This window comes from Chenopodium quinoa, unplaced genomic scaffold, assembly GCF_001683475.1.
Source record: "Chenopodium quinoa cultivar QQ74 unplaced genomic scaffold, ASM168347v1, whole genome shotgun sequence".
Taxonomy (NCBI): domain Eukaryota; kingdom Viridiplantae; phylum Streptophyta; class Magnoliopsida; order Caryophyllales; family Amaranthaceae; genus Chenopodium; species Chenopodium quinoa.
The window spans coordinates 2,300,547-2,372,635 of NW_018742381.1; the positions used below are offsets into that span (position 1 = coordinate 2,300,547).

Here is a 72,089-nt window from a genome sequence, read left to right on the forward strand (position 1 = left end):
TAATAATTAATAATTAATAATTAATAATTAATAATTAATAATTAATAATTAATAGTTAACAAATAATAATTAATAACTAATAGTTAATAATTAATAGTTAACAAATAATATTTATTATTTAATATTTAATAGTTAATAATTAATAATTAATCCTTAACATTAAATTTTTAATATTAAAATTTAATAATTAATAGTTAATGATTAATGATAAATAATTAATAGTTAATGATTAATAATTAATAATTGCAAATTAATGATTAATATTATTAGTAATTAGTGATTATAACTTAATAATAATTTGTTAGTACTTAATAATTAGTAGTTATTAATTAACAATTAGTAATTAGTAATATATAATTAATAATCAGTAATTAATAATTAGTAATTAGTACTTAATAACTAGTAGTTAGTAATTAATAGTTAGTAATTAATAACGAAAACCCAAATATTGAAGGGAGAATAAAGGGTATGGTTGACCTTAAAGAGTACTAACTTTAGTTCCTCCGTTGATTTCGTCTAGCTCAATGTTGTAGTAAATTGCACACATTTTCTGCCATTAAAATGGAAGGTTGAAGGAGGAGAGAGAAAATCAAGGGAAAGGGGGTAAGCAACTAACATCAATTAACACTAATTAGTTGTCAAGTACATATATACCCCTTGATAAACATGAATTGTTTATCAAGGTTATAAACATGTATTTTCTCAATTAATAATACTGATAATAAATGAATAAGAACTCATAATAATGTTTTTTAAGGTCATTTTGCATAGTTACAGCCAACAGCTGACAACTGATTTTACCAAACATATTTACATACAACAAAAGGTCAAACAACCAATACTAACAACCAATCAAACAAGTTAAGTTAAACAGCCAGCAGCCAAAAGCGAACAACCAACAACCAATTGCCAAACAAGGCCTTAATAATCAATAATTACAACCTGATAATTAATACATAAAATTAATAATGAATAATTAATACAATAATAATGGAGTATTATTTATTACATTAATATGATTATTAAAACTTTATAATTACAACTGAATAATTAATATTACTTACTCCCTCCGTATTTTATTACTTACTCAACTTTCCTTTAATTTTGCGGCCGAATTTTACTACTTGCTCCATTTGGAAACTTTTAACAATACTTTACCATTTTCCTCCCCATTGATGGTCCCTTCATATCATCTTTTAAAAACTTTCATATTCTCTTTTCTCTCCACTTAAACTCACTTTTTCTTATTCAGATTTTTTTATTCTTCAACCAACCCTAGTTCAATCATAGAATAATGCTTTCTACTATTCCTTCTAAAACTCCGTGTCCGGATAAATGGAGCAAGTAATAAAATACGGTGGGAATAATAATTACAACAAGGAGTCAAAATATATAAAATGTCTTGGCTTGTTCATTTGATATTACCTATGTTTCATATTGGTGATCTTGTTTACGTAAATCGATGTGAATCTTTATAATCGATGTGAATCTTTATAATCGTTGATCATAAATATCTTTAATCTCACACTAACAAAAATTATAAAAGTAAGATTAATAATGTACTCTCCAACACGAATATTACTAGACCCCATATGATTATGTTTGTTCTTATAGATTGAGAGAAATTTAGAAGATTCTCTCTCAGTTTTTATAATCAAAAGATTCAAAATAAAAACATCATTGTGAAACGGAAGGAGTAGAAATTACTCATTTATTAAAGTCATGTTGGAAGAAAGTGCTCATGATATCACAGTGTGAAAAGACAGTTTGACCAATTCAAAATCTAATTTTCCCTATCCACCTTCTGGTACACTATAATTCTTATATTACGTATTAGGTAAATAAGTTGATTTTTAGCGATCCTAATTTTAATATTGTTACCTTTATTAAAACTTGTATCACTTTTAATATTATTGTGAACTTAAGATACGCGTGTGTTAAGCGACTTTATATCGAACATAATGACCCTAATTTGAATATAATGACAGGTCTTATTACATTTATATTAATGTGTATTTTTAAAGTATATACTACATATTATTTCATAGTTTTTTTCAATGTAGAATTTCATATATTGTGTAACACCTCAATAATTCTCCTTTTTTCAAACTAAACATTTTAAATAAATATAGTAGAATTACTGACGTGTCACTTTCATGTGATAAAACTTTACAGCTTTAAAAAATTAGCAACAGATATAATAGTCTACAAAATAAATGATTCAAGCCAAAATAAAAATTCAAAAGTTAACTCATACAAATTGGAACCATTCAAAAAATAAGCAATCGAAAACAAGTTGAATAAATTCAAAAGCAGTAAACAATAAAATCCAAATACTAAAAGAAACTATCAAATCTTAACAACCAAATCATTGCATATTCCTGATACCATTGATGCATTGTCACACACTGCAATTCAGTCAGAAACCTGTGAGAAAATTGCTCCCTAACCATACAAATATTATACTCCGTAGTTGGATCATCACAGGCCATTTGAAGACAAAAGCCATGACCAAAGAAACACAAGCACACACACACACAAAAGCACTTAATCAGGAACGTCGAGTCTACCAAAATACAAATATGCAAATAATCCTAACACACTGCCAACATACTTTATTATAACATCATTGATAAATAACCTTCGACTCATACATGATTCTTTTCCTTTTACCTTTTCTCACAAGTTTATACAATTTTAATGCATAAATTTGCCCATTTATTGGATTAGTGTGAAAGGATTATACTTACCAGAACTCGAATTCCTACAAGTGAAATTCCATCATTATTTAGGGGCAAATAATTGTCCACAATGCAATTCAGCCATAAGATTTACACCTACCTTTTATCAGATGGAGGACAAGAAAGATGAGTATTATGGACATTAGAGAATTGAAAACTCGTCTAGAGAGAAAGAGGGTACAAAAGGAGCTATCAATGACCTTCACTTCTAGACTCGTCTAAAACAATATGATGGGAAGTTTATTCTACATCGGTCTTCCACCAAATGATGTTATACTCACCTAAATTTCCTTTTCAATCTTTGAAAAGTCGGCCTAATCAGGTTGCTGGGGGCAGTTAAACCTTGATCTGTAGCGTCAATGTCTATTATAGAATGATGGTGTTCTGTTGTTCCATTTCCATTCGCAGCCAAGCCACTCAGTATCTTATGGGTATTAGCCTTAGTGTTGATCTGTCTAGGGTTGCCCAGTCTTTCTAGTATGATTGAAGTTCTTGTGTCCAGTGGTTTATGAATTGCTGGTGCAGAGGTTCTTGCCTTTTCTAAATTGGGTTCTGAAAGCTCTGAGTCCATTCTCGGAATACCACCAACAATTAGCTGCTCCCATTCTTGTGTAAGACGTGAGATACCCTTGTCATCTTCAATACCCTGATCAGAAGTGCGAGTTTGCACTGCTAAAACTGCGATGTCCTTCCCTGACGACACTACAACCTCTACCCCTGGCGGAGCTGCAACATTTCTCGCTACACTAGGTTGCAATGAGACTGCTACATCATCACTGCAGGTAGGAATTAAGGGTGCTGTTGAAATTTCTGGGGCTACCAGCCTGCAAAAAGGAAAAAGATAAGGCCACAGCTAAGTTCCAAAATTGGAACAAAGATCGGACAATTTTGAAAATACAGTGTGTTACAAAACGAACCACTAATTAAAACATAAGAAAATGAAAGGAGCACAAATGTGTGAAATTCATGCTAAGGAAGTTAGGCATCCAAAGGCACTGCAAAGCTTCTCTCTAGCAAACAAAACAGTACAAGAGTAGGTTGCTATAGCAGTATAGCATATAACAAGAGCTTTAATTTGACAGCAACATTAAAGCAGAATGCAAATGCATAATATGAAGACACTGGCTGGATACACACTTCTGCATGTGAAGAGTTCCAAATTCAGCAATGACATTGATATTTGAGCCTTATCCTTTGGAAGTGGTTGTTAAAAACAACCCAACCTTCTAGGAATTTCTCATATGATAGGATAAATTTAGAGCTAGTCTAAACATAGAATTTTTCTCCCGAATCAACTATATCCATGGAATTTCTTGATTCAGGAGAGAAATCCTATGTTTATGGAGTAAATGAATTTCACTTTCAGCTAGAATCATCCCTCTGTCCTGAATCAAGAAAATTTATGCACTCCACCTGATAGGTTCTATTATCTGATAGGGATGATGCTAGCCAAAATCTGTGAAACACAAATTACCTCATAATAGATTAACGAAGTAAGACAAAATAGATAGAAGGTTCCATATAAGAAAATTGAAGCCCAATGAGAGGCTAACATATTTTATAAAAACAGCCCCTGCATGCATCCCGAAAGTTTAAACAGATAAAAAGCATATAAATCTACAACTAAACTGCTTTCCCATCCGAGGCTTAAGCATAAAAAATGAATATCCGTAGAAAGTCTATTCAAGCAAGATCAGGTGAGGGTAACATATAGTTAAAAAAAAAAAAAAAAAAAGTACATAATAACAGGCATCAGCAGCAACAGCCAATGTGGACGCCGCTGCTGGAGGGATTCTGTGAGGAATCTGAGGATAAGATGTATGTGAGACAATGAGTATCAAGGTAAACTGAGGGGTCTGTGCTTAAAGATATATTTACCACCTACTGTGACAATATCATGGATGCTGCATGCTTATATCGCATAAAGACAACCAAACAAGCTGCTAGATAGAACATGAAGGTTAATTTAAGAAGTAAAATTTACCCAAGCCGTAAATTCTCTTCAACAAGTTGGTTGAGTTTTTTATGAAAACCCCCACAATGCTGCACTGGATTGTAGTCTTTAAGTTCCACCTGGAAGTAGGGACGGATCCAAAAAAGTTAAAAAATTAGTGGCGATCAAGGGGAAAAACAAATAATGTAAATTTTCTCTAGTTAATATTGTACACAACCAACCACAACATTGAGTATACTGTTCAAACATGGGGAGATAGGTAAAGTAAAGAATAAAAGTATTCTCTCCTACCTTAAACTTTTGCTCTTTGGTGGAGAAGAAGATAGATAGTATTCTCATCTAAGTGATCTAACAGTGCTTTTCTTTACCCCTTTTGTTTTTTTTTTGTTTTTTTAAATGAAATGGGCTAGTAATCCTTGCATGAATTTTATCTTATCCTTTTGACATGTTAGTCCAAAGACAAGTGTAAATCTTCTCATGCCTAAAAGAATGGTGGAATACAGAACACGAACACAAATTGTTATGATGCTCGAGACAAATCTATTGCCAACAGAATCCCAGCCAGTTGCCAGTTAAACAAGATTTCAGCAGTAAAATTGAGTCTTAGTTCAATGTAATTATTGCAGGGTAAATCACTAATGAATGATTGCTTTTCCAAGCTGTTACATATTATACTCACAATTTCACACATTTATTTTCATGTTTAGATAAAGATATAGTAAAAAAACAAAGATCTTGGAAGTGTCATATGAATAATAAATAGAGTCCATACAAAGGATTTGGGAATGGCACTTGAGCTGTAATGTGGGTTTAGGGGTCTAGCATGACCATACAATCCAGTCAGCAAGCAAATAACATAACTAAAGTAATCACAGGACTTGCATGTCTGTACAATTACAGCATTTTCACATCCATGCTCATTCTGCAGTCTGCACAACCATGTAAGCGCACAAACTGACGTGGAACTCCGTGGAATGGTGTGATGAAACTTCATGAATTTCTGTACTTTGTTCCAAAAATTGTCCTAATATTTACAATCCGTGGTAATTTGGACATATCTTATTCATTATCCTCCATGTGTGAGATTTGAAAAAAAAAAAAAAAATCTGACATAAATTTGTGTATCTTGAGTTTGTGAAAATTAAATAAACAAACTTCTAGTTGATTAATTTAGATTAGCAACTTCTTTTTTTATAACCTAAAATTAATATTTCATATCAGATACTCTGTTGCTTTCTAAAGGGTTAATCATATACATTTAGGAAAATGTTTTTCATGTACAACAATGCATTAAAGAGCCCAAGGTGTACTAAGGAGAAGAGGGTCCTGCTGCACCTAGGCATGCCTCACTTCAATGACTGCCTCACTGAAGAGAGGCACACAATATATATCAGATAATTTAGCCATTTAGGAGTAAAATTAAAGATGTGCAACTCACACCCCTCAGGTGCACCTGTTTGGATGTGCTTTGCCTAGCTAAGAAAAAATGCAGTACCTAATTTGCCTAGCGCCTCAGACCTTAGGCACACTTTTTTAAAACACTGCCAAAGAAAATACCTGGTCACTATGTTTTTCTCAAAATTATTCATAGACCTATTCTATATTTTGCAAAATCACATTTTCATTTCATTTCCACACATTATCAATTGCATTGCATAACTAAACATTGCATGCTTTGCTTAAAGACTAAACAGACCAGAAAACTCTCTACTAAGCAACTGCTAAGCTTCTTTTATTTATTTATTTATTTATTTTTTTTATTTTTTTTAAATAACTGTTAAAGCTTATGTTGCAAGTAAATAAGGAATGACACGAACGAAGAGTTTAGAGAAAGGGGAAATTCGAATATGAACCAGAAAAGTGAAAGATGGTGATTAGCCTGTTGAGGTGGATCTATGGGGATGCTCCATTTGGCTTATACCTTTATATCTCCTTTCGACGGAATGGATGTTATGGAACCATGTAGCTAATCTCCAAATTTTATTACATGATGAAGGTTAATTTATATTGAGAGTTGCAAATATGGTTAGACAGGAATGAAACCTTAATGTGGTTGAATCAAGAATTCGTGCCGATATCAGGACTAAAACAAAATATATGGTCTTAGATTGACATCTCTAGAGGTGCTAACTGTTTCCCAATTCACAATTTGGTTGAAGGAGCTTAGTCTTGTTATACTTCATTAAGGGTCTGATAACCAAAGACCAATTAAGTACAGTACATCACAACCTGACTAGTTTCCTTGCTAGTAAAACCTTTGACAAGCTTTCTATTGTTGACATTAAAATAGAAGAGAAGCTATGAGTTAAAATATACGAAGTAGCAAATTTTATACATTATTTTAATTCAGATTCACTCTAGATTAGAAATACCTTGTATTAATTTTATAAAGGCTATAATTAGCCACTTTATTACAGCTAACATAATTTGAGAGAAATAAATAACATATCAGAGATCTAATATAGATTTTACTTTCCAAAAGCTGTCTTTCTTCTTTATTGTTAAGTTTAGGAAGCTTGGTGTGGCTAGTATCTGTACGGGAGGAAGAGTCAAAGATTCAAAGAGATGATATATGTGGCAAGTGAATACTTAATTCTCGGTGTTGCTAATACCAGTATGAGACATAAAAGATTCAAACATAGTGTATCAAATTTCATATGGCATGATTTTCCTTTATTCTTGCATGCTCAAGTAGTCCTAGTGTTGATTGTTGACTATTAAGTGATTCCTCTACGGACTCTACACGACTTACTTCTGGGTTCAGCCATTCAGCTAGGGTTAAAAGTTCCTTTATCATTGGTAAAAAGCTCATATCTGATGATCTTAGTGCTTCAAAATTACAAGTGTAGACCAAACTTACCTCCATTAGACACTGTTGAATGCAACGATCAATCTCCTCAGTAATTGAAGAGTCATCTATATTTGCATCAGGAAAGGGCAAGATTTCCTCAGCTCCTGCAAGCCTCTGCTATAGTGAAAATTTAGGCTGATATGCAGAAGAACAAAAATTCGAAGCCAATGATATTGGAATTTAAGAAACAGATCTTTACCCTGAGCAGCATCGGTCCACTTTCAGATGGTTGAAGAATGTAATAGTACATACATGCAGTTTCTCTCATTTTCTCTAAATTGCAGACTGACCAGCATATTAGACCCTGATCCATTGAGTGAAGTGCATGACACAGGCCCTGGAAAACTACCAATCACAATCCCATTTAGGGGAAGAAGGCACCTTTGATTATCTCCAATAAGATACTGAATAGGTATTAACACTAAAATGTAATATGGAGAACTTCAAGACGCATTTTGACAATGGAAGTAATTTGCAAAAGATGAAGTGAGACTGTTGCTAGCATACGCACGCCTACTATTCAACTGGCACAAATTGCTATCTTCGGGAGCAGTATCTGTTTCCTGAGCAACCGATGGGAAGACAAAGTAAGGTCTTCCAACTACCACACCTGTCAAGTTATGTATACCATCAATAAAGAAAGGTACCTCAACTGCAAAATCAAAGATAGAAGAAGGCATTGCAGCATGATTCCTGAATCTCAATATGTATATTGCAACTCTGATAGCCAAACTAAAGAAAGCTGCTCGTCACAATAATTAATAACACCACTAAATTTAAAACTTTACAAGTCTCTCTGAGTCCCTGGACACATCACAATGTGCAATGATAATAACAGGCGACCTCAACAATATACAGACCAAAACTCTATTAACTATGAGAGGCATTCCAACGTACAAGTAAGTCGGAATAGATAAGTTCAGCAGATTTTTTTTTTTTTTTTTTTTTTTTTTTTTTTACAGGTTACTACTTTCTGCCAATTAATGTCAAAGCATTTCTGCTGGCAGTTTGAAGCACCACATTTCTTCCTTCCATATATCTGATGTCAACAAACCAAACATGATTACTACAGCAAGCAGATACTTCACATATTTCATGGTTAGTCTTTTAATTATGAAACTGTCAATATTCGAACTGAAAAATGAAATTAAAGTTTATAAAATCAGAAGCAACATGGCATTTCTATTGCACAATGATGTTAAAAATGCTTAATTTCTCAAAAACCAAATACTTTGTATACAACATAAAATTCAAATGCCATCTGAGCAAGCATCAGACATGAGATATTATCCATTGATAAGTTTGTTCACTAGTTTCATCAGTCTTAGGCTTTAACAGGTCGCTTATAAGTTGCAAGCAATTGGCAAAAATGTTAAGGTCACTTGCTTTTCAAGTTGGAAGCGTATTTTATTGCTAGAGAGATATTTTCACACAGCTTCTCTACTTATATACCTGAAGAAGGGACAGCAATTTGATTATGAACAAATGGCCAAAAACGGAAAAGATATGGAAGCATACCACAAAAAAAAAGGTTTACATATGCCTGGAGGATGGGTTAATAAAAAGATGAAAGTCAGAAATACCATACTCCAAGGCTCCAAGCAGGAAGCTTGGCCAGAACAGATACATTATCCCAAAAGTTGAATTCTTCGACTTATAGTCTAGTAATTTCAACCTGCTACCTTTTCTATACCAAAGATGGACTGAAAAAAGAGTGCATATTGTGTCAAGAACTGGTCTCTAATTCTTATTTTCTCTCTTACAGAAGATATTTCTCAGTCTAGCTCAGTAAAACAGTTACTATCAATCAAACAAGATCTGATATTGAAACGACTAGGATGAATCAGAGTTCTAATAACATAATTAACCAGGCGCCACACTTACCTTCATTCAGGGAAGCCAAACTAGTCCTCTCAATAACATTTAAATTAACAACAGAGGGAACTTGACGGAGATTCTTCCAGCACCGCCACGACACTTCAGCCAGTAAGCCATTATCACCAACAGTCATAGAGCTATTATCAGCATCATCTGGTTCCACATCATGATTTTTGACATGGTACAAAGGACATTCCTTGAACACGAAACTATTTTTATCGTCCCTTTGGATATCATGACACCTATGTGTCTACAAATTGTAAGAAATTAATATAATTACCATCACAAGTACAATGGACAAGTTCATTGTAGTGGCAGAAAAACTTTATATCAGCTATTGTGTAACTGTATTGAGAAAACACATACAACAACAACAACAACAACAACAACAACAACAACAACAACAACAACAACAAAGCCTTAGTCCCAAAATGATTTGGGGTTGGCTTACATGAATCATCACAAGGAACCGCATGATATAAAAAGGGATAAAACAAGATAATCAGTTGAATGAGTTTAAAAAAAGGTAAGTAATGTGATAAAAAGAAAGAGCATCCAAGAAAAATATAGAGAGTTTTAAAAGTGAACAAAAAAGAAAAATCAAGAAAGTTTAAAAGAGGTGGTTAAAACATTCAGAATAAAAAACACAAAGGTTTGAGAAAACTTTAGTAAAGCAAATCAATACAGTTCATAAAACACTAATGAGATAAAATAATAAAAGTAAATACTAAGATAAATTTTTAAAAGTATATATATAATCATGACACATCGTTGACATGCTCTATCTGACACCATATCTTCCTCAATTCCCAAAGCACTCATGTCACTCTCAATTACCCTTTTTCAAGTTTTCTTAGGTCTTCCCATACCTCTCGCGATCAAACATTTTGCAATTCTTCAAGCCTCCTTACCGGAGCGTCACTTGGTCTCCTTCTTACATGATCAAACCATCTTAAGTGATTCTCCCTCATCTTGTATACAATCAATGTAACTCTAAGGTTATATTTTAAGCGTCTCTTTTTTACTACACTAAAAAATAACGCCCTCTCAATATTTTAACCGTCATCCCAAACCATAAACTAAGGGCTCGTTTGGCATTGCTGTGGTTTTCTGTTTTTTGGTTTTTTTGTTTTTCAAAATCATATGATATATGTCATATAATGAATCAAAAATTAGTCAAACTTATTAAAATCATGATAATTTTTAAAACTAACAAAAGAAAAGTGGAAACACCTTTTTCTTGTTTCTTGTTTTTGGTTTTTTGTTTTCAAAAAAACAGAAAGCTGAAAACCAAAAACGATGCCAAATAAGCCCTAAGGTTATAGATTTCCACCTAAAATGGCATAAGGAGCCCCTCAATACGATATATACAAACTTTTCTTCCAACTTTAACCATGGTAGACATGTTATGTTGAGAATGAAGTAAGTTGTGCAATCCTAATAATGCGCAAAGCTATAGAAACAAATTAATATAGCAAAGAGAAACTTGGCCCCATAAAATGATTCAAAATTCCTTCCTTTTCCTCTTACCCTTTCTACCAAATGGAAGCAAATGAGGTAAGATGCAAGGTATACTGCTAAGCAGCTTAACAAAAGACGATATGAATACAAGAATCAGTATATTGCACAAAGAAAAATTATATCTTAAAAAATGAGTTCTGGGCATAACTGCATAAATTAATGCCACAAACGACCATTGTCTAAATATCTTCCTCGGATAAGAAAAAGTGTAAATGTAAAAAAATAAAAAAAAAACCACAAATATTATTCCAATACACATAATATCTTCGTATCATCATGATTAGCTCTTACTCCTACTCATTTGCCTTGAGCCCCTGAAATCTAGCACATATATAATTTTTGAATAATACAGCTCCATATTGGATTTTTCATACAAGATCATACAGGTTTTAGGAGTGGCCTAGCTTCATTTATAGTACCTTTGTTGAATGAGGTTGACTAAGGCATGGAATGTGAGAGTAATATGATTCCGTATCTGTTGGATGTCTCCAACATTATATACTCCTCTTTTTTTTTTTTTTTTTTTTTTTTTTGGGGGGGGGGGGGGGGGAGATTCTACTATATTCTTTCTACGATGTTTTGCTTAAATGTTGTAACCAGGACTACTCGGAGTCTTTACTTTATTATAGTCTCTCTCCTGCGCCTTGACTACTCACATGGGTGGACTTATTATTCATTTAAAAATTAAGCTATTGTCTCTCTTCTACTTTTCGTTACTGACATTGGTTAGTTAGACATTTCATTGATATCCTTAACAAAGTAGCCCCAAGAGAAATGGTATACCAAAAAATTGGAAGGAGTAGAAGTTTAGGTAATATACCCACAAGCAAAATGGGAGTCCAAACTCTATACATGTGCACATTTTGAACTTTCATCATGGATTCTATATTTTGATGTTTTGTCACTAAAGTTTAATATGTACCTCACAAAGATTGAACCCATCCATTATCTGGTTTATGGAACCACACAATCTGCAACATATTCGGTTAACAGAACCAGCAATGCTCTTCTCGAAAAGAAAATTAGCCTCCAACAATTCTTCTGTGCTCTCTGTCAACTCTCTAAGCCATCTTTTTGCCAGGCCGTTAAATACCTGTCCATCTGAAGTTCTCCACTTGATAAGGTAGAGTATAACAAACTACATGCATGAAAGATCATAGATGCTTTTCAACACTGCAAAATCATGCAGTAACGTATTCTCAAGATAAGATTGCCAGATACATAAGTCAGGTCACTGACATCACTGCCAGAACTAGTACTAAGAAGATATTTCTAATGAATCTGGCAAAATGCAATATTTTTGATCGAAAATCCACCTTTGAAGGGAAGTGGATAATAGATAGAGATTTTTTATTATTTGTTTCTTTTATGCTTCGGAGTTGAGGGTATTAGCAAGACCATAAACTCTCTAAATCCTGGGTTGACCCAGCCTAAGAACACCACGCTACATCATTCAACTAGAGAATTCATTTATTAGTTCACCACAACGTCGAGGGATTTAAGCTTGAAATGTAGGTAACTAGGTGCACAGAGATATATAAGTGGTGAAAAACTGTCCAAAAAAGCATGAAGCTGCTTTGGAAATAAAGATAAAAAGTTGAAAATGTATAATAGAGAGCACCAATGGGGTGAAATTTACTGATAAACTAAAACATCAAATCACCATCTCAAAGACTAAAGTGCAATAGCTCACCTGGAAGATATGCATTAAACGAGCAGTTTTCAAGATCGCATATTTGTTCTTTAAATTTGTTTATATTTTCTGAGATGTCACTGAGTTGGCTTGACTTTTGCTCAAGGAACAAAAATTCCACAGATATGCATCTGTCGGCAGCATCCTGTCAAGAGTATACAACAATGATTTTCAAATGGAAAGGATTGACTATCTGCGAGAGAAATTGAATCTTTCTAGGGAACCAATCACATTTTACCATGAGAGTCTTTTTAGCATTATAGTCCAGATTTCCTAGTAAACATGAGCTGATAAGAATTAATTTCTTCTCTGAATCTTTGCCACCAGCAGAGTTCAACACTTCATCACTGACGATATGGTCTGCATATTTCACCAAATCAGCAATAGACAAATATATAAGATGAAATTGAGTACAATTGAGGGAATATGACTGATGTAGGTAGAGAGAGAGAGAGAGAGAGAGAGAGAGAGAGAGAGAGAGAGAGAGAGAGAGGGGGGGGGGGGCTTACTTAAAACGTTTGATCCAGAATCTTCAAATAAGGGAGGTGAATAGGAATAAGAGGGCAAGTGGTTGACAGCATAATGAAAATCACACAGACTGAAGCTACTTCCCCGGGGAGAGTACACAACTTTAAGCTGCTCAAGCAAACAGAAACATACTCATTTCAGACACATGTTCACACATCTGGGACTATATTATTAAGCGTAGGTAATTAAGGTACAGTAACAACTTTAAATGAGACACATTCAAGATAATTATTCTGTGTGATACTCATGTGTTAGACACTGTTCATAATTCTTAATTCAACCATTTAATGGATTGTCAGATGGCAAACAACCTACATAAATCCCAACTAACAATACAAAGTGGTCGAATTATATAAAAAATCTGAAGCTTCTCACAATGATGCAAAAGTAGTCATTTCAATTATGTTACTAAGATGTAGCACTATGTTGAAGCTAACATCACACTTTGTATTAGCAAACTACAATATCTTAGAGAATAAAAGGCACAAGTTTGAAGACATTTGATCATATGCTAACTACTATAGCACTTTGAATCAAACAAAAATAAGTATTAACTTAATGATAGACAAATGCCAATTGCGACTATGCTATGTGGAAATCTCAAACACATTGCTTTAAAATCATTTCTAATTGTAAATTCGCTTTCATATAAAGCAAAAAAAGACAGTAATAATTAAAAAGCATCAAATAATCACAACAATATTGCAAAACAAAATTATTTAACATAATGTTTACTGAAATTCATCCTGAAACAAAATACACTACACAATCATAAATGAGACATGAACCAAGCCAAACACCGATAGCACATAAATTAATCCTGAAAGAAAATACACTACACAATCTTATATGAGACGTTAATCAGGCCAAACAATGATAGCAGTCCAATGCTAATTGCTACTCAATGTAATGTGAAATCCTCTTTTATTGAACTTGATTAATGAATAATTCATTAGTTTTGAAACAGACATACATTGATCAAAACCTATCAAAAATTAGAAAGGAAAACCCTAACATCCGGAAAAAATAAAACTCAAGCATCATAATGTACCTCATCAGAGGACGAAGCAGCAGAATGTTGCAAGTAACACAAGCCAATGCGATCTTCAAGCGAGGAATCAAATTTACGACGCTTCAATTTTGACGTCGAAGCAGAAAAGGCATACAAATTCGCCAGCTCTAACAAGCACTGATTCACAAACACATCAAAATTTCAACATCAGCAAAATTTGTTAAAAAAATGAATCGCAAAATCTTCGAAATTATTAAACATAAACGAAATTTACAGGAAATGAAGTAAATTAACGACCACTGATTCACGAACACATCAAACATTGAACATCAGCAAAAATTAAATTGAATTAAATCACCAAATTATTGAAATCAAACCTAATCAAAATTCAAACAAACGAAGCAAAGTAACAATGCAAATAAATTGAAGAGAGAGAAAATAATTCGAATTGGAAAATAATGAATCAAGGCGTAATGAAGAGGAGAGAGAAAGCTTAACCTGCTTCAGTTGTGATAGAAATGGAGGAGAGAGAGTACGTAAATCGAGAGCGAAAAGTAACAGCGCCATTTTTAGGATGAAGTGAGTTCTCTGAATTTTGTTGTAACTTGTAAGAAATGATGAATTTCGTAGTCTAGGGTTTAAATAGCACAAGGAGTCAAGGATGCACAATCATGTATAAAGCGCGCCAATGGAAATTAATGTGGTGGTGGCAACGGCATACAAAATTTCCCATGTCTTAAAGTCTTGAGCCTTTTTAAAGGTGGTTTCCGTTAGAGGTGACCATAGGACGGCCGAGACAGGCGAAAGCAAGATAAATCAGCTTAATCAACCTGTTTGGTTGGGTTGAGCTAGGTTCGGACTGAAAAATGCTTGACCAAACCCGTAAAATAAGACTGAGTCTCATAGGCCATTTAAATTAACTAAAATCTTAAAAATGCATGTCCAAAGCCCGTGACAAAAAAAAAAAAAAAAAAAAAAAAATGGATGGCCAAACCCGACTTCAAACCAAAAAATTTTACTCAAAACCCGCCCAAATTTAGGCCAGCATGTTGGGCCGACTATGATCAATACTAGATTCCGTTCATCTGATTCTAATTTGAAATTTATATTGTATTTATATTTTGGTCTAATTTGATTTTTTTTTTTTTGCTAAAATTTTACATTATTTGTACAATAATTATTAGACTTATGAAATATTCATAATTTTTAAATTAAATATAGATACTTAGTGATTAAGTGTAATCTAATCATTTCTAAATATGCACATGTTTATATATATATATATATATATATATATAAAGTGAATGATATATACATACACTAAGGGGCCGTTTGGTTCATAAAAGGGAAAGGGAATGACTAAAACAAAGGGAAAGGAGAAGAATAGAATGCAACTCCCTTTAATTTGCTATGTTGTTTGTTTTAAATAACAAAGGGAATGAGAGCCACCACACATACAACCACGAACCACCTACCTCTTTGGTTCTGTTTCTCTTTTTTTTCGAACACTTTGAAGATCCTTCACCACCCACCTTGGCCACCTACCCCACCGCCTCCCCACGCCGCCCCTTCCCCACCCCAGGCCCAAGCTAGACGCGCCTCCTTGTCGCTGCAAACCACCAGAAAAGATCTCCTCTCCCCCATTAAACTTCCCCCAGCCCCGAAAAACCCTAAAAACCCCCTCTCCAACCGTTGGGTGGTGTTTTCGTGGTGGATTGAGCGTATTGAAGGTGGTGAGATTGAAGGGCTGACGACCGAGAAGAAGGATCCGTGTCGGGGGAGGGGCGACGATCCTCCGGCAATGGTTGAGGGAAGGATGTCGCGCGTGAGTCTCGTGACATGGATCCTCCGGCAATGGTCGAGGGAAGGATATTCGGGTGAGAGGAGGGGTGACGAGGGTCGAGGGAGGCCGGCGAGGGTCCGGTGAGGGCGACGAGTTCCGGTGAAAAGTGGGTGAGGTCCGGTGAGGTTGGTTGGGCAGTGGTGTCGGTGGGCAGTTGGTGTTTCAAGGGTGGTCAAGGTAGTTAAAAGATTGGTCAAGGTAGTTGGGTGAAGAGGAGTTTGGGGGTTAGGGTGATTCCCTTGGGGGGGGGGAATGAAAATAGAGGGAAATGTAGTAATGGGAGGGGTAAAGGGAATGATTGAATTTGCCAATCAAACATCAACAAAGGGAATCATGACAGTTGATTCTCTTTCCCTTTGTTGAATACTCCCAACCAAGCGGCCCCTAAGTCTTAACTAATAAAAACCAAGGTGATCATGATCAACTAAGGTTGGCTTGTTTTATGCTACACAATCTTCTTTTTAGTTTATTTAACCAATTGCTTATATCATGAATGTTTAGATTCGATCCAAATTTTTTTATTTTCCTTTACTTACCGCCCATATATCTTTGATTTGTAAGTAAAGAATTATGTAAATTTTCATGATTCAAAAGTACAAACTAATGCAAATCTAACGACACCTTAGTTAGTAATAAACTTTTATCTTAAGGATTAGTATACAAATAAGGTTAGAGTTTAGATGAATTTATATTACATAATCATATAGTGCATGGTTGGAAATTTAGGCTAAACTTCTTTGTCCCTCTAAACTCTTCAAAATTAATTTAAGCTAGCCTCTGGCCAAATTTATCCTAAAAATGAGTCTAGTAATTAAAAAGTTTGGGTGATTCCTGGCCTAATTGGCTAAGGCCCTGTTCTTTGAGCTTTTGGGTCTGCAGAGCAGATTTCAGCAAAGCAGAGAAGAGTAGGGCAGGGCTCAGCAGAGTAGAGTAGAGCAAAACAGCTCAAAAGAACAGGGCCTAACTCTAACACTACAGAAGTGCCCAAACCCATCTTAATTTCTCAAGCCTTTATAAATTTGTTTATCAATCATACACCTTGTTGGTATACCTAAATCTACTTCTACCCTTGGCCTAAGTCGTGTAAATTAACATTTTCGGTAGTTCATCTTACCTACCTAGCTAAAAAATGTAGATATTTTTTACTCTGTAGTTTATAGTTTTCAAACAACAAAATTTTGTTTTTCAAAACTTAAACAAAACTACTCTTTTCTTGTCTTAATACAATCAACGTTTTATTTTAGGAAAAAATCACAAATGTTTAGGCAATCTTCTCTCACAACTAAATTGATTAAATTTATCATGCGTTTGAGTATTAATTTTGACCAATTTTGGGTCTGATTCCTAAAATTTTGATCGAGTACACGGTTTGCTCACCCCTAATATAATTTCCAAAGCTATCTTTTTTAGCTTTCATCAACAACTACTTAAAAGCTAACTCTAGATACCTCTAATAACTACTCCCTCCGTTTTTAAATACTTGCTCCACTTTCTATTTTCGGCCGTTTTAAAATATTTGCTCTATTTTCATATTTAGAAAGATTTTACAATATTTAATTTATTTTTTTTCACCTAGTGGACCCAACATAAATCATATTTTATTAATTTCATATTCTCTCTTCTCCAATTCTCTCTACTACTTCCCTTCAAAAAAAAAAAAAAAAAATTCTCTCCACTACTTTTGCTTTTTACAATTTTTTTTATTCTTCCACCTACCCCACTATAAACCATAAAAATTTAAACATGCAATATACAAATAAAGAGGTAGAAAAATATACGGGAACAATTATTCCATTGATAATTGGTGGGTTACAACTCCCGTAGATCTCTTGATTCCTCTCTTCAAAGGGCTAGAGTTTTGATATTTGTTTGTAGTACGGGGCCTTGTTAGCTTATTTCATACTATGGACCTACAATGTTTGGTAGTAGGGTGGAGATGAGGTCTTTTTGACTTATTCTATCCGAGTCTCCCTTAAACCCTAGAAACAACCCTCTTATAGAATGTCGTAAAGTAGTAAGCAAGATAGCTATCAAATATTCTACGAGATCTTGAAGATAATATTTTATATTTTTTGATATTATCTCCTAATTTACATATATTTAACACCTAAATATTAACAAAATTTCGGTGTCAACAAATGCCTCCTCGAGACCTGTTGTGGAGATTTGACATCGAATGCAACTTGGTCTTGAAAATTTTCTTGTAGAATTTGAAAGCAAATTTGGCATGCCTCCATTGAATCTACGGATTTTGAAACATGGAGAGCGGAGATGAAGAGCGTAAAATTGTCCACCGAGTGTGCCAATTTGTAAACCATAAAAATTTAAACCTGCAATTTACAAATAAAGAGGTAGAAAAATATACGGAAACTATTATTTCATTGATAATTTGTGGGTTACAACTCTCGTACATCTCTTGATTCCTCTCTCCAAAGGGCTAGGGTTATGATATTTGTTTGTAATACGGGGCCTTGTCGGCTTATTTCATAGTATGGACCTACACCGTTTGGTAATAGGGAGGAGATGAGGTCTTTCTGACTTATTCCATCCGAGCCTCCTTAAACCCTAGAAACAACCCTCTTTATATAGAATGTCGTAGAGTAGTGAATAAGATAGCTATCAAATATTGGACGAGATCTTGAAGATAATATTTTGTTATATTATCTCCTAATTTACATATATTTAACACCTAAATATTTACAAAAGTTTGGTGTCAACACCCACTACCACCATATTTTATTAGTTTCTCCTAAAACTCCGCACATGGAGAAATGAAACAAGTATTTAAAAATGGAATAAGCACTTAAAACATTATCTCACCAAACACTAATATTACTTTAACATAGTATTTTGACCAGATTTACAAATTAATAAGAGTAATAGCTACCTTAAAAGCTAACGACGAACAGACCCTAAGTCAACAAAACTTCTTCCAAAAAAAAAAATGGTTAGCAACTTAGCAAGACATTTGGGGCCACATGCAATAAAAGATTGTTATGTACTGTATCTACAAGAGTACAAGCACTATTCTAATCCCATGTTTAAAATTCCAATTAGAAAAGCAAAGGAGGAAGAAAGAGTAAAGAGGCGATGAAAAAAAGCTGCAGAAAGAGATCAACAACGTGTATGGCAGAGCCAAATGACATCTGTTTTACTTCTCTTATTCTGTCAAAGACACGTTCTTCTTCTTCACTGCTTTTATTCACTACTACTACAATTACTACTATGTTTTTATTCTCATTTGTTCATGTTTCCTGTTGCTGTACCAATTTCAATGACATCAACAATAACACCAACACTATGGTATCACCTTTCTCTCTCATCTTTGCTCCTGCTCCTACTTTCTTACACCTCCAAAAATTTGCCTGTCTCATTCCAAGACTTTTTGTGTAATTTCTCCTTACTATTTTTATCTATTTTGATCTTGCTTTTTTATGTATTGTACTTTGTTTGTGTATATTGTTAATGATACAATTAATTTGTTTTAGTGGGGTGGGTTTAAATTGGGGATTTGTTAAACATCGCCCACAAATTACTACATAAAGCCACAAAATTCACTTGGTTTCCCAAAATTGTCCTTGACCTTAAAAAAAAAACACTCACACTCTCATCACTCATACTCTCATTGCTCATCTTCTTTCAACCTCTCTAAAAAAAAAAATTTCAAAATAACGGCAATGTCGAGGCGGCAAGGCAAGGAAGTGGCGGCGGCGGCGGAGGGAAGGATGTCCCAAGGAGGAAAGGTATATTTTGTTTAAAAAAAAAAAAAAAGGGGAAAACCGCCGTGAACGCGGTGGGGCGCCCTGGCTGGACGCCCAGCCAGCGGTGGTGGTGCCAGATGCAGACGCCGCCACCAGTTGGCTGGCGCCTGGGCTGGACGCCACCGCCACGGTTGTGGCGTTTATTCTAGGCGCCGCAGCCGTGGCTTTGGCGTCCAGCCCAGGCGCCAGCCAACTGGTGGCGGCGTCTGCATCTGGCGCCACCACCGCCGGCTGGGCGTCCAGCCAAGGCGCCCCCCCCATTTTTTTTTTTTTTTTTAATATAATTTTGAATTGTTTTTATATTTTGTTGTTTTATTTTTATAAATTTTTTCAATTTCGTTGTATTTTTTCTACGTTTATATTTTGTTTACAATTATTTGTATGTTTTTAGTTTATTTGATTTGCGATGATGATTATTTATCGTATAAATTTTTGTATGTTTATATATTTTAAAATTTTGTGTAGGGTCGTCATGGTGGGGGGAAGAATATAGAGCTTCTTAGTAGAAGTTATTCAGTGGAGAGGTCAGGGCATAGACATGTCAGATCCCGTGGTATTTCGGCCTCAGTTCGTAGAGAACGGATCCACCGTCGGGATGAGGATGACGATGACGATGATGATGCTGAGGAGGGTGACCAGGAGGAGGAGCAGGAGGAGGGCGCAGATGAGGATGAGGATGTGGACGATGGCAGTGGACCGTATGATGATTACGGTCCATTCAGTCAGAGGGTTGATGACATGTACGAGACGCATATGGTGGAGGTGCGTAAGGGTAGGGGTGGTAGGTTTGTTAGTAGATCTGACACATCATCTGCGTCCACTGTATCTGGGGAAAGCAGGAAACGGTCGAGGGCGGGTAATGATTCTTGGGTTGTTAGGAGTGAGGTGCCCGGTGGGCCTGTTGATGGGAGTGTGATTCCTAGCTTTCTAGGACACATAGCTGCCCGTATTTGGGAGGACCAGGAGAGGCCTTCAGTTACGGGGTTGTTGAAATGTCATACCCGGGAAAAGACTTGTAGTTTTTTGCGTACATGGGCTGAGGCCTGGCCGGCGGAGAGCGAGATGTTCGAGCGACTGGAGGGCACTGGGGTGAAGCACGTTCCTGCCACCATGCACGATAAGATTGACAGTACGCTGATCACGGCTTTCATTGAGCGATGGCAGCCGGATACAAACTCTTTTCACCTTCCGTTCGGTGAGATGACGATCATGTTACATGACGTCGAGGCCATTCTGGGGATTCGTGTTGAGGGTAAACGACTTTGTGCTGTGGCTGATGCGGATCAGGCAGATTCGCTGGCGGAGTTGTTGGCGGTGAGGCGCTAGGTGTTTGGGAACACGGAGGTGTGAAGATCGCATCCGTGTTGCAGCGGTGTTTGTACCCGAGTGCACGTAGGACGCCCGACGCACAGCTTATGTTTTTCTACTCCTCGGATGTACCTTGTTTCCGGATAAGAGCGGCGGAAACAAGCTCAGGCCACGCGACATCGTAGAGGCGTGTGACCCCGACAGTGTAGGCCAGTTTTCCTGGGGATCGGCTACGTTGGCGTATTTGTATCGCCAACTAGGATTTGCGAGTCGGGCTGACGCGGCAGGTATCACTGGGTGTCTAAATCTATTGCAGACTTGGATATACGAGTACTTTCCTGCATTGCGACCACATCGTGACCCAGTTCCTATTGACGAGGGGATGTCGCGTGCTTGTGCGTGGAGTCCGCGCTCGGAGAAGAAGTCCGTTGACCGCCTCCGATCGATACGGTTATTGCTGGACAGGCTGTCCCCCTTAGAGGTAACGTTTATTTATAGAGTCTACATTTTATTATTTGCACATATTATATTCATGTTATTAAATTTTATATGTTGTAATTGTACAGGTGAACTGGATGCCTTTCGGCCCGAACCCTAGTGTTAGGGTACCCAGGACCCTGTACACGGGACTCATTCAGTATCGTGACATCGTCGAGGCGTACATGCCCCAGCGTTGTCTTCGCCAGCTTGGATTTGTCCAAGTTGTCCCTCCTCCCCCGGCGTGCCCGATGAAGGCGGTCCGACCTGCATCGTCGAGGGAGTACGTCGTGGAATGGCCGGATATCATGACCGGGACGTGGGACCAGTTTCCGATGGTGGCCCGCTTATGGACAGCGGAGTTGCAGCGGCCGCCCTCTAGGGTTACTCCCATGTGTGACCATTACTACATGGAATGGTTCAACCGGTATTCGCACCCGAGGTTGATCGCTGATCTCGACCACAGCGATGATGATTATGTGCCACCGCCTACTGCCACGGAAGCGGTATGTCTTTTATTATATTTATCGTTGTCTTTTAATTAAGTTTTATTTGTTGTTATTGTATTTCATCTTCTGTTTTTTGTTGTATGCAGTGGATGGGAAAGATAATGCAAGACGTTCAGAAACTCTCTCTTGAGAAGGACAACATGAGTGCAACAGGGAGAGCTGTTGTTGATAGTCTGGAACAGACCCTTGCGCAGTGGGAGTCGTCGTCGAGGAGGGATTACTGATGGTTATTGTATTTTATTTATAGAGCATTATGTTGGACATTATGTTGTAAAATTGTAACATTTTAGATTGTTCTTTTAGCTTCCAACTTAAACATATTATCAGTGCTGTTTTTAAATTTTGATATAACCGTTCGTGGATCCGCGCAACTTACCCATGCAACATATAGAATGCAGTAAGCAATACAATATAAAATATTAATGTTCTCATTAAAAGAGCAACGTACAAATAAGATTACAAATAAAGAATGTAAACAAGAAAAACTAAAATGCAGCTAGGGTGTTCCATTCGTGGATCCGGTCATTATATAGCGCATCCCAACCCTCTACGCTCGCTGTGCGAATGTTGTACCACCGAGGTATAATCGGTGGCACCGGAAAATCGGTTGACATGTCTAGTCGGATGAAATGTCTGTATGACGACCCAAGAAACGCAATAGCTAGCTCTCTGACCGGTGTGGTGACAGTCTCACGCGACCGCCAAAGGAGAACCGTGGTACAAGGATAATAAGCTTGACTATGCACTCCCAGGCCGAAATGCATGACTGCGCATTTGTAAATGTTTGCAACGGCAAACAGATCTAGGGGCGCGTCAAAATAATGATTTTCGCCGCAAGGTCCACCTCCCCACCGGATACGCCGGAGAGCGCCATCCAAGTCATCTTGGTACACATGACGATAAACATTTCGGTTAGAGGCAATTTCGCTGTACATCAACTCACGCACCAAACCGTAGCTGTCTTCGCCCATTTGAAAAACATCAGCCACGACCCGGAATCCGCAGTTACCATCTCCGATTACATCATTCCACCCTTCCAAGTACGACATGATGATCGCAGGTATCCTTTCCTTGTACGGAAACTGATCAACATCGTTTCTTCCTATTCACCAAATAATTAATTATAGACAGTTAAGAAGACAGGAGTAACACTTTAAAACTATGTGCAATAAAAACAACCAAAACGTACCAGTTCTCAGGGGCATATTCACAGACGATGAAGATTGACTACGACTAGATGACGATGTCCGACCACGAGAACGACCACAACCAAGACCACGGATATACTCAAACGCACTCCTGTTCCGCCGTTGTCGACCTCGAGGACGGTCAACTCCTTCGGGTTCCTCATAATCTAAGTTAGACGGGTGGAACATGTCATGAAGCACATGAGTAGCGTCACGAATAATAGAAGGATGGCTGGAGGACACTCGGTCGTACATCGAACGGAACTGCTCCAACTCTTCCTGTTCACGGTCGGCCGTTTGATTGTCTGCATGCTCACCAATAACAAGCGTCCTCCAGAATGAATGGACCTGATCAACATGTAACGACGCCCTTTCTTCTGTAATAACACGATGAATGGTGCATGCGCAAGGTAATCCATGAGTTACTGAAATAGTACACCCACACCGAGTATACACTTCGTCAGCCAAGTCCCTCACCCTGTTCAGCTCAGTGAGAATCAACCCCAAGCAGTAGTGCGACACACGACCATGGAGAATCTTAAATATAAAATGGCTATACATCGTACCATGTCGTCGTCTAGAGTCCTCTAGAGAGTTCCTGATGTCGTTCTTCTGAGTTTCAATTGACTTGTTCAGTCTAGCGAACAGTGTATCCAAAGCAGCGGTCGATGAATCAATCCAGTCCTTGGTAGCTCTATGAGCGCTCTCAACTCTACATGTTGTAGTGTTCCCAAAATGAAGTACCTGGTTTGTCCAATATTTGACAAACTTTTCCCTGTGAGGGACCCATTGATGCATCACATAGTCCACCAGTGCCGGACACCACTGGTACGAATCCCTGAAGTTAGCCAATGCTCGCTCATACGCTTCCTCTGTGGTAGCCTGTAGGATCTTCCGCCACTTACCATTCACCAATCTCTCTGCCATTTCCAAATTCTTCTTGAAAAGGTTGTAGGCTTTCACTTTCACGCAGTTGTTGATGTGCCATGTGCACAATAAGTGGTTCGATTCGGGAAACAACTCTGCTATGGGGGCAAAGAGACCTCCCTCACAGTCGCTGACGATGGCTGCTGGATGAACATTAGGCCCGATGTAGTTTCTCAGCTTCTCCAAAACCCAATAATAACTTGGAGCCGTCTCATCCCTGATGATTGCATGACCAATCAGAAAGTTCTGGTTCGTTAGAGCCATCCCAACCATCTCAACCAGAGGGAACTTGTACTTGTTTGTCTTGTACGTTGAGTCGATCAAAATCACAAATGGCCAAGACTTGATCATATCAGCACAATCAGGATGCACAAGGAAAAGATGAGTCACCTCCGCTGTATCTTCATCAGAATCAAACCAGAACAGGTAACCACGTGATTGTGCCTGGTGTAGCAGCTGCTGTATAGGGTTCCTTCCCTCTGACCGTTCAAACCTGAGTTGCTGTCTGACGTTGTAGATGTGTCTTCGGTTTGGATGGTCTTCTGGAAATTTCTCTAACACAGATGCTAATATTTTAGCAGGCTTCACTTGAGCATCACTCATTTCTTTCACAACTAGTTTCGCAGCAGGACTTAAGCCGCTCAGTTGTCGATGACCCTCTTCATATACTATTATCTCATGGTTGTGATACCCCCATTTAGAGTAACCTATCACTTCCCAACCGTCACGACTCCGTAGTTGTCGAACCTTTACTCTGAACTCACACCCACAACCTTTCCGCTTTGTGTCAAACCGAGTGGCTGTACGAAAATCTCTTTCTTCTCTTTTGCGATAACGGTCACATCTCAAAATGCGATCCATTCTACCATCCCGTTGAGATTTATGAGTTGCTACTACCAAGCAAAATCCAACTGCAATTGCAACCTGTTTTGCTCAATCAATCGCCTGTTGAGCTTCTTCGAATGGACCATCATGTCCAAATATCTCACTGTAATCATTTCCGTCTCCACCATATTCCTGCATCAATTATATATTACAATAAATACATTTAACGGATAATACATTTAATTTCTATATTTCCACATAATTAACACAAAAAAAAACATAATTATATATAATCAAACTTAATTTTTATAAAAACCCAATTCGAATTTTCAAACTAAATTTAAAAATATACCATTTCGAATTTTCAAATTTAATTTTAAAAAAACCTATTTCGAATTTTCAAATTTAATTTACAAAAAACCCATTTCGAATTTTTTTAAAAAATCATTTTCGATTTTTTTTTCACAAAAAAATTAAATAAAAACAACAACAAAATCAAAAAGGAAAAAATAAAAATTAATTATTAAAGGTGGCGTCTGCAAGGGCTGCCACAACCACTGGACTGACGCCTGGCAGGGCCGCCTCACCCAGTGGAGTGGCGTCTGCCCAGGACGCCAGTCTGGTGGTCTGGGCGTCTGGGCTGGACGCCACTCTGGTGGTCTGGGCGTCTAGCCTGGACGCCACTCTGGTGGTTCTGGCGTCCGGCTTGGACGTCCAGGCTACGGTTTGGGCGTCCACCCTAGGCGCCGGAGCCACTACGACGGTAAACCGTGAATTTTAACGGTGACTTACCTCGTTTTCCGTCGACGACGACGTACCTCCGGCGTCCCCCGCATCTCCGGCCTGCCATCCGGTCTCCCCTGGCGAGCCAGTACGGCTCCACATTTTTTACACCGAGATTATCTCAATTTTAGCAAAAGGGCATAATGGTCAAATCATAACATATTTGTGGGCTTTATATGGTAAATTGCGGGCGATGTTTAGCGTTTCACTAAATTGTGGGTGTGAGCTAATTTACTCCATCCATTTTGTAATAATCGTAACAGTAGAATTGACACAAAGTTTTTTGAATATTACTGAGTGAGGACCAAAATGATAATTCTTTAATATAAAGTATAATTAGTGGGGATATATGATTATATGTAATTCTTGGAAAGAGAAATAGCAAAAAAAAAAAAAAATTAATGTAAGTGGGGTAGGCAAGATAGAGAAATAATAAAATAGTTGTAGGTCCTTACTAAATGAGGAAATGTTGTAATTATTATGAAACGGATGAAAAGGAAAAGTGTAATAGAGGGAGTAGTTGGGAGTGTTTTGTGAGCATTGTTGGGTACTTGGGTGGTTTTATATTTGTGATGTCTAGTTTGGTACTTTTAGGTTGTACTCCCTTCAATTCCGTTCTAGAATAATTGACACAGTTTATGCTATAAATAAATGATTACTCGTTAGAATCGTTTCAAAGCATGACTTCTAAATATCAACTTTTTATAATTTTTAATTATTGATAATTAAAGATATCATTAGTTAAAGTTGTGCATTGGCAAGTGTGTCGGTCAAATTGGGGCACTTAAATAAAAACAAAAGGAGTATAAACGGTTGATGGTAGAGTGTTGGCATACATAGTAATGTTTAATTACATACGTAGTACTTCTTGTTAATTGTACAGTGTTGGTAGACGGTAATTAATGACAACATTGGTACGGAGTACTAAGTAATTTGAACGAGTTCTTGACTTTTGTAAGATAGTGCTTATATTCATTATAATGTAACTTCAATTCCGAAAATGTGTTTTAAATTGTCCATCACTACTATATTAGACAACATATTGACTTTTGAGTGGTTATGAAAATTTACCTTGAAGAACATAATGTAGGGATGGAAGGACATACATTACCATTGGCATAGAACTTTCATTAATGGATGTTTCACAATACTAGAAACTTTACTTGGGAAACTTTTCATGTGTGAATCTACCACATAAGCTTCATTTTTTTGTCAAGGAAATGGAGATTGACCCGCCTTTTATAGCTCTCTATACACACTCTCTACTTGATCACATGGGCAAAAGGGACACTTTCTCCTATCTCTTTCCTTGAGCCAATTTTCAATGTCTTGTGTATTGAGAAAATAAGGAAGTATTAAGTTTATATTACAATTTAGTTGCCACATATTGGAAGTGAAAAGATAGAGTGAAAAGTTAGCTGTCTGGATGTGGGGATCAAATTTAAAGTAAAAGAGGGAGCAAAAATTTAATAAAATGTATGCTAAAATTTAATTTGAACATCCCTACGTTCTATTTGTGGCAGCTAAATTGGTATGAAGGTAGAACCGAACTGACTACAAAACGAGCTGCTACTGTTTTCAGCGCGATTGTTCAACTGTTTATAATTTTATAAGGATATAATCAATGTCATATGGGATTGGTTTCTGTGGAGGGTATGCACTTTTAAATGGGTAGTCCTTTAGCAGAAAATTCAAATTCTACATGGCAAGATGATACTGATTGTCCAAATTTCTTAGCATGATCTTAACCCGATGAGCATCATTACTGTGAAGCTTCACTGAGAATAGACCATGTATATATCCAAGAGTCCAACTTCTTCCTACGATGGAGATGACACAGTTCAATTAAAAAGGATAGGCCAGGTGTCTTGCACCCATTTTGTTGGACTAAGAGGGGGTGCATTTTGTGGCTATCAATCACAACATTCACAAGCTTAGAGCAAAGTGTTATGGTGTGGGTCTTGCAGTCAAGCTCCCATCTATCCGCAGGTATTTAAATGTCTATTCATTAGGGGTCAGGATACACTAGTTCGACAGTCCATTCTTCTCCCTTGGCAGCCACTCCAAAGCTCCTTGAAGTTGATGTATAACTGGTTTAGGTAGAGCATCCAGCCCACTACGGGCACCCTTCTGGTATCAAATCCTAGGTAGGATTGCAGTTTTGGCCCAGCCGAAATGTTTTCATTAATATGTGTTCTAAGTTTCAGAAAAGATAACATGAATTGTTTGGTATGTAGTCTTGGGGGAGGATGTTATTGCATCTCCCTGCTTAAACAATTGACGAATCATGACTGATGATAATAAACTGCTTGCATCCTTTGAGGAGTGTTATATGTTTAGTTGTTTTCTGCTGAGAGTAAAGAATAAGCATATTCAATTAGATCAAATTATCAACGCCGCCTACCTAAAAAATAGATATATTTTTTTTCCCCTTATTATCATGTATTATATGCTGACTGAGAATGTTGTTTTCTTTGCAATTAGGACAGTAAAAAGTATAAATCCGAAGTTTGCAGCATGCAATCTAGAAGTGCCAGTAGCAATTTCTCCATGCACGATGCATTTCATATGCTTGATGCTGATTTCTTGAGTGACAAGAAGGTGATATCTTTTTGGATGCATGTGAAATTCATAGTATTAGACTTACTATTAATATGTTTCAAGGTTGTAGTGCTAAAAGTTTATCTGCAATTTAGATGGTTGATATTGTAAAAGAGGCTTCAGAATTTACCCTCCCTATTACTAAAGCTGATCGCGAATTAGTCGCTACTTCTAATGGAGGACTGAAATATCCATCTGTTTTAGTTTTTAACCCTGATTGGGGGGCTAAGCAAGCAGAACCTGCAAAAAAAACATTTGCCTACCCTTCTTTCCCTGACATTCAGAGGCCTGGCAATGAGGAGGATATTACCTTTATGAGTGTGAGTTTTCTGCACTTCTTCTATTCCTGCTTCTTAGTTACTTCTGTCATTAGTGCATTTCTTCCTCCCTCCATGATTTGTTTCTTGTCTCCTTTTTGTTGGTAAGATTAGATTCTTGAACTGGGACAGCTCCTTAAGGCGAAAAAGATTTCATCTGTTGAGCTTACTGAAATTTTCCTCAAGATTGAAAAGGTGTAATATTTTCTTTGCTTAATGTTTTATCCTTTATGTATAGGAAAAATGGAAATATTATAGTACCCAAAATTTCAGTGTTGCCCCAGATTTAGTAGATGTTACCTTGTATTTGAACCAATAGGTTTTAGTCTTTTTTGTACCTTAGTGTGAAAATTCAAATATCCAAAGTTGAGGTCTTGAAAATCTAGGCATTTCTGCTTACATTAGCAAAAAAACATGCAGAAAGAGACCCAAGGGTAGTTAGGATTCAGGATATGATCTGGGAATGTGGGATAGTAATTATTTCATCGATTTATAGTGTCATCTTGCTTCCAAGTTTCTCAGTTTCTAGTCTATGCCAGGTATAATCATGTTCTCCAATCTGTGGTGACTGTAACAGAAGAACTAGCATACAAGCAAGCAAAAGAAGCTGATCGGCTGCTTTCTAAGGGTGTATATTTAGGTATTTTTATGTGTATCTTCTTGACATTTAGTCACCCACATTTCTTTATCTGTTCAAAGTATGAGTGCTGAACTTGTATGCAACTGCTAATTTTGACTCGCTTAGATATTAACTTAGCTAAGTGGAGTTTTTACAAGAATTTGGTACAGAACTGAGGCTTTCATTTGACAGATGTTTGGATCATATCTTCTCACAAATGTCAAAAATACAGTTTCTCAGTTGAACCAAAATAAATTGCTGTGGGTAGAATAGGATAGTTGTCGTCAACAATAAGTAACATTTATAGAATTATAGAAATGGAGATGCTGGAAGGAAATATAAACTTTGTATCTCCCTTTATCTGTATGTTAAAATCTTTGCAGGTCCTCTTCATGGGATTCCTTATGGATTGAAAGATATAATTGCAGTTCCCCAGTATAAGACAACTTGGGGTTCCCGAAGTTTCAAAGATCAAGTGCTTGATTTTGAAGCTTGGGTTTATAAAAGGTCCAAAAGAAAAAAATACCCTTTCTACCTGTGTGCAATCATCTTTCTTTTCTCATGGAGTTGAGCTAATGAATGTAGCCTTGTTTTTTAAGAACGTAGATATTGAATGTAGTTTTTATGTTTGGCAGGTTAAAGTCTACAGGTGCAGTTCTTGTTGCAAAGCTTGTGACTGGTTCGCTGGCCTATGATGACATATGGTTTGGAGGCAGGACAAGGAACCCATGGAACATAGAGGAGTTTTCAACTGGTTCTTCTGCTGGGCCTGCTGCTTGCACATCCGCAGGTTATTTTTCACCTTTTCCCCCAACAAATCACTGCCTACCATTTATTAGACAAAATTTTGGTCCTATATGGGGTCATTTCAATTAGTATGCTCCCTGTGTTCCTAAAATATATTCATTTCGCTTCTTTGCGTTTTTAAGGTTTAACTTCCTAAATGCTAATGCTATTGATTGTATTAGTATAAAAATATATTAGTCCTTAATATTTGTCTAAAGCTTTGAGATACATCCATATACAATATACAATGTTTGTAATTGCACATATTTTCAGCAACTTAATACTCAAATGAGCTGACCTTAACCATAGAAGTCACAGACAACGATAATTTTGGGCTGAAAAGAGCAATTCAATTGTGTTCTTTATGTTATCAGCTTGCTTTCACTTCACAGGAATTGATTAGTTTGTTATCTCCATTGTTCCCTAAAGAGGTGATATACTTTGATGATAGGCATGGTGCCTTTTGCCATTGGATCAGAAACTGTAGGCTCAATTACTTACCCTGCTGCTCGTTGTGGTGTATCTGCTTTACGGCCAACCTTTGGTACTGTTGGTCGAACAGGTGTGATGAGTATATCAGAGAGTTTGGTAAGAATTCAACTTCTTCAGTTTTCATGCTACTCCCTCCACTCCATATTATCTGTTCATCTATTTAGTTAATAATTATCAATATTATCTGTCTGATAATATATCAGCGAGACCTGTATACTAATGATTTATTCTTGACAAACTAAATGCTACTAACAAATATAATTTTTTTTTGTAAATTATTGGGAATGGAGGAGTATTTGCTATGAATCTTGCCTCATATGCACTCTCTTACTGAGAACAACTGATATTTCGGAATTTAATGTAACTGTTATTTAAACAGGATAAGCTTGGCCCTTTTTGCAGAAGTGCAGCAGATTGTGCTGTCATTCTAGATAACATTCGAGGCAAGGATCCAGATGACCTGTCTTCAAGGAATATGCCCTTTGGTGATCCTTTTGATGTTGATCTCACAAAACTCACTGTTGGATATCTTGATGATTCTGAGAAGGAGGTGTGCATTTTTGTTCATCAATAAAGAAAGAGAAACCTACATTCATTAGTGAATTAATGTGCATTGTTGAGTCATGGATGAAATTCTTTTATGGTACCTATTTTCTTTTTAACCTGATTTATTTGCCTAATTTCAGGTTGTTAGTGTACTTGCATCAAAGGGCGTTAACATGATTCCTTTCCAACTCAATTACACGGTTGACTCTGTCCAAGGAATTTTGAATTTCACAATGGATGTTGATATGCTAGCTCATTTTGATGAGTGGCAGCGCTCTGGGCTGGATGATGCATTTGAAGCTCAAGATCAATGGCCATCTGAGCTGCGACGTGCGCGAGTCATTACTGCAGTAGATTATATGCAGGTTAGTCAGATATTCAGTATATGATATTGTCATGATGCTTTGACATCTATATAAATAACTTCTGATACGTTAAATACAAGTGTCCTGAAACGTGATAGTGGACAGTGTTTGGCATCTATTTGAGAGATTGATCATGCTGTCGATTTCACCAATATTTTTGAATTTATGCTGATGGATCATGGATGCCTCACATGTAAATTAAGTCTTTATAACCTTCCAAATTTCATGAATGCAACTTTGCAAGTATGACCTTCCAAACATAAGTATTTATGACCTTTCAAATTTCATGAATGCAAGTATGCACCCTGACCTGATCTATAGAAACCTCGGCCTGTGACTCAAGGACTCCTCTTATTCAACCTATCCTATAGAAAGAGATAGTAAATACATGTATAGCAGTTTATGGTCTTGCCGCTGTGTTACTTCTGATTGAAAAATGATTGATACTGCAGAACTGGAGATTTGAGCCTTCATCTGATTCAACATCAATAAAGTTTCATTAATGGTTTGATCACAGTAGCAATGAAGCCTAAAGTACAGGTGTACCGAGTGTAATCTTAAAAATTTTTTTTTTACCATAAGTAAAAGTTAAAAGTAAGAGGGTACCATTAAGTATACAAGAGATACTAAATACATAAACCACCCTTTCTTATGTTTAGGTGTAGATTGGAGGTTATCATGTTTGATTTTTCTCAAGAGCTATGATTTATAACCTTTTTCTATTGAGAAATTTTGCCAAAATAATTATAGTTCCATAATTCCTGCAAGCTTTTTCTTTCAAAGATGATAGAGTACTTGTTGTGTGACATCTGCAGTTTTGTTGGGGAGAGATGTTTATTATACTCAAAATACAGATTTGAAGACCTTAATATCCAGATATTTTGCAGGCACAAAGAGCAAGAGGAAGATTAATTCAAGAAGTGCGAGAAAGTTTTACAGTTGATGCATTTATTGGTAATGCAACTGACTGGGAGAAAGTTTGCATGGGAAACCTTGTTGGCATGCCTGTGATGGTTATACCTGTTGGATTCTATCCAATAGCTAACTCAACTTCAAGCGACATTCGAAGGAGAACTACTGTCACGACTGGCATCTATGCCCCTCCTCAACATGATCACATTGTAAGATTTTCAATTTGACGTATGCCCATACTTTTCTGTGGGACATGTCAATTGTTTGGCAATCTGATACCAATACTTGCATCCTTGATTATTGTCACTCGAATCCCAATAATTTCATTTTACCCCAATTGTGTCAGATGCTTTGGTTTTCTATATCGGCATAAACACTAAGCACCTTTGGGACCAAAGGCTAAATCTGACGCTTGGACTTTCCCATGTCCAACTTATTATTTGGGTCTGAGTAACATAGTGTATTTGAAAGGTCATTTTGCTTTGTTCAGTTTTTTAATTTTCCTTTTTTGCAGGCTCTCGCACTGGCTATCGCTTTTCATTCAATAACTGATTATCACAAACAGCGCCCACCAATTGATGATCTTGGTCCTAAAGATTCGATTTCAAATACACCAAGTACTACCTATCCTCCACGGCAGTTGCGAGCATAACAAGTGCCAAATAAAAGCTTATGGACAAACTCAACTCCACTGATCAAGAATTGTACCTTTGGTGTTTTTATGTGGCTTCAGCATAGAGGATTTTAAGGTTTCAATTTGAATTGTCCTTGAAAATAAGAACAGCTCATTTTGTTGTCATCATGATATCTACTCTTCTGTGAAGCAGTTCAGCAAAATGGTCAGAAACTCAGAACTGCATTTGTACTTCCTACATTATTAGTTTGTATGCAATGCTGTATTTGATGATTAGTCCTAAATATATTTGGTGAAGTTTGAATATATAGATTTTTGTTGTCTAGAATTCAGTAGGATTTTATGTGTAGCATAGCTGCTAGTTAAATTCCCAACATTGTTACAGCATGCTTAGGAATTAGGCACAGCTGCTATCATTTGTCCGGCCCAGTTCCAAAACCAATGAACTTCACTTCTCAAAAATGCTCTAAATTCAGGCAATATTAGTCATTGATGACTCCAGTTATTATAGGCGAGACTTTCTCCACAAGAACACATTTTCCTACAGATCACAACGGCTTCTAATTGCTACATGTTTATCGGCTTTTATCAAACATAAAATTACCGAGTAAAAGTTCATATTCATGATAAAATAAACTAAATATCCAATAATAAAAACCAAAATACAGGGAGTGCAAATTCCATTTTCATTGAGAAACTAGTCCCTGAGATCCTGTTAAAATCCTCATTTACATTCCTACAACTGAATTATGCTTCCAAAAAATTTCTTGCAACCACTATCGGTTACTGTTCTTTCGGTGGCCGTATCACTACGTCCGAGAATATCACAATGTTAAAACCAGTATCACATTTATCATAAACTATCTAGGTCTCACGCCTAGTTCTTCGGCGAGGAGCAGCAGCTTCTTCCTTCTCTTCTTCTTCCTTCTCTTCTTCTTCCTTCTCCTCACTGCTTTCCTTGGTGCTTGAAGCCTCTGGAGCAGCAGGTTCACTTGCTGCAGCGTTCACAGCAGCCTGCACAGGGTAACCCAAAAAATAAGGATACATGAATAAAAGATATGAGTGCAGCTTAAACCAATCTGTTGGAGAGTAATGCAACACTCACCGGTTTCTTCCCACCAAAGAGAAGCTTCAAGAAAATGCTAACAAACACCACGACAATGGAAGCTAGGACACCAATGGTGATATTTGGTTGTGTCTCAGCTTTCTCAATCAATTCCTGTAAAGATACAAATGGTTTAATACACCTCCAGAATACCCGTTATCATCATTTTATAATTTAGACAGCAATTTAGTCAATAATGTATATCCTTTTACTTACATGAATCTTAGATTGGTAGGGTTCCAAAAATGGGACATCAGCAACCTTGTAAAAAAAATCAAACACCTTCTTCTGCAACAGAGAACACACCACACAGTTCAGGTACAGACTCAAATAGCAAAAACACCTTACAATAAAAACAAAGATGAGATTTTCACCTGAATGCCTGAAATGGCATCTGGCTGGCCAGCTGCTTCCTCAGCCTTCTGTTTCTCTTTCTCTGCCTCGAACTTTGGCTTCCATTGGGTCTGCCTGTATGATTCAGCTGTCTTTTCATCCTCGGCAATCAAAATGTTGTCAAACAATATGCCGTCTTGCATGGTCCATATCTCAATACCAATGGCAGCAATTGGCTCAAAGTTAGGAGTGTCAAGCTCAAAGTAGTTAGGGTTAGGAATTTCTTGTGGCTTCCAAATACCCTTATAGTTTGGGTTGTCAATTAGTGGAGCATGCCACTTCCCCTTGTAAGCCGGGTTAGCCTTCATTGGCCTCTTCCATTCACCACAGCCAGGTGCTTCTTCACACTTGGGATTCTCAATTTTTGGTGCCTCCCATTCACCATCCTCTTCATCATCCCAGTCTTCAGGTTTTGATGCCTCAGGATCATCAATTTCCTCTGGTTCATCATCCAACCATCCCTCAGGTTTCTCAGCTTCCTCATCTTCAATTTCCATTGGTGCACTCTCATCCCAATCATCAGGTTTAACTGCCGCTGGGTCAGGAATCTTTTCCCTCTCATCCCAGTCCTCAGGCTTCTTATCTTCTGGGTCAGGAATAGTCTTTGGTGGGATGATAGCTGGTTCAAAATCATCACCTAAAAGGAGGTTTGCCCTCTTCTTCTCCTCTCCGTCAACCAAGATCCTCACCTCATTGTCAGGGGTCAAAACAGCAGTGTACACATGAGTTAACTTATCAGATGGGACAGATGGAGGAAATTTAAGATGGTGTTCAACATATTCTCCACTCTTTGGGTTCTTGTGCTTCAGAATGAAGTGAACCTTGTTTGTGGACCCACATTTGTCAGGCCCAAACATGATAGAATATGGTGACTCATTATCAAACTCCTTTGGCACCCAACCAGCTTCCTGAGGACGGAGATATTTCAAGTAGGCACCACCGCATTCAAGCCCATTCTGGAGGCGAGTTTCGAATTGAAGAACAACATTTTTTCCCTTCAATTCAACAGGTTCTTCAAGTTCTTTCACAATGGCGTACTTTCTTGCCTTCTCACTGACTAGAAGCCCATAATCTTCATGCCCCTCACTTTTTGCGTGCTTCCATACACCTGTGCAAAAACAAAATTATATAAGACAGCACTTCGGTAGTTAGGTGTTGCACCAGACAAATTCAAAGGACAACATGGATCTCAATAGTCAATACTGTTACATAGCACAGAAGCAGCCCCACTCACCATGCCAAATTGTCTTCGAAATAAGAAATTCTACAAATATTACACCTCCCCTCTTTTGCTAACGTACATCAAGTTATTACATTACTATCCTAAGCAAGATAAGCATAGCCAACTATCTACTACAGAAAACAAATTTTAAAATCAAGGAAAGTAGGAAGCAAGGAGACAGAAAATCCTTGCATCAGAATATGAAAGTCCAAACACAATTTTTACAATATACACAAAAGTAGGGACAGAAAGATCCACATTATCATTTGGACCATAAATGTGACATCCAAGTTATACCAGGAAAAATTAGTTTCCAAGATATATCAAGAATGCTACAAGGAAAAAAAAAAAAAAAAAAAAAGTTGTATTGACACATGACGTGATGCACATATGATTACGAGAATCAAGTCATGCCAAAGTGACCAGCATTAACAGCACTTAATGCCTATTTGTAATGAGAGATGATTCTCATCCATATTAGATGCTTGTATAATAATTTGGATGACAAGTTTGGATGACAAGTTTCATGCTTAACCAAGGTGTGATTTTTAATGATGTAGAAGATATTTTGCCTTCTCAATATTTATGTGAATCAACGCAAAACCCAAGTGACGACATGGTGTGATTATCAATACACATAAATCCCAATTGTAAGGAGATGCTTTCTATTTTAGTAGATGATTGCATAACACGAGTAATATCAAAGACAACTTGCATACTCAACCAAGATGTGATTTATTAAAATGTAAAAGGTAGCTTGCATATTCAATAACCGATTAACCGCGCTTGAATTCGCTCTAGGATCTTCTCTATATATTTATATTCTAGGCCTTGTATTGCTCACATAGACAAACTTAATTATAAGTCAAAAGAATTTGTAATTGAACATCACTCTAACCATATTTCCTCCCTCCACAATTACCTTATCTGCTTGCACATTAGCTTAATATTCGAGATTATTGTGTAATAATTAATCAAAGAATAGGCTATTTGAAAGCACTCAGAAACGGTGTAGTTTAAGCAACCTAACATAATGACATTAAATACTCCCGTTATCCATAATTAATAGTCGCATTGTCCCAATCCTTCATAAATACTCCATAATAGATTCACCTCAATTTCAACAGAAAACACTTAAAGTGAGGATACATTCAGAATTCAGAATATATGCATTATCTAATATACTTTAGGAAATGTGTCAATTATTCCCGACATCTCAAAATAGTACACGTGATTGTTAGAATTCCGGACGAAATACAATCGAAGTCACTCACATTCTTACCAACCATCTAACATTGACATTCACAACCTACAAAAATTTAAAAATTCGCACCAGCAGAAGCTTCTATCACAGTTAGATCTACGATCAAGGCAAATTTAACAAAAATCGCAACTTCAAAAGATAAAAAATCAAAATAGCATTTGTCAAATAACCATTAACTACTATTACAAGCTAATTTTGAAGATCATTTACACATAAATCAAACTATCATCCAGATCTACAAGCAATTAAGAATTTGTTTCGTAGAGATTTACCATTGTATTCTTCTTTCTGAGAAACGATCCATCGACCTTCGAACGTTTCATCAAACGATTCATAAAAGATCTGAGTTCATCATCCAATTTGCAAAAATCAACAAACAAATCAATCAATCAATCAACAATATCAACAAAAATAATTCAAATCTCACAAATCAAAAACTCAATTGACTTACAGGATCAGCAGCACAAAGCTGAATCGCAAAGCATGCAACAAGCAACAATCCAACAAACTGATTCTTACTCCTTTTACGCGTCTCCATTAACACAAATTACACTGAAAAAGAGCTCAAATTCTGGAAAAATCAAACCAAAAATTGATTAATAACAACAAAAAATGAGATTCAGAAAACCCTAAGTATTACAAAGTGAGAAATGAAGAAGAAGAGTAAGAGAAATTTACCTTAGATTGATTGATCGAGAAGTTGCAAATGAAGCGCATCTAAGAAAAAAAGTGAAGAGTGAGATTTGTTTTAATAGGACTGCTAACGAAGTACTCGGACCAATGATATCACTCGCCACGTTAAATCAGCCAATGGTTTTTTGCCACGTCAATTTTGCCTACGCTATTTGATACAGTACATTTTTATTTTTTGTTTTTATTTTTATTTTTCTCACCCACCCGTTTCGTTGACCCGAGTTTTGGGTTCAATTTTTTCCATTCCTTGTTTTTCTTACATGTTTCCGATAATAGTAGCTTTTCTTATTCTATTTTTGGGCGTTAGATGATTTTTATTTTATTTTTTTAAAAAAATTTATTTTTCTTAATGGATATGGAAGATTCAAGATTGGGGTTTCTTTGTTGGGATTAATATGTACTTGTCCCAAGTCGAGCTAAACCTTGGACAGTTGGACTAGCTAGGTATGGATCCAATAGGATTGTGCTTGTTTTGTTCACTTGTTTATTACTTGCAACACATTTATAACGCATTTTTTAGAGGTGATTAGAAGAGAAAATGAATGACTTTATCAAACTAATTTTGACACAAAGAATAGGGAAGAGTTAGGTAATATGTTTAAAATTTATTTTGCTATTTTGTCCGTTTACGCTATCTAATCTCATCCTCAAAGAACATGTCACGAGGTTGTGTTGTAAGTTAAAAAAAAAACGTAAAAAGTACTATTTTATTTTAAAATAATAGCAAAAGACACTGACTATTATTAAAGTGCACCTATTAACAAATTTGACACAACAACTGAGTGCACCCCTTTTATTATTTAAGTAGTGTCCTTTCACCTATATCTATTTGATGTCCCTTCTATTAAGGATGTTATACATCCAATTTTCATTTTATGAAAGTGCAACATACAAAAGATGGGAATTGGTAATTGTACATTAGTGACAATAGAAATGACTAATATTGTCCTAAACAAATATTTAGCAAATTGGAAGATTTTGCTAATCAAGTTAAATAGGGAGAAGAGTTTCAAACTAGTTCAACTTCATGAAATGGGCACTAGTGTGAAGGCTAACTATAATAGCATGATAGGTCATGCTAAGCATTTATTGCACTTATTATTGTTTTATTCTTCTTAATTATTGTTTTATTCTTCTTAATGAAGATTTTGTCCTAGAAAATCCCGGAAATATCAAATAGTTTGGAATGATGATGAATATATTATACTTTACATTGTTAAAGATGTTGGTTATACGGAGAGTGAACTATAAAGCTGGGTACTAAACTATTGCCAAAGTTGCAGATTGGGTACTCAACTTTCACATGTTGCACTTAGAGTACTAAACTTTGTACTCAACCTGTTTCACTTGTTGTAGCCGATTATTAACAGCAAATAATAGAAAATTTGGTTTTTTTTTTCATTGCCTTGAAGTTTGTGAAGTACATAAATTGTCATAATACATTAAACCAGCAAAGTGAGCATTGCAACTATCATTTAAAAAATATAGCTGTTACATTTGAAGAAGTTAAGCAATGAACAATATATAAGAGATTGCTTCTGATATTTGGTTACTCCATAGCTTGTTGTCTGAACTTTTTTCCAAAAAAATAGTGCTTCTACTGAGTGAATCTGCAAGAAATAGTAACAAGAAAGATCAGTGAGACATTGATCATGTCAAGATTTAGTTCAGGTTTTAGCTCAAGCCTAAGGAGGTGTCATTGTGGTATGCTTGTGTCAAGGACTAGGGCTTGGACAAAGGACAACCCTAGAAGAAGATTCCTTGCATGTCTAGATTATGATGCAGAGACTGAGAGAAGAGGATGTAAGTTTTTCAAGTGAACAGATGTTGAAGCACCAATAGATTGGCAGACTGAAGTTATATTGGGTTTGCTGGAGGAAAAGGAGATTTGAAACATGAGATGATAGCCATGAGGAAACAACTTTGTGAAGCTAACCAATATGCAAGGAAGTTGAAGGCAGAAAACACATTGATGAAGTTCAAAAGGGGTGTAAGAGCGAATTTGAGTTGGCAACTGTGGGGCATAATTGTTGTTGCATCTGTTGTGTTATACTTTTATTTTAGGCAAAGAAAAATGTAAGCAGTAGGTAGTTATTATGGTACCTTAATGCTTGTTGATTTATCTCTGCTTTGCTAGGTCATGTAGGTCATTTGAAAATGTACTCAGTTGTTGCAATTTGGCAAAGAAATTTAATAAAATTTGTTTTATTAACTTACCTGCAGTGCTTGTGATGATATAGTTGTTGGTTCTTGCTGGGTTTGTTAGCTAGATATATGATATTCCTGACTGAAAGAATACACAGTTTGCTCCCCTTCATAGTCAGAGTAAAATGCCCTTTGAACAAGTTGTGGTGTAGGTGCAGGAACATGATTTTGTGGGTTAAAACCACCCTACAGCAGGAAATATTGGTTGTTACATTAAGGCAAAATTCTAAAATAATGATAACATCATAACATGAATTTATTACTTACTATTGCAACTCTCTGAAACCCATTTGGGTAAGTGTAAATGCCCACCCCCCTCATATGCATGGGTAGTTGAGCTTCAACAGTTGTTGTTGTTGTTGTAGAAGTGGAGTTCCCATTGTTTGAACTGTTGCTTTTGTCTTCTGCAGCAACATTTTTGCAACCTCTTGCATTATGGCCTTTGACACCACACAGTTTGCAGGTGATGACAACACCTGTCTTCCTGAGCTTCCCTGCTGCTATAACTTCTCCCGCCTGCAATCTTCTTTTAATTTTTGGCCTGTGATTAATTTTCTTCAGCTTTGGTGGCAAGACAAGGTCATAACTAATTGGCCATTCCTGAGGTCTATTTAAAGGCTCTAACAAGTGCTGATATGCCTTCAACTAAGTTGCTTTTGTGAAATAGCCATTCACATATGGCTCAGGATGGTCTGCCTTATTCCACATTGCAACTACAACATGTTTGCAGGGGATGCCACCTACTTGCCAAACTCTGCAGCTACATGTTCTCTCAGCAAGGTTCACAACAAATTTGTCTTAAACCCACCATCCCATTATGCAATCCAACCCCTAGCCCAAACCTTGCTTCTTTCCAACTTTTGTTGGATCCTAGGGCACAACACCATGTCTTTGTTGGCTATATGATCCCTCTTCTTATGTAGCCTCTCCAATAAACCTTCCCTTATGTCCTCTAACATGGTGATAATGGGCTTATGCCTTGAATTAAGAATGTATGCATTGAAAACCTCACTCATGTTGTTGTCAACACTATCACAACTGAAAGAGGGCTGTAAAATGCCCTGCACCATTTTTTGTAGTTTCTGTTCAAGAGATCTTCAGCTGCAGCCACTGAAATACCTCTCATTAGCTCTATGTTTGCATGAAATTCATTCTCTCTCAGTTGTACTTTTGGCAATCTTCCAAAAATGCTTTATGAATTCTAGACCCCACCAAATATTGTTCTGAAATTACAGTACACATGTCTCGCACAAACGCTTGTCTCAGCTTCAGAGAATGTGTTAGCTACAACAACAAGCAATCCCTTCTGCTGGTCAAACATGAAAGTGTATCTTGCCCTCCCCCTCCCATAAGTACCTAAATCAGAAGCTAAAACTTCTAAGAACCAAGTCCATGTATCTATGCTTTCTACCTCCACTACTGACCATGCTATTAGGAACATCTGGTTGTTCCCATCCCTCCCTGTAGCCACTAAAAGCTGACCCCCAAAAAGGCCCCTTGAGAAAAGCAACCATCTAAGGAAATGAACCTTCTGCAACCAGCTATGAATCCATTCTTAAGAGCTTCAAAAAATAAGTAAATCCTTTCAAACACATTGGCATTCATATTTAGTTTCACTATTTTTGGCCTGTCACTTCTCAAAACTTCAGCTGCATGATAAGCCGTCGTCGAGCCTACCAAAGATAAAAAAAACTAACTTGGTCTCTCTAATGGGTAGAAAGGGCGAATGAATGGGAGTTGTGGCTGTGATGCGAGCTGGAGTTGATTACTGGTGGTGAGTGAAGGTAGCAGTTGCTTCTGTTGTCGTGTTGTGGGAAAGAGAAGGGATATGGCTAGGCTACGATTTGCATGTGTTATGGGTGATGTTTGGTGTATGTGGTGGAGCAGGGGCATGAGTTGGTGATTATGCTTGTGGAGGGAAAATTTAGGGATAAAAAATGGAGAAAATGAGTCATTATGAGTCACGTAACTTGGTCAACGCCGGAGAAAAAAAGTCAAGGTTGAGAATCCTGTGGGAGGTAGTCAATTACAACATTTTACATTTTAATATGTAACTAAATTACAACATTTTTTTACTGAGTAGTTTTTCGCAAGTTTTGGAATTTAATAGGTTGTTTTTTTTTACAAAAAATCCATTTTAAAATAAATAACTGTAAATTTGGACAAGTAATACCCTTTATTTTGGAAGACAAACGTAAGGGGCAGTTTTATTAAAGCAAAAGAACAAATGTTGAGTACAACAAAAGTTATGATCAGTTAAAGTTGACCCTTGTGCAAACAACTCTTCAAGATTTCAAAAGCTTTTCATTTCTCTTTAAGGCACTCATCCTTCTTCCTCCATAGCTCTATCAACCAAGCTCGCCCTTCTCCTTGCTCACTCATGCTTGATTACCTTCACAGTGCTTAAAAGCGCTACATTACATCAAAAACACAAACAACCCGTGAAGCATGGATGGTACAAAATTTACATAAAAATAGGATAAATAATGAACTTTGATGCCGAATAATAACGAAAACGAGGTTCAAAACCACCCTAAAATCATTCCAAATAACAAGTTATCACTGCATATCTTAGAAGAAGACCAAATTGTTTTTCATACTCACCAACAATGAGTTTTTGCCCAATTTTTCTTGCTTAGTATGCCAAGTACCTACTCACTTTAAGCCCTTTTTCAAGCCACACAGTCTCATTGATAACATGCAGCTTCATGTACAAATTCAATTTGAATTTGGTTTGGAAATTCCAGCTAGCAACCCATGAAGCTGTTATTTTCTTGCTGCTTGGTGCCCTCCCACAAGTACGCTCACACCCACCAACCCTATTTTTGTCATTCCTAGTGAATTGTATGTCTCTACCAGTCTCAATACAGTAGTTAGTCACAGTTTTCTTGAATGTTGTTGAATTCTCAAATGACTGACCAACATAAAACTTTCCACTGCTCCCTTCACATCCTCCCATCTTGACATTAGCTCTCTTAATCTGAGGTTGAACTAGATAACCACAGTTGTCTGCATCAGATGACCCCTAGGGCTATATGTTTCACTAAGTCCTTTAGAATCACTTGCATATCCTGCTGGATCTTTCTCCTTAGATTCTGCTAGCCTTCTCAACATCACCAATTCATCGTCATAGGACTTCTCCTTCTATTTCTCCTGACTCAACCTTGTTCTGGCATTCATAATCTCTACATCATCTTCATTCGAGCCTTCAGTGTCATAGTCTATAAATGGATCACTACACCTAGGCACACCACTATTTAGAAGTTCAACAAAGGACCTTGGCCACCTAGTCCAGTACCTATGTCAGTAGTAACATGTCCAAGTTCATGTTCTGTATAGAGGTGAATAACCCTAAACTCCAGTAATAGTGAAATGAAAGGATCACAAGACCTAGTATCAAACCCCAAATATCTTATACCAGATTGAAAATCCTTTCTAGGGTCCAAAAAGTGAACTTTTACTACGTCTGTATACCCTAAGCTGTCAACTACTTGTTCCACATAGCTAGAATCAACATCTTTTGGTATATCATCAAATGAATTGACCCTCCCCCCATTGTAAATCATTTGACCACCAGCTTCAACCCATTCCCCACCATGATGAACTATTATGCAAGGTTTCAAATGCATCATATCTGTTATACAAACATGGGAATATTGTTCAAAATTCCATTTCCAGATCATTCATTTGTGCATATATATATAAACAACAATGTTAAACTAAACAAAGCAATAAAGATGGACAAGTTCTTAGATAATTCATAATTCCATTCATATTCATAAAAATATTCATTACATCCATTCAAAAGGCAGGCTCAACTACAGTCTACAGTTATTACTTCTTAACACTGTCATAGCATAGGGACAAGTACCAACATCTCCAAATTTGTCACACAAAAACCTACTTATGCCATGACAGTTGAAATTTAAAAACAGTTCATTTTTACATCAGATTTTAAAAAAAAAAAAAAAAAGGATCAACATAAGCTTAAACTAGCAGCATCCCCCCTCAAAAAAAGCCTAAACATGCTGCACCTAGACACCCCAGCCCCCTACGCCTACTCCTTGAACAGGAGTGGGAAACCATCAAAATAGACGATCATGTCCTTGTTCAACCACGCGTAGAGGTCGCGGCCATCATTGAAGGATCCACTCCTGTATGCTAGCCCTTGGGCCACCAAAAGAGTAGCTGAAGTTCAGGTGGCGGAGGTGCCACCAGACCTACCACTTCTTACAGTTTTTTTCGACACTAGCCTGGTCCTCCCGTAGCAGGCGCGTGAAGATGTGGGTGACCAACACATCCTGCTGGCTGAATAGAGGGTGTGCATCAGCAAGGGCGTCCATACCTAAAGGCCAACATTTTTTAATAAAGTCGGTGAGGTCTTCTTACACTATGGCTCTCTTAAACAAACTACCAACAAATAAACTTTTCTCCATTTTTTAACAACAAATTCTCAATTTTTTTAACAACAAATACAACACAACAATCAAGATTAATAGCTTAGTTGAATCAAAGTCAAACACTTTTGCAACAAAATCATGCAAAAAAAAACATTATTTACTCATGTAAAAAAGACAAACTAACACTTTTATGAAGAAAACATCAACCAACCAACACAAGATTCATGAACAAACAGACAAAGAAAAGGAATATATATACCTTATCCTGAAGTTAATTTCGCTACTTCTCGGTGTCTTTCTTCAAATAGATCAATGGCAGGCCAACTCATGAATATTCTATTGCAACTTTATGTTTTTGGTATTTTTTTAATGGAGAAAATCTTTGAAGGTTCCCCCCCTCCTTTCTACTTGCTTATATAGGGAAATGGGTATTAAAGGCTGTATGAAATGAGAAGGGAGAAATAAGGGGTATTCTTGGAAAGCTTGCAAGGGAAGCTTCGTGAAGAAGCATTTCCCGCCATAAGTTGCTGGAGCATCGAGATATGAGAAGGCATCCAATCCCAGTACCAATGCACCCTCATCATTACTCTGTTTTTCGAATTTCATTAAATTTTTTTTTTTGGCTTAAACCGATTATTACAAGTCATGTGCCAGGAATATTCTCTTCGGCAGGTACTCTCCCTTAGTTTAGTACCCAATTTGCTACTTCTGAAAGTTGAGTCCCCAATTTGCAACAACCATGATAGTTTGGTACCTTGTATTATAGTTCACTCGTTATACGGAAGACATATGTATGATAGAATATAAAACATGTTCCCGGGCCTCAACTATAAGCTTAACCTTTTGGTTGAGATGATCCTTCAACATGGTATATTAAGCGCAGGTTCAAATCGAATCTACCCCCCACCTTTAAGTGGAATATTAAGCGCTGGGTATGAGGAGGGCCCATGCTGCATCCACACTTCAAGCCCAACGGGCTCTTGTGTGAAGGAGCGTGATAGAGTATAAAACATATTCCTAAGTCTCAACTATATGAATTATGCTATACAGACTTATAGAGGATGTTGAGAATCTTGAGAGTATTATGGATAAATAGTTGTACAGATAAATAAAAATCTTTCACCAGGGACCAAATGCTTTGAACGTTACTGAAAAGCAAAGTTATATTTATATGAGTCAAACATTAAGGGAGTAAGCAACTCCATTGTACAAAGTACAAAGCATATACAATCCAGTAAACCTCTAACCTCTATGTATCAGAACTAGAAAATGATCATGCCCTGTAAACACATTTGGATTAACAACAGAAATGCACTATGCAGATCAATTAGGCTTTCGAGATAGTCCATCAGCCATGAGAATTATCCACTTCATTTTGGGTCGACTCCCACTGTCTTCAGCGATTCCTCTCGTGACAACCTGCATCACACAACGATTAGCCCCGTCATCAAATGTATGTTAGAATAGCTATCCAAGTAGACTAGAAAAGTTATACAAAAATTAACGGTTCAATAACATTAAATACTACTATCAAATACAAAATATAAAATGTGATAACTTTTTTTAGATAGATCATCACAAAATAACATTGTATGGTACCCCGAGTATACGTACATACCTTGCAATGGGGTTAGGAACAACATGCTCCTTGATCTCTTGAATATGAGCAATCTTCCTAAAGAAAGAATTCTTAACAAACTCCTCAGATTCATGAACAACATTTTCAGGTTCCACCACCTCTGGCAAAGTTTCTCTCCTACTCTTCTTAACATGAACATCCGGGGCATACAACAGCTCTTGCTTCGCGGTCATGAGTCCGAACGTTACGGACAGTCCTATCATTCCTATAGCTACATACACCGGAACATAGTCTCCCTTGGGTTTACCCTTGGGCAACAATTCATCTTTGATGCTCTTCCTTTCACGGGAACGGACCATCCCAACGCATGTTTGAACCTCTTCGCCTGCTAGTGTAGGCGTATATGCCTTCATCTTTGGTGTTAATGTCCCTACGTTACGGCTCCTTGATAAAACGGGCATCACTCCTTTGAGCATTTTAGCCTACAAAATTAAATAAAAAAAAATTTGTATATTTTAGTTTGTTTGTTCTCAGTTTATACCCCTGTTTTGCCTAGAGTTTGAGAGTACTAATGACTTAGGCCCTGTTTAGTTCACCATATTTTTACTTATTTCAGAAAAAATAAGTTCAGATCAGAAAAAATAAGTTCAGATCAAATCAGATCAGAAAAAATAAGTTCAGATCAGATCAGATCAGAAAAAATAAGTCCAGATCAGGAAAAATAAGTTCAGATCAGATCAGATCAGGAAAAATAAGTTCAGATCAGATCAGGAAAAATAAGTTCAGATCAAATTATTATTATTATTATTATTATTATTAGGGTTTTTTTCATTTTTACCACCTTCAAATAATGACTTTGTCGAATTTACCACCTCCAAAAAAAACATTTACTTTACCACCTCATAAAAAAATTAAACACCAATTTTACCACCTCATCTGAGCTCAGGTGACGGAAAACGCTTGTGGGGCCCAGTATAACGGCTAGTTTTTGATTTTTTCCCAAATTTCTCTCGATTTCCCTTTTATTTAAACCTAGTTCTTCATTTGTACACCAAATTCTTGCAGATTGGAGATTAATTTTTGCGATTTTCTTCACAAATCAGTATTTTTGGGCAACCTTAACAATCCCAAACCCTCTAATTATCAAACAATCAATTGAACTCCTCGACAACAAGCATCAAAAAGGTAAGCCATTGTCGTTAATTCTCTAGCAATTTTCGTGATTTCTGTTGTAATTTTTTGGCAATTCGTTGCGTGATTTTGTTGCATTTGCTAAGAGTAATTGAAATTGGGCGTTTTGTGAGGTCAATTAAACCCCAATTTGAATTAAAATACTTAGGGTTCATGTAAGATTAAATTAGATTGGGGGTTTTTGTTATGTGAATTGGCTACTGAAATTAGGGTTATATTATGGTGATTGTGTTCAAATACAATTAATTTCATTCTTGTTCTTACTGAATTTCAGATGGGAATGTCTTCAGTTAGCATGTCACCCTCAAAAGAGAAAAAATGCCAATGTGGAGTTCCAATGTCTAGGCTGACTGCTTGGACTAGGGAGAACCCATGACGCAAGTTTAGGACCTGCAAATTCTATGATCCTGTGACTGAGTCAAGGGGGTGTAAAGCTTTTGAGTGGGTGGATCAACCATATGGAACACCTTGGCAAACAGAGGTGATTAACAACTTGCTGCTGGACAAGAAACTAATGAAGGGAGAGCTGAATGACATGAAGAGGGAAGTTGATGATGTTAGTGGACAAAGGAGGTGCTTGCTCAATGAGATTGACAGCTTGAAGATGAAATGCAAAGCTCTTAGCTCAGACAGGAAGAAGATGATCAAGGAAGTGCATGGCAGGAATGCAACAACAAAGAAAATGCTCACAGTACATGCTATTGTTGTGTTTTGTTGTTTTGGTTTGGTACTGGCTATGTATTTTAGATCTTAGGTTCATTTAGGAATGCTTAGAAACAAAAATAAATCCCCAACTTATGTTGTGTTTTGTTGAATTATTATGTGTGGATGTTGGGATGACATTTCTTGTACTACTTTTAACAAAATCAATGAGAAATGGAACTTTTTGGTAGAAACATATCACAATTCGTATTAGTACTTGCAACACAATGTTTGAAATTGTTTTACATTGGCTGAGACAAAAGTTAAGGCACCTTTGTGCAAAATCATTGTTCAACTATCATTGTTCAACTACCAAATAAACTTGGTTGTCTATTACAAAATACTAATGAGTAGACCTAGGGTCACAGTTGATTGAGATCCTTGTCCTTCTCTCTTGTCATTACATGAAGCTTGGACCTGGTCTGTATTTTGACTTTGGGAGGAGTAGTTGTTGGCACTCTTGTGGGCTGACTCAGGCTCCTGTTGCTCCTGGTAACAGGCTGAGTTGGCAAAGGCTTTGTTCTTGTTGCAGGCTGGCTTGACACAGCAGTTGCAGGTGCAACATTACTTGACCCAGCCTGTGCTGTTGTTGGAGGCTGATATTGTGGCAACTTCAGTGCAGCCTGCAATCACAGTATGACAAGACTCAGAAACAAAGCCACTAAATACACTCAAGTCACAAAATACACAAAATACCTGTCTTGCTGCTTTCTCTTCACTTTTCTTTCTTTGTTCCTTAAGCCAAGGAGTCTGCATCTGTGGCCTCCCACCCTTTGGATTTGTTGCAGGTGGGTTAGGCTGTTCTGGTGCTGCTTCAGCCTTGCATGTTTTGGCAAAGTGGTCAAACCCACCACAGTTCTTGCATTGTTTCATCACCTTTGGCTTCTTGCCCTCAGGTGCTGCAGAAGTGCCCTCCCCTGGTTCAAGCTTTCTCTTATTTGCCTTAGGTCTTCCTGGCTGCACTTTCAGCATAGGTGGCAAAGGATGTCTGAGCTTGACCTTTTCCCAATTCTTAGGGCCAGGCATTGGCTGTATTGGGTTCTCATATGCAGCCAAGTATGTCACCCTATAGTAATGTGGGTGCACATACAACTCAGGATCATCCCTTTTGTCCATTATGCAAGCAAATGCATGGACACAAGGTATTCCTGTCAACTCCCATCTATAACAAGTGCATTTTCTCTCTTGCAGATCCACAATGCACTGATCATCCTTGTATTTCACCTCATAAATTTCATCCCTTGAAGTTGTAACCTCACATGTCATGGCATACTTCTCCAACTCATCAAAGACTTTGTTGACAAATGGGGTTAGTAAACCTTCCCAAGACTTTGCTGCCTCCCATTTGTCATTACTCCTCTTCATCATATATCTTCTAAGCCATTCCATTTGAGTTAGAATAGGCTTGTCTCTGGCATCTCTAATCACTGCATTAAATGTCTCACACATGTTGTTTAACAACATGTTAGACTTGCAGTTTGTAGAGAAAGCATGCCTTGACCAGTGCTGGGGGTCAATGTTTGACAACCACTGGTATGCTTCTTCATCCAAAAAATTGATACTTTCCATAGCAACTTCAAACTCAAACTGATACAACCACACACATGACAACCATTCAACACAACATAGACACATGGCATACAGTTTTCACAAAATAGAAAGACATGTAAATATGTGCAAAACTAAATGTTCCTAGCATACATTATAGTTCACCATAAAACTGACATAAAAGAACCTAAATAGAAGCTTACCAGAGTGCTTGCCCTAGCAGCAGCCCAGAACAATTCCTTGAAAGTTGCACCATGAAATTTCAATTTGAAATTTGACCAAATATGCCTCACACAAAATCTGAGCTCAGCTTTGGGGGCCACATCTGCAAATGCTTCTATGAGACCCTACACACAAGGCAAAACTAACAAGTTAGTGTACAGAAAATTCAAATAAAGCAAAGTAATTTAAACACAAACACAACCCACTTACTTTCTGTCTGTCAGACATAAAAGTCAAGCCATCTCCTTGGTCATACACACAAAGTGCCTTGAGCAAGCTCTCCAGAAACCAGCACCAGCTGTCCTTGTTCTCAATCTCTGCAGTTGCCCAAGCAATTGGGAAGATGGAATTATTGCCATCTTTTCCAACTGCAACCAAGATCTGCCCAGGGTATGCCCCTTTTAGATGGCACCCATCCACCCCAATTACTGGTCTGCAACCAGAAATGAATCCATCCCTAAGTGCAGCTAAGCACACAAACATCCTCATAAAAATTGGTCTTTCAATTTCATTAATATCATCCACCACCACATTACACTCACTCCCTGGGTTCCATTTCAGCAGTGCCTTCCCATAGTCCCAAACCTTTGAGTATTGCTCTGATGAAGAGCCATATATTATAAGCTTTGCCCTGCTTCTAGCCAACCAAGCCTTGGAGTATGTAATTTTGATCCCCAAGTCATTCAAGGCCCTGTCCTGAATCTGTTTAATCTTCCATCTGGGGTTGCCCCTGAACTCCTCCAAGTACCTGTCAGCAAGGAACTCTGCTGTCACCTTGTTGTTCATTTTACTCCTAACACACCTATGCTTCAGCCTTAGTGTCTTAATTTGCCAAGCCTCTGATTTCACAAGCCTTGTTGCATAAAACTTGAACCTACACCTAACACCCTTACTACATGTACACTTCACTATCCTACAACTGTTCTTGTTATACACACACTTGCATTTCCTTTTGCAATATGCTGTTAGCCTCTTTGAATCATTGTGAAGAAGGTAATACTCATACCTATTTTCAATTGCATGTTGTCTCAAAGCTTTTCTCATTGTTTGCACATCACTGAACCTTTGACCAACTACAAATTTGATAGCCCTTTCAAAGTCTGTCTCAGGGTTAAACCAAGTAACACTACCCTGATCATCATCTGAATCACCTTCCACACTCTTTAGCTCATCAGAATCACAAGTTGCCTCCTCTTCAACCCTCACTTCAATTTTCTGTAGATTTCTTTCTATGTCAAACCCTGTGTCCTCATCATCACTTTGATCCCCTCCTTCAGTAACTCCCCTCAAACTGCCTTTCACCTCACTGTTAATATGGTCTACATTTTTCTTCAACCACTGTTCATCATCATCAGAGTATAAGTCCTCCTCTCCCTCATCAACTTCTAACTCAAAATCACTCAACTCAGAATCAGAAGACTCTGTATCACCATCCTCATCACTAAACACATCACTGTCATCCCTTAAGCTCCTCACTCTTTATTTTATTTTTCTCACTAAATTAGCAAAATTTCCAGTCTCATCCCCAACCTTAGCCTTACCCTTATATGCAGCAGTGAGTTTACCCTTCCCTTTATGTGTATTAGCATTCACTTTCTCTGCCCTAGTAAGCCTCTCCTCAGCCTCTCTGTCATGTATAACAATGCCTTTTAACCTAGGTCTTCTCCTAAATGGCTCTTCTTCAGTGGGCTTACTAAGTTCTGGGCTGGGTTTGTATACTTTAGGCCCACCAAACCTCTTTTTCAGTTCCTTCCTTTGTGCAGGGGTTAGCTCATTCCCAGATATACATTTGAAGGGTGTTTTGTTAGTCCCTTCAATTGGCTCATGACTGGTAACATACATCTCACATGCCCCCTCTTTGTTCACCGACTCTAGGAAACCATTCACCTCACCATCAACAAGCTCCCTTTTACCATTCACCCAAGACTTGCCCTTTTGTTTATACCAGCAACTAAACCCCCTAGGAACCTTCACATTCACATACACAAACCCATGTATAGCTGCTTGCCTCAAAAAGTGTACATCTATCTTATTTTTTTCCACCTTTCTCATCCAATAAACCCACCCACCATCCCAAGTTAACACCCTCCTATTTTTACCAGCTAAAGAAGGTATAAAGGCACCCCCTACTGTAATTTTTAAGTCCACTGTGTCCATTCTGTAACAACACCAACAAAAGCACACACAACAATAACCAATTTCAGTAATTACAGTAAACAACAAAAACCAATTCACCAATTACAGCAAGTAAAAGCAATTCACATTGACTATGCACTAAATTAACAGTAACCAAGTACATCTAATTAACTAATTATTTAACAAATGCACACTCTAATTCAGTCAAAGATTCGCATAATTAGGGTTTATAATACTTTAATTCACAGATTCCCCAAAAAGGCATACTTTACCCCAATTGACAACCATAAATCCAACGAAATGTACTAATAAAGGGTTTAAAGTACCTCTTATAGTCAGGAATCTCGATTTCTGTCAGCAAATTACCAAGCTTTTGGTCCCCTCACCCTGTGGAAGATGACAAGAGAAGCTGATGTGTTGCAATTTTGTGGTTCCAGCTCGATTTCAACCACCCAAATTGATCTAGGGTTTCAGTTTTTACAGAGAGAAAGAGAAAATTCAAAGGAGAGAGAAGCAGTTACAGTGAGAATCAAGAAAAATCAAAGGAAAGAGAGACGAAAATTGATGAGGAAGTGAGAAATTTGGTGAGACATTGATTATGGAAGGTGGAAGGTGAGAAAAGGAGGAGACAGAGGGAAATCGATTTTAAAAGAATTAAATTGGAGGGAAGTGACAGTTAACTGGGCCCCACAAGCGTTTTCCGTCACCTGAGCTCAGATGAGGTGGTAAAACTGATGTTTAATTTTTTTATGAGGTGGTAAAGTAAATGTTTTTTTTTGGAGGTGGTAAATTCGACAAAGTCATTATTTGAAGGTGGTAAAAATGAAAATACCCTTATTATTATTATTATTATTATTATTATTGTTGTTGTTGTTATTATTATAATTTATTATTTATTATTTATTATTTATTATTTATTATTTATTATTTATTATTTATTATTTATTATTTATTATTTATTATTTATTATTTATTATTTATTATTTATTATTTATTATTTATTTATTTATTTATTTATTTATTTATTATTATTATTATTATTATTATTATTATTATTATTATTATTATTATTATTGATTTGTGATGTATCGGATTTGATTTTATCGTTTGTTTGAACTAGCAACATTGTCTATGTTATTAAATAGCACAAACAATAAACGATAATAATTAAAATTTCATTATAAGCTCCAAATCATAAATGTTTACAAATATAATTTTCATTACAAGACGTTCCAAATTTCCTTCGCTATATTAAGTTGTACTTCTTTCATTACAGCTTTACGATTCTCGTTAAACAAATCATAATCTGCTCTTGGTTCGATTTCTATACCACTATCAATGGGTATATCCAACTCATGTAATCGAATAAAATTGTGAAGTGTGAATGTAGCAACCATAATTGCCAATTGATGTTTAGTGTCCATTTGTGGCATCATTGTCAATATTTTCCATCGACCTTTTAATTGTCCAAAACATCTCTCGATCGTTGTTCGAAGTGAAGAGTGAAGATAATTAAAAAGTTCAAGCATGCCTTGTGGTGGTGGACCATTTCGAAATTCAGGCAAATGGGTTCTAATATCTTTTTCTTTTATTGGACTCAAATATCCAACGGTATTCGGATATCCAGAATCTACTAGATAATATTTTCCTGTTACAAAATAAAGTTATACAACATATTAGTATAGTGTCATGTATGGAGTAAAAACATACACTATTTTAAATTATACCTAGAGGTGGATGGGGAAATCGAAATTCTGGTGCAGTTAAGCAATGGTTCCATACAGTAATATCATGAGCACTACCTTCAAATCCAACGTTGATAAACGTGAAAAGCCTATCAAAGGAACAGGCAGCCAAAACATTCCATGTTTTTTTTCCTTTACGCCCTCGATGTGCCACACCATCATCATCGCTTACAACTGCATTTATATGAGTCCCATCCAATGCTCCAACACAATCCTAATAGTTCATTAACATTTAGGATACATTTTATAAGTGATTATATATTGCATATGCATAAAATAATATAATGACAATGCAAGATAATAATAATGTTTCTTAATACCTTGAAATATGGCCAATATTTTGTGCTGTCACCTATTTTTTTTGGCACCACGGTCAAACTTTGGTATGGTCTTATGATCTCGGTAGACAAATGAACCATTGCTTCCAGTACTTGTTTAAAGTACAACCCAATTGTTGCAATAGAATGCTGAAATCGACCGGCAGCATTACGATAAGAACTGCCTTTAACCATGATATATAAAAATATTCCTAATTGCTCAGCCACAGATATGTAACGACCATCCGATAATAAATTTTTATTTTTCATGCAAGTAACAAGATCCACAAATATGTTTATATCTAATCTCAATTGTTCTTTGCATAAATCAGGAGGGCATGTAGTAGTCTGTTTATGTATTCGCTACCAGATTCTCCACCTAACCTTAGAGGCAATCTCTCAATTGGTGTAAGAAGTCTCTTTAGCTCTTCCAATGCGATAATTATCAAGCACATTGGAAGTGTGTTATCCATTCTACAACATAAACCAACAAAATACCAACATTATTCAATTTGTAAAATAAAATCAACAATGACTTTTAAAATAAAGGCTAAAGCTTCTTACTTAGATAACCTGAAAAGCAATAGCATCATATGAAGCTATTTAAACCTAAAGGTCAGAAAAAATAGTAGCTTCATATGTGGAACCTTAATTAAAACTAGAACAACATCAAATAACTAACAAAGAACATATGAAAGTGCAAAACAAGTCATAGGAAAACATAAGACAAAGTTAACTTCATATACTTATCACCCCAAAAAACCTAATTAAGGACCACCCAATGTTGGATCTTGAAATGTTGTCTTCAAATACATTATCTTCTGATCATCACTTCGGAGACCTAAGAAGAAATCTGCATTATCGCCATGATGAAGAAAATTCATACATTGGTAAATAAATCCTTCTCCTTGTTGAACAATAGCCTCAATATTGTATAGAGCGTCTGAAACATCTTTATACTTATTACCACTCCATTGCTTACAATTAGTTTCAATAGACATTTTCAACAACTCTATACAAGATTCAATGTTACTACTCTTGTTTTTTTTAAGTTTACTAGTATACCCATCACTCTTACGTTTCCCCAACGAGGTACTTTTAGGAGGTGAAATGCTCTGTTCATCATCCGAATTATTTATTCCCCTACTTATTTCCATATCTCCTATATTTTCATCATTGTCCCCAGACCTTTCCTCATTTTCTTTACCAATCTGTTCCCCACCTAATCCTGGAGAAAACTCCATTTGCTAGTAGCAAAAGACCCTGAAAAAAGTGCATGTAACTTCTCTAGATGAGGCAATGGTCTCCTTAGGAATCTCGCTAGCATACCTTTATGTTTCTGCATAAATGCACAAAATTTCGATTAAATAAATTTTAAAATAAATTAGCATTGTAGAGGTCATAATGCAACAAAATGGATAAACAAAATGTCGTACCTTCACAAATATATTCCACCTATCATCTTGTTCAACTACAGCACAACCAGTAATAGGATCAAATGTAAGACCGGTCCAATTGAGTTCCATTTCATTCCAAATTTTGAACCTCTTCCTTAAATCATCCCAATGATTTCTTGCTTGTTTAATATTGAAATTCTTCTCACTTTTAACGTTCAAAGTACTCACTATTCTATCCCAATTAACCTTTGATAGTCCACCCGCTTTCATCTCCAAGCATATGTCCAAAAAAAATTTTGTGCTGTCATCAGACCATGCTACCCTACCAGCCATTACACTATGATCAAGAGCACTTTAAAATTATTAGTTTCATGCATGAAAGATATTAATAATCAAAATAAGTACATAAATATATACGCTACGTTTCTTATGTATATAGTATTTATCCTCAAATCAACGCAACCAAACTCCACCATTTAAATTATTTTCCTTATTTACTTTTATAAAAGACATGCAACCCCGATATCCTCCTTTTCCCTTGCTGTGTGTGTGAGGCCATGTGGGGAGAGGAGGGGGGTTTGTAAATCACTAATGTCTACATACTAGCGGTAGCTTGAATTTGGCTAAAGTAGTGGTAATAATTGAATCTCAAATAGATAAGTTCTTTACTTGATGCTATTATTAGTGGACAAGCTCTTTACTAATTCATCTCTTCTTTTACTGTATTAACATTATACGTATTACCAAAATAAAGTATTATCAATCATTATAGCAATGGTCACCAAAAAAAAAAAAAAAGACACTATATGTATTACCAAAATAATTAAAGTGTTATCAAAATAATTATAGCATGGACCATTTATAACAAGTATAGTAAAAGATTTCCAATATTAGATGATTCTATTCTTTTCCTCCTTTGCCAGTTTTCCCCATGAGCACCCCCTTCATCGCCACCGGCCCCACCCCCATAACCACCAGCATAATACATGATCCAACTCTAAACAATTAAACCCATAACGTAAACAATTCACAAATCACAAGTATTGTAAACGTTAAATAACAAGGTGACAATCGATAGATAATTTTCAAAAAAAAAATGTTATATCATCTTATCACCTACTATACAATCATCAATTTGACTAATAATTTGACTACACAACATAATAATTGAAAATTAAATAATTCCTCCTTAGATAAAAATTCAATTGAAACAATAATATACTCCGTAACTAGTAAATTACCCGATGAAGTGGTGATTGTAGACGAAATTATGAAAATATAATAAAAAAAACAATAAAGAGTTAAGGTATTTACCTATCAACGAGATTGTATACGAGCAAGCTACTACAATGACCAACATAAGGACAAAATTTGGGAGAGATTGATGTGTTGTAGGTAAGAAATATTGCAATACGAAAAAATATATATACACAAAAAAACCGTAGTACCAAACTACCAACACTCCCAATTAATATTTTTGTCAGTCAACTATGCAGATTTCTATGATAAAGTCATAAAACAATACTTTTTCAGGAATAAAACAATACTTGATATGTAAAGAAAAAATAGCCAACCATGCACCATGCAAATACATGTCTGGTATTCATTTCCTAGGATATAGTCAATGCGCCATTAATTGTCGGTTATCAGATTAGATTAATTATTATAAAATGAGATAATTAGAGAAAACCCAATTCAGATTTCTAGAATTGACAGGCAGTAAAAATACAGTACCGAGAAAACCTAGTTCAGATTACAGAATAATTAATTTAAAATAAATAAATTAAACAAAAGAAAAATGTGAGTTCAGATAAAAATCAAAATCTTAGGATAATAAAATTAACACATCTGAAAAACTGATGTTGGTGGATAGATCGTGGAAGCTTTAAAAGAGGAAGATTCAAATTGAGAAATTACATACCGTACGGCTGGTCTTCAAGAAGAACATCATCGTCCTTTTCATTGTCTGTCTCTTTCAATTTATCTCATTAAAATGTTGTTTGCCTCTCAATGTAGCTCAAACATTCAGTAGAACACTGAAAATCGGCGTGAACAAATTACCGGCGCACGGGATTTCATAATAACAGGTAGATCCGGATGACGATTTTGGGTAAGGATTGATTTTTTTTTTTTCACTTTGAAAACCGTCATTCTAGAAATGGGAATGGTATTAAAGAACATGAAGATGGTAAGAACATGGGGAATATCGCCACTTTTGGTATTTATTTTTCTGTTCTTTACTTTTTTTTAATTTTTTTAATTTTTTAAAGGATAATCTTTAAAGGGATAATTTTTTAAGGGAACATGTAGTTTTGAGAATATAAAGTTGTAGTTATATTGTGTTGATTGATTTAAGTTATGATTATAAATAAAATGTGGGCTCATTATGTTATAGTAATATGGATAATAAAGTCATTGTACATGGAAAAAATTGTCAAAAAAGGAAAATTTTATTTTTTTTGGCACTTTTAATTTACTTACGGAGTATAATTCGTGCGTGACCCAAATCATGTCTTCCAAGCTTCAATAGAGGAGCCTAACGCTAACATGGGTCGGAAGAACCTATGAGAGGTTCCGACTCGGTAGAGTCTTTTTCTTTATATAAAAAAAAAGGTTCAATAGAGGAACAAATGAATAAAAAAACACTTAAACACACGAAACAAGTTAAATATAAAAGCTTAAATAAAAAAAGGAAAATTCAAACTAATAATCCCACCTTTGCTCCATCTTCCAGAAACCTCACCTTTTGAAATTTTAGAAACAATTCCATTAACAATAATAATAATATTATTATTTTTAATAATAATATAATATAATATAATATAGTATAATAATATAATAATAATAAGAATAATAATATAATATAATAGTAATATAATAATAATAATAAAAATATAATATAATATAATATAAATAATATAATATAATAATAATAATAATAATAATAATAATAATAATAATTAAACATTAATATTAATTAACATTAAAAGTAGAATATTGAAATAATTAAAATAAGGTCAAATCAGAAAAAATAAGTTCAGATTAGATCAGATCAGAAAAAATAAGATCAGATCAGAAAAAATAAGTTCAGATCAGATTAGATCAGGAAAATTAAGTTCAGATCAGATCAGATCAGGAAAAATAAGTTCAGATCAGATCAGATCAGGAAAAATAAGTTCAGATCAGATCAGATCAGGAAAAATAAGTTCAGATCAGATCAGCTAAAATCAGGTGAACTAAACAGCCTCTTAAGGGAGCATACATACAAGTAGCTAGCTATAAGTTAAAATACGGGAAACAAGTAAAATTAAACATTAATTATAATAATCAACAAATGGTTTTAACATGCCTTCCTTCTTTAGAAAAGATTACGCCAAAAATTGTATCGAAAGTGTTATTTCTTGCAAACATTACATTATATAATTGTCAACATAACAATCTATATAAATTTTCCCTTGATAATAGAACGTACCGTTGCATTTCTTAAAGCCATGGTAGCAGCTCCCCAAAGTTGATTACTGAAAGCTTTTGAGCACACTGACTATTTGTTTTCCTTGATTATTTATTTATTTATTTATTTATTTGAAGGAGTTTTCCTTGATTATTTGGCAACAAGAATATTATGATTTTGCAAGAATATATACAAAGTATATATTTTAAACGAATAAAGCTAAAAAAAAGGTGGCAACTGATCTAGAGAGTACCTCATAGTTATAGAAGCCTCTTGAACCCACAAGTAACCTCTCGTTTTATTGGATTGTGGATAGTTATCATATTTATGAGGTCATGTCATTATTAATTAGGAGTGTATTTTTAATTTTATTTTAATGTCAAGACTTTTAGTTGCAGAAACGTGATTAAGAACCTATGAGCGAAAAGGTTAAATAGTGTGGCTCAATTAATAATGACACTAGATAACTAGATAAGTATACCGTGCCATGAACGGCTGTAACAATTATTTTTTCTCATTATCAATCTATATACTACCTCCGTTTTATATTTTTTTGCAACTTTTGGGTATATTAAACATAGTATATTGAAAATTTTTATATACATCCGGGTGTATGGTATATTCAAAGGTATTTCTACTCATTGGATATTCGTTCAATTTAATCTATTAAAATGCGCAAAAAAATAAAAATAAATAAATAAAATAAATAAATGAGCACAAAATTAGCCTTAGATGCACTTACCTCTATGTGCACCCAGAATGCATAAAAGATTTTGACAACATATTTTAATGTTAAAATAAACACTAAAAATGACATGTGCTACTTTCTGATGTATTTTCCTCCGAAAGTCATTATATTTTTTCAATTTTGTTTCCTTTCAACGGAGCGATTTCCACAAATAATGCTATATTGTAAACTAATTCCGTATATACGTTAGTTTAAAAAATATTTCCCACCGTACCGTCCACACAAATAACCTATGTAAAATATTCATAATAATATATATCTAACACCAAGTTCTTTTAAGTTATGCATAATTTTCATAAGATAATAGCTTATATAGCCCTTAAAACATAATTAGAATGTTAATAAACACGAAAGCTAAAATTAAAGCAAGATTAATCAATAGAAGAAAGTACCATTGCATCTCTAACTAAAGCTGCCATAGTTGAAGCTTGTGTATTTGGATTTGATTACGATAGTATGAAATAATTTTGGGTTGTTCTACCTAATTTAGCACACCTTGTGGAAGAAGTATAAGTTAGGTTCATTATCCATGTTTTCTAAAATAACAATTGCACGAATTTTGATAAAGAAATTAAGGAAGCTTATGAATGACATCCACGACGCAATTACAAGGATACGTGTTTTGGATTTAGGTTGCACACCTTTCTTACTTTAACTGACAAATGCTCGTGAAGTCGTGACATTTTGCATTCTTGCGGCCTTGTGGGGATAACGTAATGTAATCCAACGGATAAAGTGAAAACATGTCGATTATTATTGAACGAATATAAGTAATTCCCCGCTATAATCAATATCAATATACCTATATTAAAAGCAAATCTTTTTATGACACTTATCATTATCTTGGAAAAAATTTTCCCTACTTTTTCGCTATTTTTTATTTTTTTTTCCAAAAACTTTAAGTAAACTATTTACTCCCTCCGTTCCATAATAGTTGAGACGTTAGGATGGACACGTAGTTTAAGAAACTACAAATGAGTCCACTTAAGATATTTGTTTATTGTATAAAATATTCTCTTTTGTATTTTTATATTGAAAGATTACAAAAAGTGGGTGGGAGTGGGGTAGGTGAGGAGAGAGAAATGTGGGAAAATATTTTTTTTATTAGTGATCTCATTTCATATTTAGTAATGTGTCAAATATTGTGGGACAAACAAAAACGAAAACTGTATCAAGTATTATGGGATGGAGGGAGTAAACTTATGATATTTTCTTTTCAGTTTGACAATTATATATATATACTCAAATAAAATATTTCTAAAGATCTTTTATATACTTTATATTTTGTAATATTATTGTCAAGAATATTTAACAACCGTGTATTGTACGGGATTTTAACCTAATTAAAAATAATTCACTTTATCGAGACTAGAAGGAGAAAATAAATACAAGTTTATCACCTGGATAAACAAAATGTGTTTATCATGTGGTAAAAACATAAATAAACTAAAAACTTTTTGTAAAAAAAAAGGGTTCTACAATTGTTGATGTAATTGCAAAAATGATGATTGTTTTTTTTTTTTTTTTTTGTTAATTTATTTACCATTTTACTACTTGATGAATTTGCATATTAAGGTGATAAAACTAGGGGCTTTTTCGAGTTGAAGTGGTGCTTCGTGACTGAGTATTCAATTTATTATAAAACTTTTTTAAACGAGAAGAAAAATATAAACTCTGTTTCAAAAAAAAAAAAAAAAGTTGAATCTTTGATTTTGACAGTGTTAATATGTTTAATTAACTTTGACCGTAAGTTTTAACTTATGTAGATAATAAATAGGAGTATTAATATTAATTTATTATGTGTATAAGGTGTATTAGATACTTTTAGTTCATTTTAGACTTTTAGTGTATATTTTCAACATATCATAATCTTTTACTAATAATACCTTTGTTCTTTTTTTATATTATGAGATTTGAATTTTATGATCTCCAATGCACATTTAATTAACACTTTTTACAACAAATTTATTCAATTTTTTTCTTTTCTTTTTTTTCTCTAAAAACTTTAGATTTGTATGGCTTGAAACAAGCACCCGGATGTAGATTTGAGAGATTGTTGAAGAAATATGGCTTTAAACAATCATATTATGATTATTCTTTATTTACTCTTTCTAAGGGTGGATTATATTGCATTTGAGTGTGCTTATGCGGATGATATGATTAAAGTAGGGAATAGTAAGTTTGCTTTGGAGAGTTTCGAAGCATATTTGAGTGATTTAATTGCTTTAAGATGAAAGACTTAGGTGCTCTGAATTGTCTGTAATACTTTTTTGGGGTTAGAGGTGGCTCGTAGTAAGCATGGTTTATATACGTATGTCTGCGGAAATATGCCCTATATGTATGTCAACAAAAATATGCCTTGGATATTATTTCTAAGACATGGTTTAACCGACCAGACTTTCCAATAAAGCAGAATCACAAACTGGCCTTGGCAGGGGAAAGGATTTTCCCTATGGAGAGAGATATAGATGCTTGATTAGAAGTTTGATTTATTTGGCAGTTACTCGGCCAGGTTTGGCATATTCGCTGCACATTTTTTCACAATTTGTGCAAGAACCAAAAGAGGAGCATTGGTAAGCAATGTTAAGAGTGGTTCGATATTTGAAAAATGTGTTTGAGTCAAGGTATTCATCTACATTCAGATATTGCTTTGAAACTAGCTAGAAGGATGGTGTGACTCAGATTGGGGTAATTGTTTATTGACTATCCCTCTTTGATTGGTTTGTGTTGCTTGATCTCTCACCTATGTCTTGGAAGAACAAAAAGGCAACACACAATGTCTCTCTCTTCGACAAAAGCAGAGTCTCAGTCAATGGCAACTTTGACATGTGAGTTGAAGAAGTTGAAACAACTATTGCGTGATTTGGAAGTGGAACATAAGAAGGGAATGTGAATGCTTTTTAATAGTCAATCGACACTATATATTGCAGATAAATAATCATGTGTTTCATGGAGGACAAATTAAAACACATTGAAGCAAATTTTCATTTCATTCGTGACACAATTAAAAAGGGTGATTTTTGTCCATCATATGTATTTACAAAGGTATATTTAGTAAATTTATTCACAAAGGCCCTAGAAAAGACATAATTTGAATTTTTAAAAGATTGAATTAGAAGCATTGTTGATATATTCTTAATATTCAATCTTATTGTATAATTAGAAGATATATGTTAAGTTTCATGGTTTTAGTGTAGGTTAGTGATAGAACAATGTATACTACAAGAGGGGGGGGTGAATTGTAGTGTATGTAGACTATGGTAAATTTTGCGGAATTAAATCTACTACTAAGAGAAAAGACACTGAGATAGGTAATGAATAAATTCACTATGTAAAAATGATTTACAATCACTAATACGTTGCCTAGACTCAAGTTCCGTGAGGAACTCAAGTTACCCAACTGTGATCCCTCAATCACAGTTTCTCACACTTTGTGATTCTACTCCGAATCACTTGTACAGTGTAAACAACTCTCTCAAGTCTCACACTTTACAACTCTCACAACCCAAACCTAATTACACAATGATTACAAGTATTTCCTAAAGAACTTAAGAGACTAAGGATGGAAGGAATTTCTCTTTTAAACACTTTGAAACTCTATGCTCAGAATACTTAAGATTGTTTTTCCACACTTTCAAAAAGCCACGTTGATCTATTTTTATAAAGAGAATATTCAAGCTTCCATCAAATTCCCACTTCCCCCTTAATCCCACGTTCTCTTTGGCTGAGAAGTTGGGATGTAGGCAGAGGAAATTTAGGAACATGATTTCCTTAGCTTGACTCCCAAGTTCAACGTTCTCCTTAATACTAGGAGCCAGTATTTACCAAGTCAAAAAAATTAAGTTATTCAAAAAGATAATTATTTAATAAAAAAGATAATTATTTATTTATTAATTAAAAGATAAATAATTAATTAATTTAAAACTTATCTTTTTAAATTAATGAATTATTTATTTATTTATAAAATCTTTTTAAATCTTTTTCAAAACTGATTTTTATCACTTCCTTAAATTAAGGGATATGAAAACTGTTTTAAAACTTTCTGAGTCAATCGTCAAGTTCCTTCGGGAACTTCAGGTTCCTTCAGGAACTTCGAGTTTCTTCTTAATTCCTTCCATTCCTTCCAACACTTTTGTTTCTTAAGCTCGTACACTGAGTAACTAAGTATATAGAGTTGTGAGGACATCTTGAAAGCTTGCATTCATCATCAAGTCTTCCAAACTCTGTTGTTCCTACTCCGAAACATGTATTTGTGTACCTGAATATTTCTGTTCAACCAAGACTCATAAACATCATTAGTCAGAGTTTGTTTTACGTAAGTCAATCATCAAAATATTAAGGTAGTCAATTCAACATTAGGTTTAAGTAAACTAATAGTGTACGATATATATTGAGTTTGGTGATTAAGGAGAAGTTGAGCATTTGAGATTATTAAGAAAAATTGTCAAAATTCAATTCCACGCTATCGTTATTTCACTCTTGATTTTTCACTCAAATTACTTTGTGAACCAAACACCCTATATAAGATAATCAAACGATGTGTAAAAAGCAAATTAAATCTATTAATAGCCATTGCAAAGATATTGATTACCATATAATTCTAATATTGTATTATTATAAACTAGTCATAGTACTTGAAAATAAAAACTTTAGTACTTTTCAGATTTCACACTCCTAAGCAAACAAATTGTTCAAATAAGATGTTAATTGATTCAATTCGATAATTTGGTTTTGGGTGGAACAAATCGATTGAGTTAATATATAATAGTTCAATCATTTTAGTATTGGGTGGAACTAATTGATATTGGAGCTCATTACCCATTGGTTTGATAGATAAGATAAATCAATCAAAATTAATTTCTGAGTTGGTAGTCTTTAGTCATGTATTTGTCAATTCATATCAATTAAGTCATATACTTTCGAGTATTGTTTTAATCCAGCTAGATTATTCAAATCAATCATCGGATATGATTCTGATTAGATCGAATTTAATAGGTCTAAGGCAATCCTCAAGCTCTCAATTATTACCATTGGAGTTCATGCATGCATACAAGCATGCATATAATAATTTGCCTTTCATATACTACAAGCATTGGTGATGAGGAGCTTAATGATCCATCTTTCCACATCTAATTTCCTCATTATTCTGCACTAACAAAGATGAATCACTTAAAGCATGGATTCTCCCCAACTTTAGCGGGAAGCAAGGAGATGTGTTGGACGGTCCAAAACCATTGAAATATTTAGTATAGAAATAATTAAATAAAAAGGCAAAATAATGGCATAAAATGTCTATTTAATTCACAATTATACTCCTCCCAATTTAGATGATTTGTTGCCTTAACACGTGGATCCAGTAGCTAATTCTCTTTAACACTTTGGGTTTGACCTTTTTTTAATTGTGCTAAGTTGGATCCCACATGCTATTCTTGTAAGCTAATTAAGTTAATATTAATCAATTTTAGTGGGATGAATTAGCATGATTTTTTAACTAAATTAAATCCAACAAAAATTTTATTATGAGAAAATTAGTGAAATAAAGTCCAACTAGGGACCATTTTTCCATTCCCTTATACCTCTTAGCTTCCATTAGCGGTAAAACTAGTTCTATAAATATTTAGTATCACCTTAAGTAATGAAGAAAAATACTAGTTTTGATCTCTCCACAATGTCCATGATTTTCGCCATTTAGGTCCATCGGAGTTTGGATTACTTGATCATGTCGACGGAAGGAGGGGAAGACGAAGAAGACGGAAAAAGATCATGATTTTGATGATGGGATTGATACAAACAAGTTAATGTAAACTTGACCAAAACCGTCAAGGTTATAAGGCAAGTCAACTAGGCAAAGGGAAGGCAATGCCTTTCTTCCAGTTTTTTTTCTCACTGTTTCTGTTTTCACTTCTTTGTATTTGGAGCTTGCTCCCTATTTATCTGCATGCTGTATGATTCTGTAGCTCCCTATTTATCTGTATGCTGTATGATTCTCTTCCTCATCTTCTTCGGATATGTAAGTGATTTAAAAGTTGTGTTCTTCCTTAGTTCCTTCTTTAGTAATATTGTATGCAAATATAGCAAGTTTCTTCTCTGTGTAAAAATTGCAATTCTTATTCGATATCATTGTAATTGATAACTATCTGGTCTATGTTTAATATCAATGCCTTATTGTAGGGAGGGCAGACCAAAAACTTTAGGATGTAGCGAAACGTTTACAGATTGCAAAATGATTTTTCACTTTGGTTTCATTACTACTAGTAATATAGATGAAAAGGCAGAACAAAAGTAGCCAGACTTCATCATCAGTTACATATATTGAATATATATCATGCATAGAGTTCTAAACATGAGTTAAAATTGAATCTAGGCAGTAGCTCACCTTCACCGAAAGTCACATAGAAACTGTTGAAGAAAATTAAGGCCTTATATGCGCTCAATTGACTGTATCAGAAAAACACACAAGAAGCAACAATCAGATGAAAGAACTTGTATAAGTTGTCAACAATGTACAAACTCAGTTTAACAGTGAGAAGTGGTTAAATCATAATCTTACTACTTAAGGACTAGGAAGGAGGGACCGCTTAATTTTCCAGCCTAAAAACTTTGTGCTATATGTGTTAAGACAAGTCTTCAACATTATCACAAAAGCTAGTCTAATTTGACATCAATACTGACACTACTATCATATGGTGCATACGCTTTAAGCTCAGTAGCTCTGCTTTTAAATCCACAATGACTCATAATATAATCCTAACACTTTTCCTGTCCTACAAAAAGAGTATGGTTTAATCAAGCTTCCAAAAAAATTTCTCATGGGTTGGGGCAAGCTTTTATATTCTAGTTCATGATTTCAATTTGCTATATAGTTCAACTCGTGGAGGTATTACTTCAAGATGTGGCGTCAAACACTTTTAAACACAATATGCTAGCTTGACAATAATCAGCCTTCCATTTAACATCAGCTGAACTTGTGCCATACAGATTCAATATTATAATAAGACTCAGGATGTTTCTCTGTCAAATAGCATTCATCAGTTTACGTCCTGCAATAAATTCAGGACTTGGGGATAGGCATCAAGCAATGGCATGATGCCTGAGTACAGTTCATTTCTTATCCCTCTAGCGCTTATGCTAGTTTAATGTTCATACACAGACAGTGAATTGAGGAGCAGAGAAATCTTACAGAGATTAAGAGGTTGAAATTTCCTTCTGCCTTGGTAATTGTTCGGAAACCAAAATGTAGAAAAGGCCCATAACTCCAGTGTGTTTCTGAGAACTGCTGTAATTAGACTCCAGAACCAAAGTCTCTCCATCATTAATCTTGATTGAGCCAGGGTCGGGGTAACAGGTGGACATTCCAACAATATATCCAGACTCATTTCCTACTTCATTTCCCTGTCCGTAGGTTGGAATCGAGGAACAGATAGCACGCCCATCCTGAAATCAAATATACAAATAAATCAGAAATTTTATATGCACTAGCTCTAAGTGATGACAAAAAATGAAATAATTACACACCCTGGATCCTATTTTCATTAACATGTGGCCATGTAGGTTATCCAAAAGTCATATACACAGTTATATTGTTACAGGTTTTTCCTTCAATCGCTTCCCTAATTAGTAAATCTCTTTACTTTATCTGGAGGGACAGAACAATTCTGAAGCAAAGAATTCGACTTCAGAGGAGCTGACAGACAGATCTTCGGAAGATCAGAGAGTCCTATAGTCTCCTAATGGACCTAAAATCCGAACTTGGGACAATATTTCAAAGACAAAGTTATTAGTACACCAAATCAACAAGCTTTTAGCATATAAGACCATCCATAGAGGTTACTCAAGACACACATAGACAATATAGTTTATATAAAGGACAATAAAAATTCATAACCACCTTTCTATAAAGAGCTGAACCAATTCCTCCTGCATGCTGATGGGCAACACCATAAACCAAATACCCTCCTCTTGGCATATTAAAGCTTATCTTCTTATTGTCGATGCAACCATTAGAAGACACAGTAGATGAATCACAAGGACTGACTTCATACTCTACCTGCAGGAACATTGAAACGAAGAAAAAGAAAATGCGAAACAGCCCCAAATCATGTTCGACTCAAATTGGTTGAAGGGCCAGAATATACTCTTGTGGGCTTGTAGCACCAAAAAGTTACAAAAGAAAGGGATAAAGAAAAGTTACCATGCAGGGATGCCTTTCATTGGATGCCATCCAAGTATCAGTAATATCAAAGATATAAATTTTAACAGGTAGTAATGATTCATTCCAATCAAACCACTTGACAGTGTACTTCAGGTACAACCTCCTCAAAGAATTTGCAAAACCTTCCTTCACCTTACATTGTGTCTGATCATAGCAACAATACAATCCTCCTTCGTAATCTGGGCTTATAGGTCTACCATATTCATCTATGGTAGAATTGTAAAGACTGCACCTGCATTCAGTGCATCCCAACCTATCCACCACATCTCGAGTATCAATTGCGTGAACATTCACCAGCCACCTCTCCTCAAACCCTTCTGGTACTTCATCTGGATTACCAATCTCTATTGCATAAGGATCGGGCACGTGTGTGACTGTTTTTCGGGTTTCAGAACCTAATCCAAAATACTGACCAAGATTTTTACACACTCCAGTGTTTCTGACCAACATAAAATCTGGCCCCTGACGAAGCGTTGGCTTGCTTCTTAGGCCTTTATCCTCCAAACCTTTACGTACATAGTATCTCAAAACCACCCAGTGGTGGAGGTAAGTGTCTTGAAGAGAGACAGAAACTCCATCCTCATCAACTACTTCAGCATTGAAATCCTTAATGCCAATGTGGCCCTTGGGAAAGTCGATGTTATAATAGAATTTGTTCACTACTGACCCGGGTTTCATGGCGAATTCAGGCGATAGATAATCAGCTGATTTCATCATGCTCTCATCTAGTACAAGAGCAGTTATAACTTCACACGACACAGCCAGAAATAAAGCTAAGCAGTAGAGCCATGATTGCCAAGGCTTTACCATCTTCACTGCATTCGCCAAATTGAATGGGTCAAATAATCTGCAACAATAAGTTACATACTTCTAACGAACAACAAATGGTAACTTTGTATCCAAAATTGTTATATACAGAATGTCTTCGGATCTATAACACAGTGTTTCTTTCATGCCAGGATTCAAAACAAACAGAATTTATAGTCCCTATTGCATATCCTATTTAACCCGGAAAAGGGGCAAACTAAAGTGCATATGAATGTATACGGCTATGACAGACAAGAGTGATCACTCAGTTCTGCTCAAGAAGTTATGACAGACAAGAGTGATCACTCAGTTCTGCTCAAGAAGTTAACAAAGAATACGTATCAATATAAAAAATATACAGTTTCTAGGCAAATTTGACCTCAGAAGCTACATATAATATTGCTTTTTCTACGAGCAAAAAAAAAGGGATAAATTATACATGCTCATAAGCTCCCCACATAATACTTATGACTGTTTAGTCAAGCATTAAACGTGATTCAATAATTTGGCACCAAAGGTTTGAGCCAAAGATGAGACCGAGAGACAAAGTGAAGAAGCCAAAACACTTGGTAGCAAGGACAACCATGCTATCAAGCATAGCATGTCCAGCCAATCTTGGCAATAGGGCATACCAAATTGGCAATATAATGACCAACAAATATATAAAGTTTTATTTTAAAAGGTATCCTGTATGAATATTTACTGATCGTAATTACAAAGGATGACTTGTATTTATTTAGGAAGTTTATAATAAGAAAATACTGTTTTATAAGCGGAATTCTCCTAAAAGTTTTCTAACTAGTGAAAGTTTCTTATTCTTAGGTCTGGGAGGTTCATTAAACCCATAAATGGGGTGTTAAGCTCAGCATTTGGGAGAGGAAATGTTAACACTGGTGAGTTATCATACATTTCATTTCGATGTGTTATTGTGTGTTGCTATCACTGCTGTGTGTTTGTTACAGACAGACATGAAAATTTAAACTTTAAACCACATTTTCACAGCAACAAAAGCACTATTATGCCACAAATTAAGCCACAAGAAATTAAAATTAGTGGCACAGAAGTGTCTTTTTCTCACAACAAAACTTCTGGAGGTAGATGAAAATTACATTTCACAGATTATTATCCCAAACCAAAATTATCCACATCATGGCTAAGTCTTCACTATAAGACCAACCAGATATAGAGCAGGAGATTTCCTTGCAATCTAAAAGCCAAAGTTACTTGCAAAGTCGACAATATGATATGCTCAAAAGTTATGTCATTGAGCAAACTCTTGTAGAAACTCCATTAGGCTACTTCCCGGCTTCCTGCCCTTAACATAATTAGCAAATTTTCTAATAGGGTAGCCACGGGACCAAAGTTTTGACAAGGTATTAGAAAACGGCAATCAAACTAATTAGTCATAAATGAAGAATCGTTCACATATCATATAGTTTTTAATCAACCACAACTTTATCGATGGAAATCAATGTTAGTTAGCCACGAGTACACTTGTCTCTAATTAAACATAGAACTAGAAATAAGAGGACTTATAGCATACTTTTTTCCAACTCATGACCATATCCAATGCACAAATTTATGGAACTATAGGCCATGGACGTAATCTTTTTCGTGGGCAATAACCTTCCTTTGAGTTTTGTGCCACATAAAGTTGTGGCAAAAGTTTGGTGGATGTAGTTATGCATAGTAAATGAGGGACTACCACCTTACTCTTCTTTCCTACGTCCATCATAGCATGCCCCATATTATAAATGACTATGAGGGACTACCAACTTACTCTCACATTAGCTATAAGTGGTCCCACCAATTTTCTGTCATCAACCTCATCCAAACAAAAATAAAAAAGTAATAAAACTCGTATGTGACAATCAAAAAGGAATGAAGGGAGTATTAGTTACGTAACCAATATAATTGGTGTAAACACAAATTGCACCTCTAAATATACCTAAAAGGCCCTCCTTTCTACCATAGTTACATAGTTCAGTAGTCCGAGATAGGATACAGGTTTTCAATTCACTACCTAATTTATGCTATATTTTGCCTTTTTGGTTCATGGGGATAAGCGAATTATAGGTAACATTGTAGGGGTGTTTGGTACACATAAATTTAGGCATAAGGTATGAGTTTAGAATGGTTTAAACAGATATCTTATATTTGTTTTATGATTTCAAGAGTTTCAAACCCATACCTCAAACTCCTAAGGTATGGGGTTTAGAAACCTAGGGAAGGGGGGAGTTTGGCTCATTCCCATACTTTTAGGTATCAAATAAAAGAAAAAAAAAATTCATTCCATACTCATACCAAACGTATGGTATTGAGAATCAAGTTCCAAACAAATACTACTATGGTTTCATTCTTGACTCCAACCTCGTACCAGTTTGCGAACCAAACACCCCCTTACTATACAATAACAACAATTGCACCCTAATTAGTTTCATTTCTAAGGATAACAATCAAGACTTAGGCAAATCTTACTCTAACTAGCAAAATCGCCACACATAAAAATGCCATTTAAATCGATCAATCATGCATACTCTCAAAATCAAATCCAAACTCTAAACCAAATCATTTCATAAGAATATCAAGCAATGAAATTCTTAGAACCCATTCGCCTTTCTTGCATTTCCATACAACAAAATCGTATATAATAAAGAAAATATGATCATAAGGTGTACACACAAGATTATAATATGAATTTAAATTTACAACATATAAACAAACATATAACACACTTAAGACAATAATTAGGAAAGCATATAATCATTTATAAGATTCTAAGAAAAGGGGTGAAAGATTAAAGACTAGAATAAACATGAAGCATACCCAAATACCCGATAATAAAATGGTGAAGATTTCCGGAGCTAAATTGAGAATGTTAAAGAGAGAAGTTAAAAACAAGGGGCTAATTATAGAAGAAAAACAGAGGAAGTGAGTAAGCTACTTTGGAAACTACACAAAGCCACGAACACGAGCCAATATGGTCCACAATATTTGGCTGTTAATTAACATGAGCTCATTGATGACGGACTTGGACTAATTGCTTTGATAATTGTAGTGAGAATTTCTAGATGTTCAAATTATGTACTTTCTAATATCTTTTCGTACGTATTGTCAATTGATATAGTAGTCCAAATAAGAGATTTTGTTATGTGTATGGATGGGATTTGATTAATAAGGTCGATTCTGTTATGATATGATTTAAGTCGTGAGTCATTTGTTTTGGTTTGAGACCAATTTCATATTGGGTTTATTTTCAATTATAAATCCGGAGTAATTTCTCGTTTTTTCCGCCAAACAAGGCTTATTAGAGGAAAAGTTTGCATCTCTCACGTGGAATCAAAGTCCACTAAAAGCACTTTTAGGGGGAGGAATCTCAAATGATCTAAGCTCACTTACTTGGCTAGATGAATCTGTGAGATGTTCCGTCCCAATAGGGTCATTCTTCTTACCAATTAAAAAATAGAACTCTCTATTTCTTTAAGCAGATTTGAAATTTTGAGAGAATCCATGGCAAATGAAATTTAAAAATGTAATGATTTTCATATACTTATAAGGAAAAATTGACTAGAATAATTCCAACTTTGCTCGATTCGCCCAAAATAATCCCAACTTTCGATTATTTTTAATAATCCGAACTTTAATATGAATTTGCTTCCAGTTATAATCATGTAAGATTTTA

At 35.7% G+C, this 72,089-nt stretch overlaps 4 protein-coding genes and 1 pseudogene across 5 annotated transcripts; 1 reads left to right on the forward strand and 4 right to left on the reverse strand.

The window, feature by feature from the left end:
- Positions 1-2,761: 2,761 nt before the first annotated feature.
- LOC110698502 lies at positions 2,762-15,342 on the reverse strand. Of its 2 annotated transcripts, none has more exons than XM_021875954.1 (12): positions 14,677-15,342; positions 14,218-14,355; positions 13,148-13,274; positions 12,877-12,998; positions 12,639-12,783; positions 11,868-12,046; positions 9,431-9,674; positions 8,058-8,156; positions 7,746-7,891; positions 7,556-7,660; positions 4,726-4,814; positions 2,762-3,565 (listed from the first exon to the last, which is right to left on the reverse strand). In XM_021875954.1, exons 1-12 carry the CDS (start codon positions 14,743-14,745, stop codon positions 3,019-3,021), a joined length of 2,010 nt encoding a protein of 669 aa, XP_021731646.1. In that variant the 5' UTR covers positions 14,746-15,342; the 3' UTR covers positions 2,762-3,018. The 2 variants fall into 2 exon arrangements, with proteins under 2 accessions (XP_021731646.1, XP_021731639.1); XM_021875947.1 differs by having other exon boundaries at positions 7,556-7,663.
- A 3,326-nt stretch (positions 15,343-18,668) lies between these two features.
- Positions 18,669-33,088, forward strand: LOC110697315 (glutamyl-tRNA(Gln) amidotransferase subunit A-like). Its single transcript, XM_021874698.1, has 12 exons — positions 18,669-19,324; positions 28,283-28,399; positions 28,495-28,719; positions 28,831-28,913; positions 29,256-29,356; positions 29,719-29,842; positions 29,971-30,125; positions 30,573-30,709; positions 30,993-31,163; positions 31,300-31,524; positions 32,412-32,645; positions 32,951-33,088. Exons 1-12 carry the CDS (start codon positions 19,112-19,114, stop codon positions 33,086-33,088), a joined length of 1,923 nt encoding a protein of 640 aa, XP_021730390.1. The 5' UTR covers positions 18,669-19,111.
- Positions 33,089-33,670: 582 nt separating this feature from the next.
- LOC110698518 (calnexin homolog) lies at positions 33,671-37,868 on the reverse strand. The gene is made up of 7 exons (XM_021875965.1): positions 37,733-37,868; positions 37,506-37,625; positions 37,327-37,396; positions 34,550-35,676; positions 34,392-34,463; positions 34,176-34,289; positions 33,671-34,084 (listed from the first exon to the last, which is right to left on the reverse strand). Exons 2-7 carry the CDS (start codon positions 37,590-37,592, stop codon positions 33,935-33,937), a joined length of 1,620 nt encoding a protein of 539 aa, XP_021731657.1. The 5' UTR covers positions 37,593-37,625; positions 37,733-37,868; the 3' UTR covers positions 33,671-33,934.
- A 15,466-nt stretch (positions 37,869-53,334) lies between these two features.
- LOC110698529 lies at positions 53,335-59,748 on the reverse strand (annotated as a pseudogene).
- A 5,850-nt stretch (positions 59,749-65,598) lies between these two features.
- On the reverse strand, positions 65,599-71,386 carry LOC110698538. The gene is made up of 5 exons (XM_021875986.1): positions 71,234-71,386; positions 67,580-68,415; positions 67,277-67,435; positions 66,569-66,822; positions 65,599-65,826 (listed from the first exon to the last, which is right to left on the reverse strand). Exons 2-4 carry the CDS (start codon positions 68,408-68,410, stop codon positions 66,574-66,576), a joined length of 1,239 nt encoding a protein of 412 aa, XP_021731678.1. The 5' UTR covers positions 68,411-68,415; positions 71,234-71,386; the 3' UTR covers positions 65,599-65,826; positions 66,569-66,573.
- Positions 71,387-72,089: the final 703 nt, after the last annotated feature.

Coding starts and splice junctions, on each gene's coding strand:
- LOC110698502 (XM_021875947.1), bottom strand. CDS start 14,745: ATGGCGCTGTTACTTTTCGCTCTCGATTTACGTACTCTCTCTCCTCCA. Junction 12,999..13,147: donor TTCTGGATCAAACGTTTTAA/GTAAGCCCCCCC, acceptor TGAAATATGCAG/ACCATATCGTCAGTGATGAA. Junction 3,566..4,725: donor GAAGAGAATTTACGGCTTGG/GTAAATTTTACT, acceptor TCCTTTTTGCAG/GCTGGTAGCCCCAGAAATTT.
- LOC110698518 (XM_021875965.1), bottom strand. CDS start 37,592: ATGGAGACGCGTAAAAGGAGTAAGAATCAGTTTGTTGGATTGTTGCTT. Junction 37,397..37,505: donor AGCTTTGTGCTGCTGATCCT/GTAAGTCAATTG, acceptor TGATGAACTCAG/ATCTTTTATGAATCGTTTGA. Junction 34,290..34,391: donor CCTACCAATCTAAGATTCAT/GTAAGTAAAAGG, acceptor GTATCTTTACAG/GAATTGATTGAGAAAGCTGA.
- LOC110697315 (XM_021874698.1), top strand. CDS start 19,112: ATGAAAAAAAGCTGCAGAAAGAGATCAACAACGTGTATGGCAGAGCCA. Junction 29,843..29,970: donor GAAGCTTGGGTTTATAAAAG/GTCCAAAAGAAA, acceptor TATGTTTGGCAG/GTTAAAGTCTACAGGTGCAG. Junction 30,126..30,572: donor TGCTGCTTGCACATCCGCAG/GTTATTTTTCAC, acceptor CTTTGATGATAG/GCATGGTGCCTTTTGCCATT.
- LOC110698538 (XM_021875986.1), bottom strand. CDS start 68,410: ATGGTAAAGCCTTGGCAATCATGGCTCTACTGCTTAGCTTTATTTCTG. Junction 67,436..67,579: donor ATGAAAGGCATCCCTGCATG/GTAACTTTTCTT, acceptor ATGTTCCTGCAG/GTAGAGTATGAAGTCAGTCC. Junction 66,823..67,276: donor GTTCAGCTCTTTATAGAAAG/GTGGTTATGAAT, acceptor ATTTGATTTCAG/GATGGGCGTGCTATCTGTTC.